The following is a 72,089-nucleotide window of genomic DNA, read 5'->3' on the forward strand; positions in this document are numbered from 1 at the left end:
AATTCATTACACAAATTAAAGAAGCTCTCACAATATTCCTACAGGATAATGCTAACTCGGTGCAAGATCCCAGAATATTATGGATGTCGGTAAAGACTATGATCAAGGATTTCTCGGATAGATTTTCCTCCATATTGCGCAAAAATCAAAACACAAAACTATCTGAAATGGAAACGCTTTACTCAACGCTTTTTAATTCTTTAAAATACAACAACTCTACTAGACTAGAAAACCAAGTTAACATTCTAAAGACAGAGATCAAAGCAATATACAGACAAAAATCGGAATTGCAAATACGCAGCACAAGACAACAGCAGTACTTCCAAGGCTCTAAACCTAGTCACCTATTAGCCATGCGACTAAGAATTAATGCAAGATTTGCAGATATAACTGCCATTAGGAAACAACAAGCTCTAGTAACAGAACCCAAAATAATAAACGATACATTCAAAGAATTCTACTCCGATTTATATAATTCAGAAACGACCTTTGATCAAGACAAATTAGACACATATCTTAATCAAATTACTCTCCCTAAACTTATGGAGGACGACGCTAAACAGTTAGAAGTACCGATCACATTAGAAGAACTCAAGAAGGCCATATCCGGAATGAAAAACGGCAAGGCTCCGGGAATTGACGGTATCCCATCAGAAATGTACATTTCTTGCTGGGACATATTTGGACCCTTATTACTAAATATGATCTTATACTCAGTCAAAGAGGGAAGCTTCCATAAACACCAAAATACCGCACTCATTTCAGTTCACAAAAAAGACAAAGACCCCACTGAGTGCGGTAGTTACCGTCCTTTAAGCCTCCTCGGAACCGATGTCAAACTGTACTCTAAGATATTAGCCATCAGATTGCAAAAGCATATGACGTCTTTAGTTCATCCGGACCAAACAGGCTTCATAAAAGGTCGCCTGATCAATGATAACATAAGGCGAATACTGCACGTACTAGATGCAGACAAAGAGGACACCACACCTAAGGCGATACTATCCCTGGATGCTATGAAAGCATTTGACAGGTTGGAATGGTCGTTTCTATGGGCAGTATTAGAAAGGATGGGGTTAGGAAAAGGATTCATTGATATGATTAAAGTACTATACAAGGACCCATCGGCCAGGATTACAACAGGCACATTCATCTCCGATATCTTTCCGGTATCACGCTCAGCCAGACAGGGTTGCCCTCTTAGTCCCGGACTATTCGATCTATCATTAGAACCTTTAGCACAATTTATAAGACAATCCAAACACATAGAACCAATAGTAATCAAGGGCACACATCATAAAATTAGTTTATATGCGGACGACGTAATATTGTTCATGCAAAACCCCAACAACACATTGCCGCATATACTCAAGTTGATAGAAAACTTTGGTGATTTATCGGGATTTAAAATAAATTGGCCTAAGTCGGCTTTTCTTCCTCTTAACACCAGTGCAAAAAAAGACACAACCCTCCCAGGTGCGATACCCATGGTCAAACATTTCAGATGCTTGGGTGTGGAAATATTTCCCACCATAAGACAAACGGTGAAGCACAATTACACAAAAATACAGAACAAAATCAAAGACGACCTGGACAGGTGGGCAAAACTTAAAAACTCAGTACAGGCAAGGGTATCAATAGTTAAGATAGATGTATTACCAAGAATCAATTTCTTCAGCTCAATGCTTCCGTTACCTCCTCCAGAGGGCTACTGGAAAAGATTACAAACCTCCACATACAAATTTATTTGGAATAACAAACCACCTCGCATAAAAAGATCCACCGCACAGAGAAATAAAGCAGACGGTGGCATGGCAGTCCCAGATTTTTTACAATATTTTAAGGCCTTCACATTAAGACCATTGAAGATATGGTTTGACCCCCAGGCTTTGGTATCTTGGAGAGAATTAGAAGAAAACATGGTAGCCCCACAGAGACTGAAAGACATAGCACACACTAAACTTTCAATCAAGCATTGTGAGCGAGAATTTGGCCCAATAATTACCCATGCAATCAGAACATGGCGGGAAACACAGAAGAAATATCCTAACCCTCAAGAATGGCATAATCACACTCCCATATTCAATAACAATGCACTCTTAATGGGAAAACGACCTATAAGATTCCCTATATGGGAAGAGAAAGGCATACACTCATTAGGGGATATTTTTAATAACAAGGGCCTCTGTAGTTATGTCGAAATATGCATAAAGTTTAACCTCACCGAGTCCACATGGCTTTTTTACATACAGTTACGACTTTGTATGAGATCTCACAGTGTTCCATTACTCGTACCAATTGAACACCACAGATACCACAAATTTTTCTATGAAAGAGATACATTGGGAGGTTTTGTATCAAGTTTTTATTATCAATTACTAACGTCCTCGTATGAAACCCTTCAACTAGACACTGTCTGGAGGAGGGATATACCAGACCTGGAATATGACTTTGATTGGCAAGGAGCCTGGGCAAATGTCCGACTTACATCAAGGAACCCGGATCATCAACAAATCAATCTGAACTATATTCACAGGACATACTTGACTCCTATAAGGCTGTGCAAAATGGGGCTTATACAAGACTCCAAATGCTCCCAATGTACAAATGGGGACGAAGGAACATTTATGCACATGTATTGGGACTGCCCACCAGTTAAGGCATTCTGGAAAGATGTGTCCCAACAATTATCAATACTCGTATTTTGGAATATACCTGTACACCCCGCGGTATTACTATTGAATGATGTTTTTGAGTTTGCAGTGAATCCACAACTAAAAAGATTGGTTTTATCGGGTATCACAGTAGCTAAAAAACTGATCGCATCACGTTGGTTTCAACCGGAAAAAATGTGCCGAAAAGTGTGGTTTCTTACATATCTCGATGTGATATATCAAGAAATATCTACAGCAAGAATTCTGGGGCTCAATGAATCCAAAATGTCAATGTGGTTAGAAGTGGTGGAGAGAATAAAAGCTAGCTTATAATGGTAGTGTCTGGTTAGGAGTGAGGGATAATGGAGGTACTATACAAGAGGGGGTCCGGGAGGGGGGGGGTTTGAGCTGGAGCATATGTGTGTAGGGTTTTAGAAAATAGGTATTAGGGGTATATTATATACTAACATTTATATAATTGTAATTTCGCTGGATATACACTGTATACGGTTAAAATGTTATTATAGACTATTTTTGTTTTATCCTGTTTCTGTACTTGCATATATTATAACCACCTTTACTGAAAGTTTCATTATGCATTGTGTGTTGAGTACTGACTTTTAATAATTTTTTGTTTTGCAATAATAAAAAAAATATATAAAAAAAAAAAAAAAAATAGTATACAGCTCAGACACTAGGGCGTCTTAACAGCGACTCACAGATCATCTTGTCCAGTAGCAAACACAGCCACAATGTGAAGCGACTCACAGATAATCTTGTCCAGTAGCAAACACAGCCACAATGTGAAGGGACTCACAGATCATCTTGTCCAGTAGCAAACACAGCCACAATGTGAAGAGACTCACAGATCATCTTGTCCAGTAGCAAACACAGCCACAATGTGAAGCGACTCACAGATCATATTGTCCAGTAGCAAACACAGCCACAATGTGAAGGGACTCACAGATCATCTTGTCCAGTAGCAAACACAGCCACAATGTGAAGAGACTCACAGATCATCTTGTCCAGTAGCAAACACAGCCACAATGTGAAGAGACTCACAGATCATCTTGTCCAGTAGCAAACACAGCCACAATGTGAAGCGACTCACAGATCATCTTGTCCAGTAGCAAACACAGCCACAATGTGAAGCGACTCACAGATCATATTGTCCAGTAGCAAACACAGCCACAATGTGAAGCGACTCACAGATCATCTTGTCCAGTAGCAAACACAGCCACAATGTGAAGGGACTCACAGATCATCTTGTCCAGTAGCAAACACAGCCACAATGTGAAGCGACTCACAGATCATCTTGTCCAGTAGCAAACACAGCCACAATGTGAAGGGACTCACAGATCATCTTGTCCAGTAGCAAACACAGCCACAATGTGAAGCGACTCACAGATCATCTTGTCCAGTAGCAAACACAGCCACAATGTGAAGGGACTCACAGATCATCTTGTCCAGTAGCAAACACAGCCACAATGTGAAGAGACTCACAGATCATCTTGTCCAGTAGCAAACACAGCCACAATGTGAAGGGACTCACAGATCATCTTGTCCAGTAGCAAACACAGCCACAATGTGAAGAAACTCACAGATCATCTTGTCCAGTAGCAAACACAGCCACAATGTGAAGAGACTCACAGATCATCTTGTCCAGTAGCAAACACAGCCACAATGTGAAGAGACTCACAGATCATCTTGTCCAGTAGCAAACACAGCCACAATGTGAAGAGACTCACAGATCATCTTGTCCAGTAGCAAACACAGCCACAATGTGCCAGCATGGTTTAGTGCTCCCTTGTCAAGCGGGTCTGTGGTGAGACACCAGACAAACATCGCTTCAAGTGACTTTTGTGCCAACATTGATTCATTCAAGAGCGTGGGCCTGTATTTTAACAGTGTCATTTAAGATGTGGCCTGGCCCTATCCGTGAGGCAGTGCTGGCCAGCCCGAGACTGGTAGCCCAGACCAGTATCCAGCTCTACGAGCTGAATCAAAGGACCCTGTCACAATGGTAAGATAGATTTGATATATGCTGTGGTGTAAAATAATGTGATTGTCTGTGCATTATGAGGAGATGCATGCTAACATATAATGTGATTGTCTATGCATTATGAGGAGATGAACATGTTTGTGTTTTGTCTGTGTTACAGGTTCTCTGCAGGCAGAAGCAGGGGTAGAGGACCCTCTTGGAGCAGGGACTGGGGGTCATGTCTGCTCCGAGCACCTCCGCCCAGCCTCTTTAGTTTAATCACCTGTTCATTGTATATCACTATTGCACTTTACTGTTACATTTGCACTCTCAAAAATTAGATTAGATTCAAATGTACAGCACACCATATACTGCTATAGTGGAATATACTATTCATAAATCATATACCATAATGTATACCATCTTGTTGCGTGCTCCTGGCCACCGCAGTGTCATGATTAATTGAAAATGGGGGACCCTGATGTAAACAAGACAAAAGTCTCTCTGGTCTGCATCCCCTTAACAATTGTGTGTATTGAGCTGTACTGTATTGTACCCACTGTATTGAAAGTAAACACAACATAGCAAGACGTACCAACCGAGGAAACACAACAACATTAACACACAAACAAATTATATCTAAATATATACATCAACGGTAACATATTGCATAACTCAACATTATCAATATTGGCTCACATGTAAGATTTTAATTAATTTTTTAAGCTTGCTACACCTCTTATGTCACGTATGTCACTTGGAAGATAATTCCATGCCCTGATAGCCCTACAGTATATAAAACTGTTCTTTGCATACTGTTAGTATTTGCATGGGGTAGAATAATCTGCCCTCTACTTGCCCCTCTGGTAAAATGCATGTGCACATTTGAGCTGCGAAATTATTTTATCCGTGCTATATTTAGGACTGTGTTGTGATCACTTTATGAAAACAAATTAATAAGTTGGCAGAAAGTATTTTCTCAACACTCCGCCAACTAAGACGTTCATGCATTTGAACAACACTAGTCCTATATGAACAACCAAGAACGAGTCTTGCTGCCTTATTTTGTACAACCTATTTAGCAACTGTTTTGAAGCAGAAGCCCACACTTTTTGTTTATGTGATCAGACCATGATAAAGTACTATTTTTGTATCACAAACAGTACTGTATTTGCAAATCTAGTATGTCATAAATGTATAGATGTAGCAGACTTTTTTTATTACATTGGATGCCATTTTGTCACAGGAAAGATTAGCCTCTAGGATGGAACTGTGACCATATCAACCAGACGCATTTGACACCTCCCTGCCCCCTCTCCTTGATGAGGTGTTAATAGGTGGGTAGGTGGGGGGGGTGTACATTGGAGGTGGGGGGGGGTTGTCTCAACACTGTTTTTTTCAAGTCAGGTCAAGTCAGCTTTATTTGAACTCTGCAGAGGAAGGATGAACTTTGCAATATATAATCCAGACATGGGATAACGGGTTGCAACAAAAGTGCAACTAGGGCTAAAAACCCAATGAAATAAAATGATAATAATAATAAATAATTATGCTTCTTAGCAGACTTTTTAGCTTAACATCCCAGGGAACTAATGGGATAACTGGGGGTGTTGTTTGCTCCTGACAAGAGTCTCAAAGTCTGGGGTGATGGTAGACAAAGCAACTCTGAGGTCATGCCAGTTGAGAAACACTGGTCTAAACGGCTTCAAGTGGGTTTTACAGCAGGTAAACACGCCCACTGTTCTTTGCATACTGTTAGTATTTGCATGGGGTAGAATAATCTGCCTGTCAGATTAAGGACAATTTGATAATTTCTATTGGCTCCTAGTTTAATTCCACTGATTGCATCATGACGACGATGCATGCGTGGACATATGCTCAGGCATTAACATTCGGAGTGGCACATTCTTCTGACAAGCATCTCCTCTGGTGCCCGATGATTCCCATTCTTAACTCTAATTTGAAAATACATTGTCAGTGTTGGCATCAACATTAGAACATGTGTGGGTTTAATATGAGTGTTTTGTGATGAATGTTTTAAGTTGGTTGTTTACCAATGACTCCAGGATTTTTGCTAGACAGGATAACGTGGAGATTGGTCTGTAATTATTTAGGTCACTTTTATCCCCCCCTTTATGCAAGGGGGTCACATGGGCTGTTTTCCAGGCAACAGGAACCACACCTGTTAGTAGTGAGAGATTAAATATGTGTGTTATTGGCTTTGAAACCAATGGTGCAGCTAGTTTGAGGAAAAAGGGATCCAACCCATCCTCTCCAGTTGATTTCCTGGTATCAATGGCTTGAAGTGCCTCAAGAACAGAGTTTACAGACAAGGGTTGTAAATTCAACTGAAAAACATTTCCTATCTGCACAGGGAATGTACAGGGCTCCGGATCCTGTCCACCTGGTGGCCCTACATGGCTATTCTCAAATAGATGACCAGCTTCGATAAAATGTTGGTTTATGGCTAAACAGACCTCTTTTTGTTCCGAGATCAAGGATTCACCCTTTCTAATCTCTGTAGGGAGGGAAATTGTGGTTCTGGTCTTATTTAAATTCACCGCCTTCCAAAATTTAGCAGGATCTGAGTAGGAGCTGGTTACTAGTTCTAAGTGATACTCAACTTTAGCCATTCTCACAGATGCTGTACCTTTATTTCTGAGCCGTCTAAATGCTGCCCAGTGAGACTGATCACCAGAGCGTCTGGCAAGTGACCAGGCTCTATCTCTCTCCTTAAGCAAGGCAGATAATTCAGGTGTGAACCAAGGGATTAATAAATTTTTTATTCTAAGCCTTTTATAAGGTGCATGTTTATTAGCAATTGAGAGAAAGGTTTTTGAAAAAAAGTTGAGTGCTACTTCGACATCGGGAATCTCCAATGTGTAGTGGATGTCGCTATGGAATAGGTAAATTAAAAAAGCCTGATCACTAAAGTTTTTCATATTCCTTTTGTTAATAATGCGAGACTGTGATTTCTCTAATCGAGAGTTTCTAACACAAGCTATAGGACAGTGATCACTAACACCTAATTCAAAAACACCACAAGCACTAATTTTATCAGTCTTATTAGAAAACATTAAGTCAATTATACTTGACCTAGAATAATCTTTTAGATTTGGCCTGGTGGGTTCAGTAACCAACTGAGATAAGCCAATGCTACTACTAATGTCTCTAAGATGGTTTGAATCATTACTAAGCCAATCAATATTAAAATCCCCTAGAACTATCAGTTCAACATTTGAGTACTGAGATAGTAACTCTGCTATCCTATCAATAGAGTTAACATCGGCTGATGGGGGTCTATAGACTCCAGTCACATTAACAGAATTATTGGGTCCCAAATAAATGTTTAAAACAAGGATTTCAAAACATTTTGGAATTGTTAGTGTTTAAAATAGTCACAGAAAAAATAGACTTTACATAAATAGCCACCCCTCCAAAACGTGTCGAAGTTGTTAATGAAGGTATGGCCAGTGGCAGTACATAAAGTCTGCAACCAGCAATGCAGACTAAAAAGGCGACTAAAATGCTCAGAGCCATGTCTTAAAGATGGAATAGGACCGGAGAGGACAGTGTTTTCCTAGGCTCTCTATGGTTAATGCCAGAGACAGATTGAAGTTTGGTCGATTGCCTGGATAACACATCATTGGTCCCTACATGTAAAATCACAGTGTGAACAGAGGGATGACTCTCAATGATAGAGGGCACCCGTTCCATAAGATCAGTCACCTTAGCACCAGAAAAACAGTATGATATTGCACAGGGAAGTTTAATAGACCCGATGATGGAGTCACCAATCAAGAGGACTTTGGGTTTGCCCTCATGGAAACCTCCATCATAGATGGAAAGCCTTGGGTGATTTTCAGCTGCCACTGGGACAGGGTAGACAACAGGTCCCCCAGGGTCCATGGAGGAGGAGGGGGGCGGCGGCGACGGTGCGAGTGCAGACCATGAGGGTTGATGTACAGGAGAGCGCTGCCGAGGTGAACTGGGGGAGGAGTGGTCCCTACGAGCTCTCTTGTTCCCGGGCTGGGGGTCAGATGGAGAAGATGAAGAGTGGTCCCTACGAGCTCTCTTGTTGATCAAATGATGACTACTACTTACTAAAGGTAAAAAGGTTTTAAAAATGAATGTTTAAAAGTACTAAAAACCAACAAAGAAATACCAAACACTAACAAACATTCAGCACAGACAATGTGGATGCTGCCATCTTGGATTTCTTTTATTTATTTATTTTTTTATTGAGCGGCTTCCTATAATAGCTGATACTGAGCAGTACCTGGCTAACTGCTTGGCCTTCCTTTTGGGGAGACCGGCTATTTGTAGGCCCCTCACAACCAACTTGTGCACATGCCCTAGGCTGCCAAAGATAAAAACTAGGAGTTTACATCTGTAGCCTAGCTGTGAGATCCAATGTAATAAAAAAAGTCTGCTACGTCTTGCTATGTTGTGTTTCAATACAGTGGGTACAATACAGTACAGCTCAATACACACAATTGTTAAGGGGATGCAGACTAGAGAAAGACTTTCGTCTTGTTTACATCAGGGTCCCCCATTTTCAATTAATCATGACACTGCGGTGGCCAGGAGCGCGCAACAAGATGGTATACATTATGGTATATGATTTATGAATAGTATATTCCACTATATCAGTATATGGTGTGCTGTACATTTGAATCTAATCTAATTTTGAGAGTGCAAATGTAACAGTAAAGTGCAATAGTGATATACAATGAACAGGTGATTAAACTGTAAAATATATAAATTAGTACTACTGAGTAATAGTGCTAATCACTACTCAGATGTATGTATAGAGTTGTAGTATAATACAGTGATACTCACTTTGGTTGAATGGAATCATTGACACAGATACCATCCAAATAGTAGTTCTCTTGACTTTAATGTGGGTCTAACTTAAAAACACATGAACACAGTGCACTCGCTCACACCATAGGTCACTTTAAGAAAATAACTTGTTGTGATTAATGCATAATATAGTTAGTAATAGCAATTATAGCATAGGGGCATAGCAGTAAAACTATATATATTGTACATAGGACCCAGTGCCTTTAAGTAGTAGCTCAACATTGTATTGCAAAATCCTTGCCACAGTGCCAAAACCCCACTCTGTAGCTGTCCTTGGAACAGGCTGTCATCCCCACCTGTATGAAGAAGTCCACCATCATCCCTGTACCCAAAAAATCTACGCCCGCTTGCCTCAACGACTACCGCCCTGTAGCCCTCACCTCCATAGCCATGAAGTGCTTTGAGAAGCTAGTGAAGGGCTACATCTGTTCCTCCCTCCCCATCAACCTGGACCCCTTGCAATTTGCATATCGCCCCAACAGGTCCACGGAGGACGCCATAGCCCATGTGCTACACAGCAGCATCACACCTGGACGAGAGGCAGGGGAACTATGTGAGAATGCTGTTCATCGACTACAGCTCAGCATTCAATACCATAGTCCCCTCCAAACTCATAGCCAAGCTCAGGGACCTGGGCTTGAACTATGACCTCTGCCAGTGGGTCTTGGACTTCCTGACGGGCAGACCCCAGGTGGTAAGAGCAAGCAACTGCACCTCCTCATCCATCACGCTCAACATAGGGGCCCCCCAGGGCTGTGTTCTGAGCCCCCTCCTCTACTCCCTGTACACACATGACTGCGTGGCACAGCGGAACAACAACACAATCATCAAATTTGCTGATGACACAGTAGTGGTGGGCCTGATCTCTGCCAACGACGAGAGGGCCTACCTGGAAGAGGTAGAGAATCTGTCACAGTGGTGTCAGGAGAACTGCCTCTCCCTGAATGTCAGCAAAATAAAGGAGATGATTGTGGACGTTAGGAGGCGTGGGTCAGGGACTACAGCCCCCTCAGCATCGACGGGGCACCGGTTGAGAGAGTGAACAGTTTCAAGTACCTCGGAGCCCACATATCCGAGGACTTGACATGGACCACACACATTGACAGTGTTGTGAAGAAGGCACGACAACGCCTCTACTTCCTCAGGCGCCTAAGGAAGTTCCAAGTCAGTCAGAAGATCCTTAGGAACTTCTACTCATGTACAATAGAGAGCATCCTGACTGGCAACATCACCTCCTGGTTTGGGAATAGCACTGCACAAGACCGTAGCAGACTACAAAGAGTGACACGTTCAGCCGAACGCACAATTGGAGGGGGGCTTCCCACCCTCCAGAACATTTACAACAAGCGGTGCAGGGGGAAGGCTAAGAGAATCATCAAGGACTCCAGCCACCCGAACAACTGCCTCTTTGAACTGCTGCGGTCAGGCAAGCGATACTGGAGTCTTAAGGCGAGCACAGAAAGACTCAGAAGAAGCTTCTATCCCCAGGCCATCAGGCTGCTAAACGAACAATAAACACTATGCAACAACCATCAAATGCACACAGCACACACACGCACACTCACTTAAACAAACAAAACACTGCAGCACCCACTCTCCACACTTTAGATCACACAAACACACTTTATATTTATTGATAAAGGATTTGCACTACAACTCGTACACCTACTGTAAATTGTACCTAAATTGCACCTCATCCCATTTCTGCCTTGCACTATATAGTATTGTATATTAGTACACTGCATAGTATTGTATATTATATGGTAACTCAGTTACGTCTATTCTGCATCGAACATTGTACATATGTCTATACTGAACACTGACCTCATTTTTTTTACTTCTAATTTACATGCTATACTATGTTATTTTATTTCATACTTATCTTGTCTTGCACACAAGCATTTTGTATAAAAGTATTCTGTACTTCTGTATGACAACTATTAATGAAACTTGAAAATTGATGGCGATGGAGTGGAAATAGTCTCCAGTTTGACAGGTACCTGCAACATAAAAAGAAAATAGCCATTAGAGAAGAGAACTGGGTATGGAAAATGACATGAAAATAGACACAGACTATAAATAGCTAATGCATATCACTCCTAGTTACGCAGTCCTCATATCCCTCCTAGTTACACACAGTCCTCATATCCCACATACACACAGTTGCGAGAGTGAGAGCAGCACATCACCAGAGTTATCAAGTGTATACAGTATGAAACATTAGTATTAGCTATCACGTTAGCTACCGGTGTGCGGCTAGCTAACGTTAGCTCTTGGTGAGTTATAGTTATTTTGCACTTACCTATAAACGCCCCTCGACGAAATCCACTTGAGTACAGCTGTGTAACAAAGTCCAATATGCCCTCGTTCATTAGATCCAAAGCATCAATTGCTTTTCCTCGACTCTAACGCTAGTTTAGCAGCTAATGGCTAATGGCTAAACAGCTGATTTTGTAAACATGAGGCAGAGTAGGGGCGGGTCTTCGGTGCGCTGGATGCATGCACACACACACACACAGATTGTAGAATAGCTCCCTCTCTCCACCGTGTAACTCGACTCCCCCTACTGGTTGAACCAGGCAGAGCAGCGTCAGCAGACATCATCTTGCGTCAACCACCGGCATCTAGCTTGCTACCGGCGGGAGAGGCCTCGTTTTCCAGTGCCCCATCTGTACATGCTAACAATAGGGAGGAGAAACAAACTGCGTTTCAATATTTGTCAAAAACGTTACCTTTTGTGGCTTATTATCCCAAATAATAAGTTATTGATATAATTCATTCAGAACGCTGAACTTTGAACCCCCACATAATCTGCCAGGAAGTGTAGTTCGGAAAAATTCCAACGCTGATCCACACCGGTAGCTAACGTTAGCTCTTGGTGAGTTATAGTTATTTTGCACTTACCTATAAACGCCCCTCCACGAAATCCACTTGAGTACAGCTGTGTAACAAAGTCCAATATGCCCTTGTTCATTAGATCCAAAGCATCAATTGCTTTTCCTCGACTCTAACGCTAGTTTAGCAGCTAATGGCTAATGGCTAAACAGCTGATTTTGTAAACATGAGGCAGAGTAGGGGCGGGTCTTCGGTGCGCTGGATGGATATAATTCCAACTTGACTTTGCGCCTCCTGGCGGCACAAAACAGAAGCCGCACCCACCCTAATAAAACCATTTGACGAGGGCCGTTAACGGGCGGTAGAGGCCGTTGGAATGGCGGTAGGAGGGACCTCAATTTGCAATGCTGTAACTGTAGCAACAATTATATCTGAAATTGTTTTCAAAATGGTTGCACTGTGGTGAAAATAAAAAATATATCATTATCTGTTCTTATGCACGCCTGGTGATACTAAATCCAAATTGAACTCGGGCATTTGAAAGATAATATATGTATATATATATATAAATGTGCGAATTGGCTATAATAAGGTAATTTATAAGCATCATATTCTATATTCTATAATAATATTTCAAATTGCATTGGTCCGGATGGGAGAATTCAGTACTGTATCTACAGAACCTTCGGTTTAATCATCTTGCCTTTATTAATTTCCTTAGATTTACACATGATCTCAAAAGGGTACTGAACGAGATAAGTGGCAGTTTTTTAAGTTTGGTCATTATTATCATGGTGTTATTCACTGTCAAAGATGCAAAGAAAAATCATAATTCATATTCTCCTTTGTTTCATCACAATTTAAGCAAGTGTAGTAATAGACACAATATTTCTGACACTGTGAATACATTCCCTGAGGTCTATAGATGTCCCTAGATACCAAGAATATGCAAATGGACCTTGTAGAAGTGGAGCAATATTCCATTTACCTAGGCATATATTTTAGGCGAAAATATTCCAACTAAAATATCAAGAGTTAAAAAATGTTTTATCTTCTAACGGAATGAAATGTTCTAACTTCAAGGTGCATTCATTGCATGTGTTCAAGTTCATTCCATTTGTCTGGGGTATAATATTTAAAACCAGGTTTGCCAAGCTCATTTTTTACATGAGGTGTATCTATAGCTAAGCTAAGTAATGCTGTGACCTAGTACCATATGTGCTGTATTTAAAAGCAATCAAAGAGCAGAGGTAAAAAAAACTAGCATCATTTAGTCGGCACGTAGCATCCTTTGGCTAACCTACCATCTAGCCCAGTGTTTCTCAACTGGTGAGTCGCGGGGCCATTTTGAGTGGGTCGCGGATGTGTGTGTGGTCGCGGATGTGTGTGTTAAATTTTTTTTTTTTTATATATAATTTTTTTTTCACTACCCATCTTTGTGAAAGTGGCTTCTCAGCTCTGGTCCAGCTGAAGACAAAGCGGAGGAACAGATTGGACATTGAGCATGACCTCAGAGTTGCTTTGTCTACCATCACCCCAGACTTTGAGACTCTTGTCAGGAGCAAACAACATCCCCAGTTATCCCATTAGTTCCCTGGGATGTTAAGCTAAGAAATCTGCTAAGAAGGATATATTATTATTATTATTTAATTTCATTGTGTTTTAGCTCTTAGTTGCACTTTTGTTGCAACCCCAGTTATCCCATTAGTACCCCCACTTACTGTAGGTCTGTTATGTTAAGCTAAGAAGTCTGCATAATTATTTATTATTATTATTATTTTATTTCATTGGGTTTTTAGCCCTAGTTGCACTTTTGTTGCAACCCCAGTTATCTCATTAGTTCCCCCAAACTTAGGTATGTTATGTTAAGCTAAGAAATCTGCTAAGAAGCATATATTATTTATTATTATTTTATTTCATTGGGTTTTTAGCAATAGTTGCACTTTTGTTGCACTTTTTTGTGTTTATTTCATGTTTTGAAAGATGTATTACTGCAAATATATTTTTTTTACATAAATCATAGTGGTTAAAAATTTTGGGTCGCGACTTAATGACTAAGGAAAATGTTGGGTCCCGAGGCTAGACCAGTTGAGAACCACTGATTTAGCCTGCGTGGATGTGTGTCTGACGCACACACATCGATATGTAGCAAACAAAGAAGCCTCCCGGTAAAACATTTTATAAAGTTACTTTGACTCAGTGTGTTGGTTTCGTCTCTCATCATGCAATTCCTGGCAATGCCATTCAAGTACATTAATATTAGGACAAATATTATTTTGTCTTTACTAGCCAACAGCTCCCCTCACAGCATCCCGGCTCTGGCATGGTGTGGATGTGCAAGGCTTGTGCTGAGCTAACACATGCCTAGTGAAGAGAAACAGAAAAAATAGGATTATTCCTATACTTTCATGTTATGACCAGGAATTCATTGCATGATGATGAGACCCTGACACACACACAGTGTGACTTTAAAAGCCATTTTGGTCTTTAGTATTCTCGTCTGTTTCAGACCCATAGGATAACATACAACTGAGGACTAGGGGCAAAGGGAGGGCTAGCTAGCTTACTTACTTCTTAGCATGCCTGGTCTGTAGGCTAACTAGCGTCCACTTTAATGAACAAGGATCCAGAATTAAATCCAAGATGACACAGGAGTTATATATCGCATAGCTCTGCTCAGCGTCATAGTGCAATACTCTTCATATCCAGTATTGAACTGAAATAAATTCTCACATGTACCTTTACATACCATCATCTGTCTGGCCACACCCCCATCCGCTACCTACATAAGCAGGGGTGTGGCCATACCATCAGCTCCTTCTTCAATTTTCACCACGTCAAGTGTCTGCAAAGTACCACACTTTGAAGTTTGCTGAATTTTTTGAAGAAAGTAGAAGATCAAGGAGCTACGTTGACATTATATCTTTGTTTTCTCTCTCACTATTTTCGAGAAAATACGGCGATAATGTCTTCGTCACTGGGGTGTCTGGAAGATGATGATCATTCTGACCTCCACCGGCATTTTCGTATTAGGGGCTCGCGTCGCTGGTCTAATCCCCACCTGCAGTCCTCCAAGCTGCAGCTGGACAGGTATTACCTTCGGTTCTGCAGCTGGACTGTGCAGGAGGAGCGTCGGCTGTTGTGAGAAGCGAGCTACCTTTCTCTGGGTGAGTGACGATTTTGCGATGCAGGCGTCAGTTGTGTTGCTATGGGGGGATTAGCTGCACAATTTACGAAAGCCGGCCCCAGGCTAGTATCCTTTTTCTGCCTCTTAGACGGCAGAGAGAGGGTCCTGGTTTGAAGCCCACGGTAGTCAATCTAGTGGGCCGTGACCAAGATCTGTGGTTAAAAACCGGGATCTTTTGGACGAGCGGATTCTGTCATGTGAAGGCCCCATCTTTCAAGTTGAAAGTTAGCCTCAGGAGGAAAAGTGGGTTTGGTGCTTCGTTATCGGAAGCTCCACGCTCAAGTCGGCTGCAGCCTATGAAGGAATTGTGCCGACATCGCTGTATATCTGTCAATCACCGTTCTGGAAACTGTGTTGATTTCTTTTTCTCTTCTCTCTTAGGATGAGGAGGGAGTCAGACGGCGGCTGTCTGAAGTGTTGGCTTATTGTGTTATCTCGTTGTGCAGTTCGGCGATAGCTGCTTAGCTTGCATGCTAGCTGGGTGAGCTAACTGTTAGCCAGTTAGCTGTTAGCTGCGGCGCTGGCTAGTTACGTTCACTAGGCCAGGAGCGTTAGCTTGTTGCTACCAGTCGGCCTGAGTTGGCTGTTAGCTTATGCTACACCGTTGAACATTAGCCGTGAGAATAGCAGGCCTTAACACTCTGACTACGACGTCATCTTTGACAGAGGATGTTAGTCGGCCCTACACCGTGTTGCCCCGCCAGCAAGGACTTTCGTCAACATGGAGACCAGTGTTTGCAGTCCTCTCAGCCTGCGCTCATGGTGTAGGTAAGAGTCCTTCTGGACACTTAACGCCTCTTCCTTCCTTCCCTTCTAAATGTTTTGTAATAACGATGTTTTTTTCCAAAATGTATGTTGCTTCACTACATTGGGGATACGACATGTGTTGTGTGTGAATTGTCTTGTCGCTGGTATAGTTTCTCTATAAAATAGTAAGTAAAAATGAACTGGTTTGGTTGTGATGAGACCTTGTGTGTTCATGTAACGTTAGTTAACGTGGTTGAGCTCACAACTAGTTGGGTTAATAACCATGCAAAGCTATGCTTAGTGACATATGATCGAGGGGTGAGTCCTTCTCTCAGCCTGTGATGACAATAAACAGGTAGCGTGTTCACATATTAACAGGGGTACCTGTTCAACCTAGTCGTATCAAGAGTAAGGTGGGGAGGGGTGATCCCCCCCGGTTCCCTGGGGCTTCCCCCCCTCCTCTCAAACATGTTTTGTTTACAATATATTGTTTCACTATGTTTGTGGGGATACAGTGTAATCCCTCAGCTTCTGCTGGGGTTGTGATCCTGATTGTTTTGGTCGCTATCATGTGGACTTAGCAAGGCCTGTGGCCAGTATTTAATCGAGGACTTTGTTGTGATGGAGGGTTGTGTGTGTCGTTAAGATCCACAACTGGGTTAGGTGTTGGCCTACAGACGTCACATGTGTAAGCTCTGGTACCGGGACTCTTAAAGGGGCCCTCTCTGGGTCTGTGTTTTTCTTTGTAAAATTCAGATGGCAGGTTTCGCACATGAGTCTATGTGAAGCTGTTAAACGCTTCATGTAGCATGCTATGACTGGTGTCATGGCTCTACTTTGTCATTACATCGTATCAGGGGTGAGGGGTCATAAAGGGGTGAACTGGTAAAACCTTCCTCCCCTTTTTCTGATTGGTCAGGGGTTAAAACCCCCCGTCATTCGGGCTTCCTGTCACGTTGCTGGATCAGCGCGTTACAGGGTAGGGGGGAGTTTCCTGGTCCCATGCCATATTGGGCGGTGGACCATGGAAATTCCCCCGCCATAGAGTACGTCACTGGGCGTGTTTCTATTGGTAAGACTTCCGTGGGTTATTCAGGCTCCATGTTATGGACCTCTGTTACAGGGAGTTTCAGAGCCTCCTCCTCAGGGAGTTCAGAGCCTCCTCCTCAGGGGGTTTCAGAGCCTCCTGTGAGTTCAGACCCTCCCTCCCAGCGAGGGAGCCTCCTCAGAGTTTCAGAGCCTCCTCCTCAGATTGTCAAGGTGAGTAGAACTTAAAAAGAAGTTCTGCTCTGTTGTATGTGTATTGAGCTTGGTGGGTGATGCAACGCAGTAGAGACATTTGTTCTTCTGCTCTGCTCCCTACTGGTAGTGTGTGTATTGGGTCAGAGCCTCCTCCTCAGGGTGTTTCAGAGTCTTCTCTTCAGGGAGTTCAGAGCCTCCTCGGTGAGTTCAGAGTATCCCTCTCAGTGAGGGAGCCTCCTCAGAGTTTCAGAGCCTCCTCCTCGGAGAGTCCTAATCCAATTGTTACATAGCTCAATGTTGCAATATGTCTTTTCAATCTATTGCTCACGTGGGAAGTCTCTCTGGGGGTTCCCCATCCTCTCCTTTATGGAGCAGGTTGACGGGGTATTGTTTAGGGAGTTCCCTGACTCCTCGCCGGTAATGGTCTGTTGAGTCATGGTTTTTTCCCCCCATCATAGGGTATGTCGCTCCCCGTCCCCTCTTTTATGGAGCATGGTTGACGGGGTGTTGTTTTCCATCAGCCGCGTCGTATGGGACCCATGTCCGTATTTATTTCTGTGAAAATATGTATAGATTTTTCAATATTTTTGACAACACTACTCTCTGTGTAGGCCGCTTGAGTGTGCCCCCACACGTTTCATGATGTCTGCCAATCGTGTCAGCCTTCTCTGCCTCGACCCCTCTAGAGAGTCGGGTTTTTTTTTGTGGAGGCTGTGACATGGTGCACAACAATGCCAGCATACGCCCCTTCCGCCGGGGTGCTGTTTCAGCAGACCCCTTTTGCGCCTGTCTAGTCCGCAGTGCTCCAGGCTCAGGTCAAGTGCCTGTTGCCTGGATTGAGGGATCGACCTCTTCTGGGTGTCGTCTCCCCGGTGCACTGCCTGCTCCCGCTGTGGGTGTAGCCTCTTGAGTGCTTCGAGCTTACAGCCATGCCAACCTGAACACGGCCGATCTCGTTCGATTTCGGAGGCTGTGTAGGTTCAGGCCTGGGTTGAACTTGGATGGGCGACTGCCTGAGTATACCAGGTTCAGTGAGCTAGGCGGCGTGCTATAGGGGGGAAGGGCCTGCTCTTGGATGGGCCCTGTCCGAATAAGCTGGCGATGTGGGGGGCGGTGTCACTAGTGACCGCCTGGTGAGGTCTCGATGCTGTGGCGTCATTGGCCTCTCCAGGCCCTTTTTCCAGGGGGGTCCAGTCCCTTTTGGGTCTGGGTCCTCCTTCGCGCTCCGCTGCTACGGCCTTGCCACGGGGTTGGGTTTAAGATAAGATATTCCTTTATTGATCCCCTTGGGGAAATTCAGGCATCATAGCAGCATGGGGGAGGGGGGGGGGTACAGGTAGTAAAACAACAACACAGTGTACAGGTAGTAAAAACAACACAGGCAGTGTAAACAATTTGGTCAATATGGTCAATATAATTTACTATCTGACTAGCTGAAGAAATATTCACATTATTCACAGTGTCACATAAGGTGCAGTATGCATAAGGTAGTGTTATAATTTACTATCTACTGAGTATACATTATTCACAGTATCACGGTATCCACTGAAATATACATTATTCACAGTATCCACATAAGGTGCAGTAAGCCTAAGGTAGTGTAGGTTGTCCTCCTTGGGTTCCTATAAGTCCCAGGTCAATGTATGGTAGCAGTCGCTGCCCCCTGTTGTGGAGCCTGGAGGCTGCTAGTCGCTGCCCACTGTTGTGGAGCCTGATGGCCGCTGGTATAAAGGACTGTCCGAGGCGGTTAGTTGAGTGTCGTGGGGGAATGAGTCTGTGGCTGAACGAGCTTCTCATCTTGACTAGCTCGTCGTAGAGGGGGTGGTAGGGGTTCTCCATGATGGCAGCCAGCTTCCTTATCATCCCCCTCTCTGCCATCACCTCAAGTCTAGGTAGCTCGACTCCCACCACGGAGCTAGCCTTCCTCACCAGTTTGTTGAGCTTGTTGGTGTCCCTTGAGTTGATGTGGCCTCCCCAGCATGCCACAGCATAGAAGAGGATGCTGGCCACAACAGACTGGTAAAAAGACTGCAGCAGTCTGTTGCACACATTGAAGGACCTGAGTCTCCTCAGGAAGAACAGCCTGCTCTGTCCCTTCCTGTAGAGGGCCTCTGTGTTATCCGACCAGTCCAGTTTATTGTTCAGGTGTACCCCAAGGAACTTGTATGAGTCCACCATCTCCACATCCACCCCTCGGATGGAGATGGGAATCGGGGGGGGCCTCTTCTTGCCCCTCCGGAAGTCCACCACCAGCTCCTTGGTCTTACTGGTGTTGAGTTGGAGGTGGTTGCTGTCGCTCCACCCCACGAAGCTCTCCACCAGGGCTCTGTACTCCTCCTCATCATCGTCGGTGATGTAGCTTACGATGGAGGAGTCGTCTGAGAACTTCTGCAGGTGACACCCGCTTGAGTTGCGGCAGAAGTCTGAGGTGTAGAGGGTGAAGAGGAAGGGTGACAGCACAGTTCCTTGGGGGGCGCCGGTGTTGCTCACCAGTACGTCAGACTGACTGTCCTTTAGTCTGACGTACTGTGGCCTCTCAGTGAGGTAATCCTTGATCCAGGCCACCAAGCCGTGCTCCAGCTGCATCGCGGAGAGCTTCTCCGCTAGCAGTGACGGCTGGATGGTGTTGAAGGCGCTGGAGAAATCAAAGAACATAATCCTCACTGAGCTGCGCGGCTTCTTTGCTCTTGACCCCGTGATATTAGGGGTGGTAACAGGGGTTTGTTCTTCCGTTCGTTCCCTAGTGGCATGCGGGTTGTGCGTTTGTGTAGTCGTGGGTACGCCCCACGGTCTGCTCACCCTGTGCGTTGAGTTGTTGAAGTCTCCTCTTCGCGCAGTCGGATCCGACTCCCTCCCGTCCTCCGCTAGGGAGGTTCGGGGGGCTCGGGTCCTCCCCGGTTCTGATGGTTGTGGGGGGCCTCAGCGGGTACATTTGTCGAGCTCAGCTCTGCTCCTGTGTTGCACTATGACGCTGAGCAGAGCTATGCGATATATAACGTACGGTTATGTATATAACCATAGTTATATGAGCATAGTGACGCTCAGCGTCAGGACTCACTGAGGACCCCGTGATCTTGCCTTGTGGTGAAAGATTGGGAAGGAGCTGATGGTATGGCCACACCCCTGCTTATGTAGGTAGCGGATGGGGTGTGGCCAGACAGATGATGGTATGTAAAGGTACATGTGAGAATGTATTTCAGTTCAATACTGGATATGAAGAGTATTGCACTATGACGCTGAGCGTCACTATGCTCATATAACTATGGTTATATACATAACCGTACGTTTTCAATGGTCCTTTCTACAAGACAGAATGAAACCCTCTGGTCAATAGGGAGGTGGTTAATATGAAACACCTTTGTCTAAACTCTCCATTCTTCTTCCTCCTCTGATTTAGAGGACATAAGCTACCGTAATTCCTCTAATAGTAACCCCGGCTTGTATTTGTTTCAACTGTAGCGGGTACCAGGCTTGTATTAGGAGGAGGCCTGTATAAGAGGGAGGCCTATATTTCAAATTTTCAAACGGATCATAATGAATAAATCAACATTTTGTGTCAGTTTGAACCCAGTAAAAAGTACTGGGTTCATTTATTGAAACCAAGTACTGTATGAAATAGTAAACAGTGCAATTACAGGTGGTCACTGGTCATTTCAATGTTTTCAAAGTGAAATCAAGTAACTAGCTCAGTATGCAGCTCAGTATATTAGTAACCCGGCTTGTATTAGGAGGCCGCCTTATAATTGCTTAGCTCAAGAGCGCACCCGGCCATTAATAGAGACCCGGCTTGTATTTGAGACCCGGTTACTATTAGAGGAATTACGGTAAATTACTTTATTCTTCCTTTTTTTTGCACTACTTCATGTTAAGGACTCAACCTTTTTCATGTTAAGGCCCCAATTGATATAAATTAGGCTATGGACCCCTATTTGATTAGAGTTTGTCTCAGAAGATATTTGATGGTGGATGTAATTTAGTCCAGAATTCCGTAGCTGAGACAACAGTAGAAAGTGAAACCTACAGTATAACATATACACATACAGAATAATCAGTATATGAAGATCGACAGTGACCTTAAGATGGACAAACAGATACATGTTGTAGTGGGAAAGAGCTTTTTCCTGCTTAGGAGGCTGTCCTAGGTCAAACCTTTTTTATCTCAATGTTTTTGAAAATGTTATACATGCTTTTATGACCTCTGGTCTTGATTATTGTAATGCCTTGTATGTTGGTGTCAGTCAGGCCTCCCTCTCTCGCTTGCAGTTAGTCCAGAACGCTGCTGCTCGTCTGCAAACTGGTACACAGAAGCGAGAGCACATTTCCCCTGTACTGGCATCCTGTGCGTTTTAGGATCTAAATTAAGAGTTTACTGTTGGCTAAGTGTCTGAACGGCTTGGCACCGGTCTACCTCTCGGACCTGCTGGAACCTTATGTTCCTTCAAGGTCCCTCAGATCCTCTGATCAGCTCCTACTGGCTGTTCCTGAGTCCAGGCTGAAGCTTAGGGGGGGCCGTGCTTTTGCAGTGGCAGCCCCAACATTCATGAACGAGCTGCTCCATGCTCATCAACAATCAACCCATTTCAGCCACAGACACATTCAGATTCCTAGGAACATACATCAACAATAAACTAAACTGGGACCATCACACCACTCATCTACTCAAAACAGCCAATCAAAGACTATTTCATCTCAGACAACTCAGGAAATACAAGGTCAGGACGAATTTAATGGTCCAATTCTACACAGCCATAATACAAAACATTATATCATTATCCATTACTGTATGGTACGGCAACACACCCAAACACACACTACACAGACTAGATAGGATCATAAAAAGGGCATCCAAAATCATCAATAGGGTTGGGCACCGAAAACCGGTTCTAATAGGAACCGGTTCCTAACTTCCGGTTCTGGAACCGGAAGTAACATATTTGAATTTCGATTCTAAATTTCGATTTTTTTTTTTTTTTTATACCCTAGTTACAGTACAGCAACCAAATTAAACTGTATCAAGTCAACTGAAAATGTGAATAGTATGATTTTCTTAAAAAAAAAGAAAAAAAAAAAAAATCTCCTTCGAAATAAGCTGTGACCTGTTTTGACCTGCACCTCAAAGAATCGGAATCGAGAATAGTTTAGAACAGGAATCGATATGGAGAATCGGAATCGGAACCGGAATCGTTCAAATCCGAACGATGCCCAACCCTAATCATCAATTGCAAACTCCCCACCCTGGACTCCATACACAAACATCACACCATCACACGCGCAAACACAATCATTAGTGACCCCCTGCACCCAGCTCATCACCTCTTCCAACACCTCCCCTCTGGTAGGAGGTTCAGGTCACTGGGCAGTCGTACTGTGAGGTTCAATAATAGTTTCTTCCCCAAGGCCATACAACTGCTCAACTCCAACTCCTCCTAAATGTACCCCTGCTTTTATGTTTATCTGGTTTCTGTTACATTGAACCTGATGTCTATATTTTTGTGTGGCAATAAAAGGAACTTGAACTCCCCCACTCTGCAGGTGTTTAAATCATCAAAACACCTTTATTTTTGGTTTTGACACAGCTTGAGAGACCTGCCTTTTTATGCGACATATTTTTTTTTATATCTGTGTAAATATCTGTTGTGTGACTTGTACAGCACTTTGGTCAACTTTGTTGGAATGACATAAAACAAAGTATATGGGGGTTCCTATTGTTTATACTGCAAATTGTGTTTTGGGAGCTGTTCTCTCTTCTTTTCAAGTATACTCCGAGCTTGAACTGAACTTATGTTTTTCCCCCAGTATGAGTTCTCATGTGTTTCTTCAGATCTGCCTTCATACTGAACCCTTTTCCACAAACTGAACAACTAAATGGTTTCTCTCCTGTATGAGTCATCATGTGTCTCTTCAGAACTCGCTTCATACTGAACCCTTTCCCACAAACTGAACAACCAAATGGTTTCTCTCCTGTATGAGTTATCATGTGTCTCTTCAGATCTCCTTTCTGACTGAACCCCTTCCCACAAACTGAACAACCAAATGGTTTCTCTCCTGTATGAGTTATCATGTGTCTCTTCAGATCTCCTTTCTGACTGAACCCCTTCCCACAAACTGAACAACTAAATGGTTTATCTCCAGTATGAGTTCTCATGTGTGGCTTCAGACTTTCTTTTCTACTAAACCCTTTCCCACAAACTGAACAACTAAATGTTTTCTCTCCTGTATGAGTTATTTCGTGTTTCTTAAGATTTTCTTTCCTATTGAACCCTTTCCCACAAACTGAACAACTAAATGGTTTATCTCCAGTATGAGTTCTCATGTGTGGCTTCAGACTTTCTTTTCTACTAAACCCTTTCCCACAAACTGAACAACTAAATGTTTTCTCTCCTGTATGAGTTATTTCGTGTTTCTTCAGATCTCCCTTCATACTGAACCCTTTCCCACAAACTAAACAACTAAATGGTTTCTCTCCAATATGCGTATTTATGTGTATCTTCAGATCTCCCTTCTTTCTGAACCCAGGACTGCTGTTAGACAAACTTTGTATTTTCTGTGTCTTCTTTGGTTTCAGAGTCATCAAACCTGGCCCTGCAGTCTCCTTCCATTCATCACAGTCATCAGTCTCAGTTTCAGAACTGACATCATCACTGTAATCAGTCTCAGTTTCAGGACTGTCATCATCACTGTCATCAGTCTCAGTTTCAGGACTGTCATCATCACTGTCATCAGTCTCATTTCTCGAACAGTCTGAAGAGAGGAGCTGGCCATCTCTAGTTGGTTCTAAATCACCAGCTGGATCTAGGTTACTGGCTGGTTCTGATCCTCCACAGTTCTCAGCATCAGGTTCTGTTTTTATCTGTTCAGTTGAGGTGCTGGGTAAAGAGTATGCTTCTCCGTTTCTCTCCCTTTGGGTTTGAAGAGGCTGATCATTCTTTTCACCATCTTCACATTTCACTGGGTCTACTGTGATCTTGGAGCGATCCGCTTCTTCCAGCCCTTGATGTAGGTCAACTTTAATCTGTAGGAGCTCTGGGTCCTGGGTTTGGCTGAGTTGTGAGGACAGAGTATTCTCACTATAGTTTTCATATTTCACAGGATGTAAGATCATCTTGCACCTATCAGACTCCTCTAGATCTTGACATAGTTCCTCCTGTTCCTCTTTAATCTGTAGGGGCTCTGTGTCCTTGATTTGGTTAAACCACAAGGACTGAGGTTTCTCTTCATCATGTTCACTCTTCACAGAGACAGGTTTGAATGTGACCTTCATGATATCAGCCTCCTGCAAACCTTGGAGGTGTTCTCCCTCCTGACTGGTCCAGAGTTCCTCATGTTCCTCTTTAATCTGTACGGGCTCTGTGTCCTTGATTTGGTTAAACCACAAGGACTGTGGTTTCTCTTCATCATGTTCACTCTTCACAGAGACAGGGTTGAATGTGAACTTGATGATATCAGCCTCCTGCAGACCTTGGAGCTGCTCTCCCTCCTGACTGGTCCAGAGTTCCTCCTGTTCCCCTTTCATCTGTAGGGGCTCTGGCTCCTCCTGGTCCAGACTGGGGCTCCTCTCCTGCTGCTCAGGGGGAACCTCCTCTTCACAGATAAACAGTTGTAAGGCAAGGGAGTCTAGAAAGAAGAAGAATTTAAATGTAATTTCTTTACAAACACTACACTCTTGCCAGGAAAGTAACATGTTGAAAAAATAGGCCTATATAGGGATGCACAGATCATATACCCAATATCGCTATCAGGGTGATACTAGCTACATTTGATTGATCTGTATCGACTACAGTTGGTAAGATCTATTACCAAGTTGTCATAAAGCTTCCTCTTTTAGAAGGAAAAGGTTCCCAGCTTTCCTCCAGAATGGATCTGATTCCACTTGATGATATATTGGCCAAAGGTTTAACATTTCTATTACATAAGGCTATAAAGTAAAGTACATGAGTATCTCATCTTTTACAGTCTATGCTTGTTATGTTTACAGTCTATGCTAGCTCGCCAGCAATCTGAGCTGACCAGAGATTCTTCTTAACTTTTTAAGTTAATGTGGAAAGTCTGTTTTTATCTCTGGTCCCATTCCCACACTGGCCTGTTGAGTAGAATCCTCAGTCTTCACACCTGGCTCCAGTGCTCAGAACATGGCTTTCATTGACAATTTGAATCTGTTTTGGGAATGTTCCTTGCTTTTTAGAACTGACAGAGTCCATCCAAACAGACTGGGTAGTGTGAGACTTTCTTGCTAACACAAGGCAATTCTATTTGTGCTCACATAGGGAATGTCATCAAATTCATATGGACTCACAACAGCCACCTGTTGTGGCAGGAGATGAGTCTGTGTTCTAAAACGAAGAACTGTTGAAATTCTAGACCCTCTTTTAAGTCTGCTATTAAAAGAATAATTTAAAAAAGCCTGTCCTTGTTTGGTCCGAAACTATTTTCTGAAAAGCCATTTCATTGGCTTAGTGACAATAAGACGCTTGTTTTCTCTGTTCTGGGCAGAATGTCTTGGCGTCTCCACGCTACTGTATATTCTGCCCGTTGCAATGTATAATTTTCCCATTGCAACGTATTAATTTCCTGTTTGTTGTTCACTTTTGAATAAACCTCTGAAAGATGAATTCTACCTTTTATTATTGAAGATGATCAGATAAACGCAACAGCAGCCGTATGCTAGTGGCTAACTTACAGCACGCGGTCCAGTCACGTGATTGACTGTTTACATCCCACACCCTACTCACTGACCCCTCCCCCTCCTTCATGCCACTGTGTTATCACCTGAATCAGCCTTATTAGTCCACACTCTTTTAAACATAGGAAAGGCCTGGGACTAATTCATTTAAATGTAAGGAGTCTGGTAAAAGAACAAAATATGGATCATCTGAAGATTCTGGTCCCTCAGATTGATTCTGATATTTTAGTGTTAACTGAATCATGTGACATCAGCTCCATTGATAAACTAATAATAATAATAGATTGGATTTTAAGAGAGAAGCGCCTTTCTCAGACTCAAGGACACTGTACAAGGAAAATAAGAAATAAAATTGAAAAAATATAATAAAATACATAAAAAATCTGTGTATAGTAACAACAAGAAAAAACAAATAAGATAACTAGCAGAGTTACCATTATTCAGACATTGAGATGATTGTCTTTGGTGATTTTAATGTTAATTGGTTAAGTAATGCCTCCAACTACTTTAACCTGTTCCACCCGTGGAATATTTTTGCCTAAAATATATACCTAGGTAAATGAAATATTGCTCCACTTCTACAAGGTCCGTTTGCATATTCTTGGTATTTAGGGACATCTATGGACCTCAGGGAATGTATTCACAGTGTCAGAAATATTGTGTCTATTACTAGGCTTGCTTAACACATTGGGCGCCGGGGGTTGTGCCCATCTTATACCACTCTCTGCCACTGTTGAAAGCCTATGGAGATGTTTACCTTCTTTGCAGGGCTATAACTTTTTAAATTGTATTGCTATATTGACATTACTATGACCCATTCAACATCGATTATCTATCGTTCAGGATGTGGGAACGTTATACTTTTTCATTCATACATTGTTGTGTTAATACCTTCGAGAATATAAGTATGTTTTTAATCTTTTCTGCTGTAATTCCAAAAACAGTAGTTATAGGCCCTGAAGCATAATTATCGATTGCTGTTTCTTTCCCATACACGCTATATTAAAAAATTCAAATGTACATGATCGGTATACATTATGCTTCATCATGCGTGTAGGAAAGGGGGGGGGGGGGTCGTTTATAATTCCTTGATCGTCACTAACGGCTTTATTTACTATAGGTTGTTATATTGATCAGACTGTTCGCAAACAAGGAAATGCACAATCGGGTTGAAAATAACGTTACTGCCCCATTACCGTGCGCCGATGAGACTGGCGGAGAAAGATCCCAATTATTCAACGCCGATCACCTAGATCCATTTCCGGTTTGTATGGCGTAATAAACGCCGAAATCATATAGATTATTGCGTTATGGCAGCGATCCATATGTACTATAGTGTTTGTCAGGAGTCCCGTAGCGAGATGTGACTGCCGGAGGAATTTCCTTGATGCACCGATGACAACATCCGGTTTTTGAAAGTGTAACTCCCCCGACCATCCACCAGGCGGCGGTATTGAGCCGTTGCAGTCCCATCTAGGGTCCCGCTAGGGCACCGGGGGTTGGGTGGATGAATTATGAATGCCATGGCGAAAAAATGAAACATTGATCTAAAAAACGCTGTACAGCGATGTTGGCGGTCAACGCATGGCGGGCAATAACGCTGGAAAGCGATTTTGGCGACCAATGTGTTAAATTGTGATGAAACAAAGGAGAATATGAATTATGATTTTTCTTTGCATCTTTGACAGTGAATAACACCATGATAATAATGACCAAACTTAAAAAACTGCCACTGATCTCGTTCAGTACCTTCTTGAGATCATGTGTACAAAAAATCTTAGGAAATTAATAAAGGGAAGATGATTAATCCGAAGGTATACAGTACTGAATTCTCCCGTCCGGACCAATGCAATTTGAAATATTATTATAGAATATGATGCTTATAAATGACCTTGTTATAGCCAATTCGCACATTTATATATATACATATATTATCTTTCAAATGCCCGAGTTCAATTTGGATTTAGTATCACCAGGCGTGCATAAGAACAGATAATGATATCTACTGTAATTTACTGTACCTTTTTATTTTCACCACAGTGCAACCATTTTTAAACTAATTTCAGATCTAATTGTTGCTACATGCTAACAATATGGAGGAGAAACTAACTGCGTTTCAATATTTGTCAAAAACGTTACCTTTTGTGGCTTATTATCCCGAATAATAACAGTTATTGAAATAATTCATTCAGAACGCTGAACTTTGAACCCCCACAGAAACTGCCAGGAAGTGTAGTTCGGAATAATTCCCATGCTGATCCACAGCTATGCATACCCTCGACAAAATGGCTGCAAAAAAACTACAATTCCCATGATTCAAATTTTCCAAAATGGTCACAGTCTTGCAATAGACTTCAGCAAATCGAGAAGTTAAAACTATCTAATGGCACTTTTAACTTATTGCTAAACTAACGTATTGATGATAATATACATTCTACATGCTTTTGTGACATGTTAGTGATGTTAATACTTGAAAACGTTTGATAAAAAAATCGCAAAAGATATGCAACACTGAAAAATATTGATTTATGACCAGATGCCATTTTGGGGTCGGTACCGACCCCGTCGGGTGGAACAGGTTAAGGAGGTTAGTGGTAATTTATATCTTCCCCAGCTGGTTACTGAACCCACCAGGCCAAACCTGAAAAACATGGCTAAATCCACCTCAATTGATTCGATTTTCTAAAATAGATGTAATAATAATTCAGCTTGCAGAGTATTTGAGTTGAGAATCAGAGATCACTGCCCCACAGCATGTATCAAAAACTCCAGACTACAGAACACAAAATCTCACACTATTTCCAAAAGACACCCCTGATGTTGTTCTCTCTCTCAGTCATCAATAAACATGCTCCTTTTAAATAAATGAGGATAAAAGATAGATTAACCCTGTGGTTCTCACCTGAGCTATGTGATTTATTTAGAGAAAGGAACACACAGACACTCTGGAGAGACCCTTCCCATCTGTCACTATTTAGGCAATTTAGAAATAAATGTGCATCTGAGGTAGTGAATGCCAAATAAAATTTTATTGTCTAATATCTGAGCAGAAAGAGATTTGTCTGGCCTTTAATAGGCAAATCTTCTGAAGCCGGTCATTTGTTTGATAATAATTATATGGAGCCCCCTCTTGGTGATGATGAGCAGCCCTTCTCTCCCTGTGTTGTTTTACAGACCATTGATACCAGGAAATCAACTGGAGAGGTTAAGCTAGACTATTTTTTTCTCCTCAGGTTAGCTGCTCCAGTAATTACAGAAGTAATATACAAATTTTCATTGCCATCATGTATAGTTCCTAGTATCTGGAAAATAGCTCATGTTGTTCCATTACATAAAGGTGGAGATATAAGTAATCTGAATAGCTATCGACCAATATCCAAGCTATCCTGTCTTGCAAAGATCTGTTTCTCTCAGATCACTCTATATTAAGACCACATGAATGTGAGTTTAGAGCAACAGCCACTACTCTAGTTGTAAATGGTATAGTATTTGACCTTGACAGAAGTAAACACTGTGCTGCCTTTTTTGTAGATCTGTCAAAAGCATTTGACACAGTTCATCACTCTCTTCTATTGCAAAGGTTAATGAATGTTGGCTTTGACACATCTGCTTACAAATGGTTTCAGAGCTATTTATCCAAAAGGCATACTTTTACATTTACTAGTTTAGTTTCAAGTGTTGTTTTCTTTGTCACATATAAATTGTACAGTACATTACAGTAAAATGCTTGCTTCTGTATGAGCCCCCTGATAATATGCTTCATACAGTAAAAAAGTAAAAAGAATAGGATCCAAACAATATACAAACTAAAGTACAACCTAAAGTACAAACTTAGTTAAACGTTACTTACTTTTAGTAATAAATAGATTAAAATATGGTGTTAAATGTGTTTAAAGTGAATGTTAAAGGTGAGTTTGTTTTAAAGTGAGTGTATGCATGCGGATGTGTGTGCAATGAATGTAGATGGATGGATTAGTGTTGCATAGAATCATTGAGCATCCTGATGGCCTGGGGTTAGAAGCTCCTTTTGAGTCTCTCTTACTGGCCATGAGAGTCCGATAGCACTTGCCTGACTGCAGCAGTGCAAAGAGGCAGTTGTTTGGGTGGCTAGAGTCTTTGACTATTATCTTAGCCTTGGCGCTGCAACGCCTGGTGTAAATGTCCTGAAGAGTGGGAAGCCCACGTCCAATTGTGCGTTTGGCTGATCGAGCCACTCTCTGCAGTCTGCTGTGGTCGTGTGTGGTGCTATTCCCAAACCAGGAGGTGATGTTACCAGTCAGGATGCTCTCTATTGTGCATGAGTAGAAGTTCTGCAAGATCTTCGGACTCACTTTAAACCTCCTTAGACGCCTACTATTTATATTAATGATACTGTCTCCAATATTGTCAGGATCATCTCTATGCGGATGACACTATCATCTATTGTGTTGTTGACTCTGTACAACTAGCCATTAAAATGTACAACTTTCATTTAATACTTTGCAGGATGCTTTTGTTAATCTTAAATTGGTACTCAAACCAAACAAAGTTCATGCTCTCTAAAGCACACGGCGGGCGAGCAACGTCGCCTGGCGATGCAATCGTCTGTCGCTCAACGACAATCGCTTAGCACCCCACACGCGACCGTTCAGGTATAATAAGCTATAAAAACTATGTGTCGCTCTGTTTAGCTGGGGGTTTTGTTTCCCCCCGGGAGATATGAGAGGACGGACCGGACGTTAGGTTGTCGTGAAGCGAACGTATTAGCAGTTCGCTTAGTGTTGTGCATTACGAGGGCAGTATTAACCTGTAAAAACCATATACGAATACAACCTCTCCTCATTCTTCCCAACATTACTGCATGACTGATCGATACAATACGTTCACTACCACCAATTGGACAAGTATTGTTATGCACCTGCTGAGAGTAGGGCTGTCACGATAACCGCAATTCCGTGGTGTGTCAAGTCACCCGCGGGATGGAGAACAGACAACCGTGACAACCACGGGTAAAATAAAAGGGGCGTCATCATTTTTTACTTAATTTAATGACGAGGCATCCGTTTTCCAGTAGCATGAGCTAACTTCACGTTTCCATACAGTTTACAATTCACAGATGAAATCACGATTTATTTTCATATCCCGGACTCTGTTTGAATGTTCTTTAAACATAGTTTAAAATGTATCCATAACTATATTGGAGACTGTTTGAAATGAACGGGAGAGAGGGAAAATAGGAGTGAGGATGAAGTCTCCACCGGAAGGAGCGCATCCTGAGAGATACAAAGGTTGTTACTGTTCCCCTAGGGACCCAGGGCTGTACCCCCGGGTGAGTATGCTTGTGTACTATGGATGTGTGGGTGCATGTGTGCGTCAACCCCCCCCCCTACTCCCTTTTTTCTTTATCCCCCTCTACCTTTCTCCCTTCTTCCACTATTTCATCTTTTCAACTCAGGTATATATACACTTAGCAGATCATGGCAGTGACTGGCAGAAACATCCGCTTCGTCTCATGGAATGTCAAAGGGATGAATAACTATCAAAGCAAACAAGGTACGTAAACACCTACGACATCTCAAGGGTGACCTTTGAGACACACATCTGTACCTCAGATATCCCCCGCATTAAGAGAGCATGGATGGGACACAAAAATGTTTCATTCTAAATTCTCTGCAAAAGCCAGGGGAGCTGCAATTATTATACATAGGGATGTACCCTTCGAGCCTTCCACCATTTTAACTGACCCTGACGGACAATATGTTATAGTGTCGGGCAGACTGCAGAACACTCCTGTGGTTCTGGCCTCAATATATGCACCGAATTGGGACAATGATAAATTTGTATCCAACTTATTTTCCTCGATACCTAACCTTAATGATCACCACATAATTATCGGAGGGGACTTTAACCAGGTCCAAAACATAGAACTTGACAGATCGTCTGATAGACGTACTACAGTCTCCAAAGCAGCTAACATCTTAAAATTTCACATGGAACAGCTTGGCCTTATAGACCCTTGGAGAACAAAATGTCCTACCGATAAACTTTTCTCCTTCTTTTCCCATGTCCACCACACATATTCGAGGATAGATTTCTTTTTACTAGATAAAAAACTACTACATAATGTAATCTCTATTAAGTACCATAGTATAGTCATTTCCGATCATGCCCCGACATCTGTTGAAATTAACTTCCCCCAGGGTAGACCACCCTCTACATTTTGGAGATTCAACTCCCACTTACTATCTGAACCTGAATTTAAGGATTTCATTAATTCACAAATAAAAATCTTCTTCGAGATAAACGACACACCTGGAATTAACAGCGACATACTCTGGGAGGCCTTTAAGGCATATCTCCGCGGACAGGCTATCTCCTTTACCTCTCATTTTAGGAAGCAGGAACAATCCAAATTAACAGGTATATCAGATGAGATCAAACAGTTAGACATCCAGTACTCGTCAAAACCCACCCCTGCTCTATATAAAAAACGACTCCAGCTTCAATCACAATATGATCTGCTCTCAACTAGTAAGATCGAGAAACTACTCCTACACACCAAACAACGTTTTTTCCAGCAAGGAAACGAGTGGCGAGTGCCTCCAGACTGATCCCCAGAATAAAATCCCACTTAGGTGTCACTACAACAGACCCTACGGAAATTTCGGAAATTTTGTCTGACTATTATTCTAAACTTTACACGTCGGAGTCTTCCCAGCAGGACTGGGATCGCCCGAACCCCCTCAAGTCTCTTACTTACCCTCAAGTGAATAAAACGGAAGCCGAAGAGTTGGGCACGCTTATTATAATAACCATCTCTGAAGTGACTGAGGCAATTAAATCTTTACAAAGTGGTAAATCACCCAGGCCAGATGGCTATACTACAGAATTTTATAAAACTTACTCCATGTTGATTACCCCTTTTCTACTGAGAGTATATAACGACTCCCTTCTAAAGGGCCAAATGCCACCCACGCTATCAGAAGCGTCATTGTCCCTGTTGCTCAAAAAAGGTAAAGACCCTCTCCTCTGTAGCAGTTACAGACCAATCTCCCTCCTTAATGTGGATTGTAAAATACTGGCTAAGGTCCTGTTGTGCCGTCTCCAGAAGGTGGTTCCATTCCTGATAGACCCGGATCAGACAGGTTTCATCATGGACAGGCAGTCCTTCTTCAACACCAGAAGGCTGTTAAATATCCTTTTCACAACCACGACTGGCGCACCAGAAATGGTACTCTCCCTAGATGCTGAGAAAGCGTTTGACAGAGTGGAATGGAGATACTTGTTCCATACACTTGAGAAATTCGGTCTGGGCCCGGGTTTTATTTCATGGATAAAACTTCTATAATAATAATATAATAATGCAGGACCTGTTGCAGAGGTCTTTATTCGGCATGCAACGACACTCAATGTTTTAGCGGTACACACAGCGGTTAGTTTTTTTAGCACACACACCGGAACACACACGCATGCATTGTCTCTTTAGAATCGCCGATGCGATTCGTCTCTGCGATTAACCCATCCCGTCGTCCTTCCCCCCCAAGGGCAGCCGGGAGCAGACAGGCGTCAACGTGAGCTGCGCCAGGGGACCAATCCAATTGCTCCTGTCCGTCTTCGTCAAGGACGCCACAGCGTTAGCAATCTGTTGTTGTGCATGTTTTTCCATTGGGTTTATCTTATCGGGGGGGAAACCCTTGCGAGCACGGGGAGAACATGCAAACTCCACACAGAAAGGCCTGGGAGATACCCCACCTGGGTACCTGGCATCATGGAAACCTGGTCCCCAAGCGGGAATCGAACCCTGGACCTTCTTGCTGTGAGGCGACAGTGTTAACCACTACACCACCGTGCCGAGTTCTATACTCGTCCCCAGTGGCCTCGGTTAATGTAAATGGTATCAAGTCGGGCCAGTTCTCGCTTTATCGTGGCACCCGTCAAGGATGTCCGCTTTCTCCCTTACTCTACTCGCTCGCCGCAGAACTGTTAGCCATATGGCTTCGCAATGAGGACAGATTTGAGGGGATCAAGAGGTTCGGCCTGGTTCATAAACTCTCATTATATGCCGATGATCTCCAATCCGTCATCGTCCATCCCTGTTATCCTAAACATTCTAGAACAGCATAGGCAGCTCTCTGGGTACAAACTTAATCTCCAGAAAAGTGAATATTTACCTGTTAATGCATCTGCCGAACGGCTTCCTCAATCGCTTTTCCCCTTTAAAAAGGGCCATGGAAGGATTCACATATCTAGGGATTTTCATGGCCAAATCACCTACGGAGCTCTTCGCAAAAAAAATCCGTCCTCTACTGGATCGCTTTAAGTCGGATCTGACTAGGTGGTCCTCTCTCCCACTCTCACTTTTGGCAAGAGTTAACCTGATAAAAATGGTGGTCTTACCCCGATTTGTATATGCTTTTCAGCATATACCAATATTCCTTAACAAAGCTTTTTTCTCCTCGATTGACCAACTTATAAGTTCATTCCTGTGGGGTAACAAAAGAGCACGTATTAAGAGGACAGTCATGCAACTGGCTTTGCCTAATCTTCGCTATTACTACTGGGCATGTAATATAAACAAACTCCTTTACTGGAGGACCAAAAGGGAGGAGCCCAATGGGCTCAAATGGAAATCTCCTCTTCAAAATACTCACTCTGGTCTGTGGCAACATCCCAACTGCCCATTTCAATCCCTATTAAACAAGTGGCTCGGAACCAAATCTTAACTAATACTTTGGAAATCTGGAATCAGTTTAGGAAACAATTTGGTCTACACACTCAGTCGGGGCTAGCTCCAATCTCTCGCAATCACCTATTCCTACCATCCTGCGCCGATCCTGTATTCAGAATCTGGGCAAACAAAGGATTGCTAACTATTAATGACCTCTACTCCGGAGGTGTGTTCTCCTCATTTGCAGAATTATCAAAAAAATGTGGTCTTCCAAACTATCACCTTTTTGTTCAGAACCAATTCCCACAATTCCCTGGCCGTCCTCCAGACTCGAGGATTGACCCCCTCCTATCGCTCAGCACTGGGCGAAAAGGGCTCGTTCCAATTATATATGATAAAATATTTTGGATAGACCCAACTTGTCTAAAAGCCAAATGGGACGAAGACCTGGGAATTACCATCACAGATGAACAATGGGATCATATATTAGACCTTGTACACACCTCCTCTATATGTGCAAGACACAGCTTGCTGCAGTGTAGGATCCTGCACAGGGTTCATTACACCAACGGGAGGTTAGCAAAGATATACCCGGATAGAACGAATGCATGCAATAGATGTAAACAATCTCCAGCTGATTATATGCACATGTTTTGGACTGCAATATTTGATACACTGAGTGAGTAGGGTCCTGGGTGTGACGTTAGACCCAGACCCACTCACTGCCCTTTTCGGAATTCCAAATACCCCTACAATCACATTTAAGGCTGCAAAACAAGTTGTGGCGTTCACTACCCTCCTCGCTAGGAGACTCATTCTCTTTAAATGGATACACCCTTCCTCACCCACTCACAACAGATGGATACATGAGATACTACATTGCATTAGGCTTGAACGAATCAGATTCTCCCTTAAGGGCTCCCTAAAAACATTCCATGCGACCTGGCAACCATTTATGCAACACATCGATACCCTGATTATCAATGAAGAAACTGAGAAAGAATAGAGCTTTACACCTCTAACTAAATTTTCATATATTTTATTATTATTTTATTCCTATTGTTTATTGTCCCCACCTGCCAAGATAACTATGGATAGCTGAAATACTTATGGATTGTTAGCTTGACCAATTACCTTTTTACTTGAGTTGGGGCACATGTAGAAACTCCTATACTGTTCACCTGATTTGGTTTGATTTGGTTGTACAGAGCCAGAATTGTGAAGATTGTGTCAATGTCCAAATATTTATGGACCCGACTGTATAAAGTCAGAATATAAGCCTCAGGGGTGAATGGAGTCCCCTACCGGGTTTATAAAAGTGCGCCTGATGTACTCAGATTCTTGTGGAGGTTATTGAGAATAGTATGGGATAAACAGGTTATACCAAAAGCTTGGGTTAGAGCAGAAGGAATCCTAATTCCCAAGGAGAAAGAGTCCTCACTGTTAAGCTAGTTTCTGACTATATCCCTCCTGAATGTAGAAGGTAAGATTTTCTTTACTGTACCAGCACAGAGGCTAGCAAACTACCTAGACAGGAATAGTTAGATAGACACAGCAGCACAGAAAGCAGATATTCCAGGGTTTGCCGGATGTATAGAACACACAAGCATGGCACCAGATTCAATCAGCCAAGATAGAGAAAAGAGATTTACAGGTGGTATTTTTAGACCTGGCAAATGTGTTTGGTTCGGTACCGCATAGCCTTATTTGGAGTGCGTTTCATTTCTGTAGAGTGCCAGTGATTGTACACTTAATGAAAGCATACTTCCCAGATATTATAATGTGCTTTAGCACTACAGAGTTTACAACAGCATGGCAGAGACTAGAGATAGGCATTATGGCAGGGTGTACAATTTACCCGCTAGCGTTCACAATGGCGATAGAAGTAATAATTAGCCTCAAAATGGGCGGTAGGTGGGGAGAGACGGCAGGGCGGGCTGCGCCTCCCACCCATTAGGGCTTACATGGATGACATGACATTAGTGACCAGTGCCTTGTACAAAAAGGTTACTAGAGAAGTTAAATGATAATCTCAAATGGGCTAGGATGAAGATTAAACCAAGTAAATCAAGAAGCATTTCATTGACCAGAGGGAAGGTAGTAGAGAGAACGTTTTACATAGATGGAGGAAATTCCATCTATAAGGGACAACCCAGTGAAGAGTTTTGGTAGGTGGTATAATGAGGAGTTGAATGATGGTGAACAGATAGAGCAACTTAGGAAAGATGTTGTAGAGGGGATAGGAAAGATAGAGAAATCAAGGCTTCCATGCAAGTTAAAGTTGTGGTGTTTCAAAGGTAGAGAGCTTGGTTAATTTGTACATTAGGAAATGGCTAATGTACAAATTACAAAAAGAAAAAAACATTAATTCATAGTCTGTAAGATGGATTTATGGTGTGATGTCATTGTCGGGGTTAAGAGGTTAACCTATTCACTTTATTATTTTGTGAAAAGCGTTTGTTGTTAACACTTTGAGTGCCAGCGACGAGAATTCTCGTTAGTTCATGCCAACCGTTGAGTGCCAACCGACGAGAAATCTCGTTTTTAATTGTTATTTTTTTATTATCGATTTCCATTCATTTTTCATCAATCTACAGATCCAGCATTGGAAATGAAGATCCCTTCTACCGTCATTCCAATGGCCTCTACCGCCCCATTAACGCCCTCGTCAAATGATTTTATTAGGGTGGGTGCGGCTTCTGTTTTGTGCCGCCAGGAGGCGCAAAGTCAAGTTGGAATTATATCCATCCAGCGCACCGCTGTGTGTGTGTGTGTGCGACACACACTACAGACATGGACATATTATTTTGCAATGTAATGCTTTTCTGTTGATTATTTGACTGTCATTGGTACAGTAATGGTGGTATTTTCGATTAACGTGCGTTTTTTATGGATAATCAGCTGAGATGTACAGTATTATTATTTACATTGAGACAACCCAACATGCTGGCCCCGAAGACCCGCCCCTACTCTGCCTCTGATTCGCAGACTGTGGCTCTAGTTAGGCTCTGGTTGGGGGAAATGTAACTGGACCGTTGATTATTGTGATCAGGCTGTCCTGTGGATTTCAGCTGTCTGTTGTTGTACTGAATTTACTGGTAAGTTAACTTAGGTTTAACGTTAGTTTGTTTACTGCAGTTATGTCAGAACGACAATCAACTAAGGTAACGTTACAGTAGCAACTGCTCAAATAAAGCATATCCACATTGCTGTCAAGTTAACGTTATGGTCCCTCGAACATTTAATGCGACCTCAAGGCTTTTCAACACTGGCGTAACATTAGCTAACGTTCATTTAGCAGGATGTAATGTGTAACGTTTAATCAACGTGAAATGGCCCTGAATACATCAAATAATGTATTTCCCAGCTGCTAAATATTGTAAGTGTATGACCAAAAATATATATCACTATGAATTGAAAATGGGGGACCCTGATGTAAACAAGACGAAAGTCTTTCTCTGGTCTGCATCCCCTTAACAATTGTGTGTATTGAGCTGTAAATAAACTAAACTAAACTGTATTGTACCCATTCTGCAATCTGACATTTACATATCTGTAGATACTATATCTATATCTGTACATCCCTTACCTACTCTTACTAGTTACGCTGCTGGCCAGTATGACCACTACCATAGTGTCTTTATACCTGTATCACTGTACATAATAATACAACTCTGTACACTACATACATCTGATTAGCATTATTACTCAGTAGTACTGATTTATATATTTTAAACAATATAATGAATTAAAGTTTTGTTTAATTTGTCACATATAAGGTACATGTACATTACAGTGAAACAATTGGTTCTGTATGAGCTTCCTGAGATTGTGCTTCATACATTTTACAATTTTTCTTTTTTGCAGGCATGATGACTGACGACACCACCGTGGTGGGCTGAATCTCAAAAGGCGACGAGACCGCGTACCGCGATGAAGTAGAGCAGCTGTCAGCCCTGTGCAAAAATAACAACCTGCAGCTGAATAAGCTAAAGACCCAGGAGATGATCGTGGACTACAGGAGGAAGAAGACCGACATACAGCCCCTGTACATCGACGGGGGATGCATGGAGAGAGTCTCGGTCATCAAGTTCCTGGGTGTCCACCTGGAGGATGACCTGACCTGGAGTACCAACACCAAGGCGATTGTAAAAAAGGCACAGCAGAGACTCTACTTCCTGAGAATACTGAGAAATTACCACCTCAGACAAGACCTGCTTGTGTCTTTTTACCGCTGCTCCGTGGAAAGCATCCTCACCTACTGCCTCAACGTGTGGTTCCTCAGCTGCACAGCCGCAGAGAGGAAGGCGCTCCAGAGGGTCGTCAACTCGGCGCAGAAAATTATCGGCTGCCCTCTCCCCTCACTGGAAGGACTATACAACTCCCGCTGCCTTAAAAAGCAGTAAAAATACTGAAAGACCCACACCACCTGGGCAACAAACACCTCGTACGGCTGCGCTCTGGCAGGCGTTTCAGCGGCATGCCCACCCGGACTAACAGACTGAAGTTTAGCTTTTATCCTAGGGCCATATGTGCACTAAACTCAGCTAAAATTTTAAACAACAGTCTCCCTTGCACCCCCCCCCCCCCCACAACATTAAGGGATAGTGCAATTATCTTTTACACAGGAAACAAAAACGACAAGGCTACTACTTTGTTTTGACAACATTTATGATAGCTGGAGAGCTCTAACGAAAGTGGCTAAAATATCCGTCATAAAACAAGATCCCAGTGATGTTCTACAGGAACACATCAGCACTATTCATAAGGACTTATCTGAACTGATGAATACAGAAGAATGGACAGCCCAGCTCATCACATGCGTCATAAGCTGGATAACTGCATATCAGTCACCAAGATTGTTCTACAGAATATTGAGTCGCAAATTCAAGGAACCTTAGAGGAGCGCATATGGCCTGACGCTGCTCTGTGTTAACACTTTGAGTGCCAACGAAGAGATTTCTCGTTAGTTCATGCCAACCGCTCAGTGCCAACGACGAGAGATGTCGTTTTCCCCCCCCCAGTGATTTCCATTCATATTTCATCAATTTAGCCTCATGTTACCACTGGAACTTTCTCTGAGCTCCATTGGGAAAATACCGCCCCCTATCGTCTCTCCGGATGGTACTGCACCCCTTTGGATTGGATTGAATAAAACGCATGGAGACAAAGAAATCCTGCTTCCACATTTTACTTGTCAGACAAGTAACCCGAGACAATCAAAGTCATTGCCGACCACCAGAACAGCGGATAATGTGTGTTTCCAGTACCCAGCGTTGGATCAATAAACGCGATCGATATTTGGAATGGCGATCAGGAATTGGAATAATCTTTTTGGAGAACATCTGATCTGAGGTAAGGAATCTATTTTACCAGTCTTGGGATAATCAGAGCTTTTTTCACAGATATATCAACGTGGGCCCTATGTGTGTGTGTGCGTTTTTTTGTGTGCTGATCAGGAAAAGGATAATAGATTTTTCAGCCCGCTTCTATAGCGTGCATAAGTACACATATACAGGGCTCTACAGTGCAACCATATTGCTCGCATATGCCCCTAAAAATATATGTGTGCGAACCTGCAAAATCAAGTACTCGCACGGCGTGCAAGTGGGGCCGGCGAGTGCAGAGTACAGCCTCATTCGTCCTTTTTTTCTCCGCTGCGAGAATCGTTAAAAAAGTCCCACAGTTCACAGCCGCATAAACGTTCCAATCACAGTAGAGTTTCCTGTGGTCACGCGACTGGAAACTGAAAGTAACGATCAGCGTCACTGTCTGAGTCAGACAATACAGCCATGTCGAAGCCCATTCACTTTTATTTTGCGCGAAAGATACCGGAGAATGAGAAGTCAGGCGAGGCAGCTCATGTTACAGAGGTGATGGTTAACGTTAACCAAGATACTGATGCTAGCCAGCATGCTAGCGAAGTTGGCCAAGCTAGCGAGGCTACACCCACTGTAGCACCCAATGTAGCCACTGTAGCTAGCGAAGCTACACCCACTGGAGCCGGAGGGAAGACATACAAGTTTAACGTGAATTGGCTAAACATTTTCCCATGGCTAGAGTTAGAAAACAATGTCATGTTTTGTAAATATTGCAAAGTAGGATCGATGCATTGCAATGCATTGTTACACCCCTACAACTGGCCCACTGTGTATGCGTGTACAGCTAACTTGGCTAGCGTTATCAACCGCAGAGGTGGGCAATGGGTCCAGCTGCAGCGCCGGACGGCCAGAGTGCAAGCGGTGTGGCAATAGGGTCTAGCTGCAGCACCGGACGGCCAGAGTGCAAGCGGTGTGACGTCGTAATTGGCAGAATCGACTGTCAATCAATGGTCTACCTGACACGCAAACTCATAAACAATGTTTCTGTACTGGAGGTGTACAGTATTTCAATAGGCAACCCTGAAAGGATTATTTTTCTAGAAGAGCAACACTAGCTCCCCCCTCTACTGATGGCCCTGGTTGTAAAGCCAGTGTCTCCTTTTTGTTCAATGTCACTGCCTTTCTTATTAGGCCTAGTTGTTGGCTACAACTTTGCCACAGTAGGCATTAATCACTTAATTAATAGTTCAAATGTCTGTGTCCCATTCCCGTTTGCACATGCAGATGATACACACACACGCACACAGTGGGCCAGTGACTTTGGTGGTATGTGCTATTGCACAGATGTGTCCCGTTCCCGTTTGCACATGCACGCACAGTACAAATATACATTTATTTTTGAAAAAAAAATAAACTCGGTTACTTGAAATATTTTCACTGTGCTCCTAAATATTTTTGGGTGCTCCTAAATTTCTTTGTGTGCTCCTAAATCTTTTCATTTAGGAGCACCTGTGCCCCTAGTGAAAAAGGTTAGCGTAGAGCCCTGATATACTATCGATAATCTAGCGTTTATTTGAAAACGCTTCATGAATAGGCCGAAAAATTACAACGTTTTTTGTGTATTCCAGTGTATTCCAGTAAAGGGCGTTTATCACAGAATCTTTATTTTCTTCTGGAACTTTCATAAAACGAGCGTTTTTCAAAATGGTATAGAACAGAAATGAACAGATTAAAAAACCATCAGTTTTGCCAATGTTGACTGCAAACAAGTCATTGATAAGCGACGGCCATATTAGACACATAGCCATCATTTAAGATATAGTTTATGCGTTCGCAAATATGAGAGCTCTATCATTGAAGTGGGTGTTGGCACGCAACAGGGTTCCGGGGCACCGGACCCGTGGCACTCAAAGTGTTAAGGAACCTTAGAGGAGCTCATATGGCCTGACGCCTGTGTTTGCATCTTCAAATAAATGGTAAATGGCTGCATTTATATAACGCTTTTATCCAAAGTGCTTACAATTTGTTCCTCACATTTTACCCATTCACTCACACATTCACACCGATGGCGGAGGCAACCATGCAAGGTGCCAACCTGCTCATCGGGAGCCATTAGGGGTTAAGTGTCTTGCTGAAGTGTCTACCTCATGAACCACTGTCGCCCCAATTTCCAGTGCTAGACCTCCAGGCTCTAAGTGCTCTAAGTCTACTTATTTTCACTCTAATGTATCCTAAGTCAGCAGACACAACCACCAAGTGACTCAAAGAAGCTTCAAGAAGACCAGGGAGAACTGGTGAAGATGTTGAACAAGGCTATATAGAATACAATAGAATAGAAATACTTTAATCATCCTGAGGGAAATTTGGCACTACAAATCACTCACAGTAAACATTTAGTTAGACAAAACAATTAGTCACGAACAAGAATAAAAAAATAAGCCTAAGAATAAAGTAGGGGTGGGCGATATGACAATATTAAATAAATATCGGGTACAGTTAATAAACTATACACTTTTTAAACGTATCGTGGACATCGTGATGTTCCTCACAATCCCTCACATCAGTTTATAAGCCGCCGAGGTTGAGATGACTTACTTTGGAGCAGCGCTTGCCTTTACTCTCTCGTCTCTCAAAGAAAAAAATGCACACAGACTTGCCCCAACTTATCTCATGTACACGCCCATACACGCACGCGCGCACACACCCAGAGAGGCGATACTACAGGTTTGTTTGGAGGGAACGGGGATACGAGAGCGTGAGAGAAGTGGAGAGAGCTTCGCGAGTTTAAACGTTAGCCCTACATGTTTTATTCAGAAACGGCAATGGCAATGCCCCCGTCTCCCTGTCTCCAGCTGTCTCGTAGTGATGACCGGAGTGTTGGACGTCCCGTGATGATGACCGGGAGGATGCAACCCTCTCTGCGCCACCCCCTGTCTCCCTGTTTCCGGCTGTCTCAAAGTGATGACCGGAGCGTTGAACGTCCCGTGATTAAGATGGGGAGGACGCGACCCTCTTTGCGCCGCCCCTGTGCCTCAAATAGATCCACTATCAGCTCTATCTTTAATTTTTCGAAATGTTCAGTTGCTATCGCATGCACTCATCTTTGTTTCACTACACACATGAGTGCATGCTTATTGCTTACCAACTGTTAGTCTGCAACACTACTGTCACCGACATCTAAGAAGGGAGATCCCCCCTTGAACGGCCCTTCTAAGGTTTCTCTCCTCCACATTGCCTGTGGTGCATTTTTTCCTATTGCTAGGTTTTAGTGAGTTTTTCCTTACCTTCGCGTGGGGTATGTCTGGGAGTGTTGCATTTATTTATTTTGCATTTATTGTAAAAATGTTGGACCTTATGGTGTTCTTGTTTTGTTCTTGACTTATTGTGATGTTTCTTCTTGACTTGTTTAAAGAAGACGTGTATGGCCCATGGGGACATTAACGTGTGTTATTGGGCCTTACAAATAAATTTGATTTCAATATGGAGGCGCCGAGGTGGATGAACTGGTAGTAGCCTCGCGTTCTAACCGTTAGCATTGCGGCTAGCGTAAATGAGCTAATAAGGCACTGGATTCATACAGTAGCTTGATAGCTAGTGTCGAAATCCTCTGTGTCACTTTGAAGATGACGTCACGGCGCCCCAGCTACACTGACGGGGGGGTACCGTATTTATATCTATGGGGGGTACTACCGAGTCGAGTATGTACCGACACCGTGCAGACCGTGGAAAAGCGGCATAAGAGAATACTTCATGTTTCATGCAATTAAAAAGTAAATATATATATGATGATGATGCACACACACCTTTACAGTGTTTTGTTTACCAGTAGGATGTTATAACATTGCTGATAATAAAAATCATAAGTCTAAGCTATCAAGTCTCCCGTGATTTTATATTACTATATATTAAAAGTATAGGCGGACTGTTGTGAAGGGCCAGATTAAACCGAATATATATATTTATTTATATATATATATTTAATTGTATTTGTATATTCTCTAATATTCCCTGATATCCCTTGTATATTCCTTGTACAATATGCATTGAATATCCATTCTAGCCTACTGAACATCCCATAATAGTCTCCATTCTACTATTGGTCGAGACCTTGGTGCCAGGCTGCCATACCCCCAGACCCAGTTCAAACGTACCGCTCAACATGTACGAACAAGTCCTAGTTCCGCGTAGGAATCTGGCTACCGCACCACTAATGGGACTATTTGTTCATAGTGCGTATATATACTGCGCTACTAAAGTAGGACTTCCTTTTCAGTCCAGTTTCTTACCCTCCAATAGAGTCACAGACGTAAAGCCTCCCCGCGACGCCACGTGTGGGAGTAAGGCCAAGTTCGGCTTACCATCGGTATTGAGACATCGTGTATATTAATATTTGAATAGTCATATTTGGCACTATATCGTCGAGTTGGACGTAGTCTATTAAGCTAATAATAGTCTGTTAATATATAGTGCTTCGTGCGGTGAGAATACTACCGTAGTCAGTACCCCATCGTTTCGGGCAGAGAACTGGCTGCTTATCCAGGGTGGTTGACCCCACGTGAAGCTGCACCCGAGGAGCCCCAGAGCCGACGAGCGAGTGGACCTGTATACCGGATTATTCTACCGACGACAGCCTGCCTTCCCCGGCACGGATTATGCTTTGTATACGTTGATTATTCCATGGATAAAGACCCCCGACACTGCCGTGTGTTGGAACCCCCCCCCCTGGAGAGGACGCAAGGTGAGGAGACGCTCTGCAAGACGAGGTCGCTTCACGTCTCTCCTCCGTGGACCGGAGGACGCCGGCCCACAAAGAGTCCACCTGCTTTCATCTGTGGTCCAAGGATCGCCGGCGCATTGAACGGCACTACAGTGGGTTCACCTGGGATACCCTTGGCCGGATGAGGCAGCCGGATTCTACCCCCCCCCCCTCCTACTCCTGTCGGCTTACAAGCGACCGGATTAACCCCCCCCTAGTGTATCCAGCCTATAATCATTAAAGTATCATCGCTGTTATTCCTTAACTATTCCAGGTCGTATATGTACCACCTGCGCCTTCAGAGATTGGACATTCTCTATTGATATACTGACGAATACTCTTGCCATAAAAGTGCATACTAATTCCCATTCATAAATGTGATTGATTTGATTAAGTGCTTGCTCTACACACCATCGCTGTGTAGAAATAAAGACCTATTTCTAATTCGTACATTTGTGTTGGATCCGTTTCATCTACGTGACAGTGTTCATCATAATATATTTATGCCGAGTACTGGGTGGCCGAATATTAAGTACAAAGGTAGTGGTAGTAAGTATCATATCTAGTAATACAGTCAGGGAATTGTACCCCTCAGTTACACGGACCATTCCTCAGTTACAAGATTATTATTTTCTCACAGTAGTGTGTGTATTTTTGGCTAAAGTAGATAGAAAACAGTACTGTGCAAAAGTCTTAGGCACCCAAGAGTATTTATATAAATTGTCTTAGATGTTAATAAACATTTCTGTATTAGTGTGTCAGTAGACTACTCTTTTAGATTTTTAGAAACGTTTAATAAAATTATTTTTGAAAGCATCTTCATGGTTTAATGCAGACATATGTTGCAGGGACTATTTTAATCGTCATGTTGGCGTGACTGTATGCTTCAAAGGGTTAAATCAAGCATTTTTAAGGGCTTTAGAGGAAATGTCAGAATATCGTGATGTATCGTGTATCATGACATAGCGAAAAAATATCGTGATATCATTTAGCGGCCATATCGCCCAGCCCTAGAATAAAGAATAAAATAAGCCTAAAGTGAGCCACACACAGCAGGCGATTTTTGCCAGGCGACCGACTTTTTTTGCGAGGCGACCGACATAATTGTATTGCTTCCATTGTTATGAATGAGACAACCCCCACGGCAGGAGATTTTCAAGTGACGATCGCGCAGCAACTTCTGTCGCCTGGCTAAATATCGCCTCAATCCTATTTTTTTTAGGCGACGGCAGGCGACACAGCAAGGACAATGAGCAAATAACATGACTTCTACTGGTGTATCATATAAATTAATTTATCAATACATTCATTGATCAATACCCTACATATTATTACCATGCTACTTATGTTAATTATTATTTAACAGGAACAATTTAAATACATAACGTTAGTTGGAGATGGGATGTGTGTGCTAATTTAAGGCAGTCAATGAGTTGTGCTCTCTCTCTCTCTCTCTATAGACTGGTCTATCTCTCTCTCGACCAGTCTATCAAGAGAGAGAGATAGACCGGTCTATCGAGAGAGAGAGATAGAGATAGACCGGTCTATCCTACATTACGCACAACTAGGGATGTGCGATATTATCGACCTACCGATATTATCGGCCGATATCGGCATTAAAATGTGATATCGGAAAATATCGCTATCGGTTTAAAAAGAAAATTGTTTTTTTTACATTTCTATAACCTTTATTTACCCAGGCAAGCAAGTAAGAACAAATTCTGATTTTATTTATTGTCAAAAGTATGCATAATGTTGTGTTAACCCTGCACATATCGGTATCGGTTGATATCGGTATCGGAAATTAAGAGTTGGACAATATCGGTATATCGGTATCGGTAAAAAAGCCAATATCGAGCATCCCTACGCACAACCAATGAGTCTATCTGAAGGCCACGGACCGGTTTAATGTTGGCATTATTTTTACGGACCGGCACTTCAAGGTGTGGCTGCTCCGTAATAAACTATCGATTTATATGGAATTCGTTAAACGTATCCATTGTCTTACTTATTATTAAACATTTTATTTATTTCTCCCAAATGAAGGTTCTGAAAGTCCGTCTCTGTCACAAGCGTAATGTAGGATAGACTGATAGACCGGTCTATCCTACATTACGCGCAACCAATGAGTCTATCTGACGGCCACAGACCTTTTTTTATTTAATTTTTTTTATCGTCTTTTTTCCCCTCCTTCTTTTTCCGATTTTTTTCCCATCCCACTGTTAGTCGTTATGCCAATTCCCAACCCCCTTCCTTGTTGCGCACTTTCCCCTACTGTTGGTCCGAGAGGCCGGAGACTGTCACATGCTTTCCTCCGACGCATGTGCAGCCAGCCGGCAGCCAGCCTGGCCGCGCAGATTCTCACTGGGAGAGTGTAACGTGTGGGAGGCCGCACTACCTCTCACCAGATCCTACCTTCGCTGAGCAGGCGCCCCGACCAAACTGTAGGGGTCGCTGTCCACAACGCCCAGGACCCACCCACGGCTCCCCTCCCCCTAACTCAGCCAAACGAGTTAGTATAGCGATGCTGACTCTCCGGGAGTCGAGACCACAGCCTCTTGCATTGGTGACGAGCACAATCTCCGCTACGCCACCTGACCGCCATCACAGACCGGTTTAATGGACCCGAGCGGTCATGTCTGGTGTGGGGTGCTAAGCGATTGTAGTTGAGCGACAGCCGATCGCATCGCCAGGCGACGTCGCTCGCCCACGGTCTGCTTTGGATTTGACAATAAAATACGGTCCGGGATTTACATTTCCTGTTATGTATATACATTCTAATATAAAATATACAGTAAAAATATACAGAAATCTACAGTAAGTGTAATATTGAACAATGTTGTTTTAAAAGTAAAAGTCCAGGAAGATGGTAACTGGCACAGTGAGGCACAGTGATGCATTGTAAAGTCTGATGGCTGTCGGAATGAAGGACTTCCTGTGCCGTAGGGCTGTCCCGGTAACCGCATCACCGCAATCCTGCGGTGTGTCAAGGCACCCGCGGGTGTAGAACAGACAACCGCGACAACCACGGGTAAAATAAAAGGGGCGTCATCATTTTTAACTTAATTTAATGACAAGGAGTCCGTTTTCCAGTAGCATGAGCTAACTTCACGTTTCCATACAGTTTACAACTCACATGTGAAATCAGGATTTATTTTCATATCCCGGACTCGAGCCCCCAATGTATACCTTTTCCTGTATTAATCTGAACCGTAGTAGAGTACAGGGGAGTACACTCTAGGGCCGAAGTGCCGGTCGTCGGGACCACGCCAGCGTTGTGGATGGCTAGCCTGTGGATGGCTAGCGTCGGGACCACTCCAACGTTATAGATAATTGGTGGCGTTGGTGTGGTCCCGACGTTGGCTGTGGGCTGGCTATCTGTGGCGTTGGTGTGGTCCCGATGTTAGCTATGGGCTAGCTATCTGTAACGTTGGTGTGGTCCCGATGTTAGCTATGGGCTAGCTATCTGTAACGTTGCTGTGGTCCCGAGTGTGGCGGTGAGAGGCAGCACTTAGCTTCCCCCAATGATGAACAATGATGACACAAGTTGTGATATTTAACTAGCTATGTATGTGCATTCAAATTCACTAACGTTAAAATAGTGTTATAATAACGTTAAATGTTTGCTCAAATAACGTTAGTTTTAAGTTGGAGAAGGGCATATATCCCACAACACATCGCTCTTAAAACACATTGGGGACGAACCACGTATTTATACGTGCTTCGAATCCATGCGTTGTGGACAGAATCACGTATAAAGCCGTGGCAAGTTGTTATTGCATTTATTCCATTTTAATAACCTGTTCAAGGTCGCCGAGCGGCACTGCAGATTTTCAATACTCTATGAATTCTACAATATGCAATACCGGCCAGATCCTCTTAGGGGCGCTATCGCGCTACTGCAATGTGCCCTGTGGGCGAACGGATCACTTTTTTTATTTTCTTTCAATGGAGATTTTTAGTAGCCGGATTCTGAATCAGCATCCTGTACCTTGGATTACGTTTCGAATAGCAGATTTCACCATGCAATAAGGGGATTTATCATCAGCCAATGGACATATCGATCTACCAGATGGCGATCGATAACGGGGAAATGCTCGGGGGTATCCCACCGGCTCATGGTAAGATCTTTTTCACGTAAATTACAGCCCGATCAGAGCTTGCTATGATACGATCAGCGTATGTGGCTAGTTAGACGAACACTGTTATTGGTAATCAATAATAATAAACAACGTCCCCCGCCCCCCCCCCCCTTTCATGCATACATGCTTTGGGACAGTCCCGATCATATGCAGTTTTAGTTATTTCTGTAGCATCTGTAAAACGGAAATGCCATTGGATATAATGTTAGCAGCTATTAGCAATTTATCTAGCTTTCCAGAAAATATACTAGCCCAAATCCGCTATAAAGCTTATATTCACGGCGCTATAAAATGACAACCTATTGATGATTTTTTTTTTCTTTACGCCATTTTGAAGGGACGGTTTATGAACTCAATTGACAATGAGAATGGACAGATAGCAATACTATAAAGTATAGATTTAGCTCTACAAAAAGCCACAGGTTTGTTTACAAAAGCTGGTCCTCAACCATTATATTAGACGGGCCCCAGTGGTCGCGAAAGTGTTAAAGGAGCAGGCAACACCCTACTACTTGTATCACATTTCAGAACGTTGAGGGACAAATGGATAGATTATCAAACATGTTTAAAATTGTTTCGGGACTCCTACGACCTTAGAAATATTTTCTAATCACGATCGCCGGTAAACTCGCATGTCTTAATAATAAAAAAATATATATACAGGTATATAAAAAAAATAAAAAAATGAAAACTTTTTTTAATTGATTTTTTTAATAGAAGTGCGGTACCACCGCATCCCGCGGTAGGGATGGGTACCTTTCACATTTGAACCGATACCGGTACCGGTACCTGTGAATCGATACCGGTACCCAACGGTACCTTTTTTCAGTACTTTAGTCTCAAGAAATGTAATTTACCTACCTCAGTCGTAAAAAAAAAATTCAAACTTCAAATAACTACAATTTCGACAGTTTTCGGCTTGCCATTAGCCACACACACAACCGCGGTGAGAAAATGTCATACCGCGACAGCCCTACTGTGCCGTTCAGTGCTACATCTTGGGAGTCTTAGTCTAGCACTGAACGTGCTCCTTCTGTCAGCCAAGTCTGTGTATAGTGGGTGGGAGGGGTTGTCCCTGATGGCATGGAGCTCCTCCTCTCCGCCACCACCGCTAGAGAGTCCAGCTCCATCCCTACCACGTTACTGGCCTTCCTGACCAGCTTATCCAGCCTGTTTGTGTCCCCCGCTCTCAGTCTGCTGCCCCAGCAGGCCAGAGCGTAAAAGAAGGCGCCCGCCACCACTGACTCATAAAACATTCTCAACATCCTTGTACAGACGTTGAAGGATCTCAGCCTTCTGAGGATGTAGAGTCGGCTCTGGCTCTTCTTGTAGAGTGCCTCTGCGTGTTTTGACCCGTTCAGTTTGTTGTCGATGTGGACTCTGAGGTATTTGTAGTCCTCAACCATGTCCACATCGACCCCCCTGATGGAAACGGGGGTCACAGGTGTACTCCTCCTCCTCCCCAGATCCCCAGCCAGCAAACAGGTACCCATTCCAGAGCCTACAAATCTTTAGTGGGGATCCACTCAAGTTTAATCATTGGAAGTTGTCCTTCCAGACACTAATTGAGAGGAAAAATATTCCAACCACAGAAAGATTGTTCTTCCTTCAGAAATATGTTGGAGGAGCAGCTAAAGAACCCTTGGAAGGTAATGTTCTGATGGCTTCAGAAGACTAATTTCTCACAATGCAAGTCTAAGGGCGGGATCCACTAAGAATGCATTGTGCGGTGGGAATTGCACCCTTAACTGCGCGGGGTTTGTGTGCGGCATCTGCACCTGACAGCGCTGAGAGAGGCAGCGAGAGAGAGCTTGGAGGATGTTCACTTGTTTAAACAAACTGTATAAACGCCATAATACTGTTGATTAAATTTGGGACTCTGTCCCTTTCAAAGTGGAGCATGGTTCGGTTTGCTGTTGGTGTGAACGCAATCAAACTTTATATAGTATCTAATCTAGGAAGTGCAGGGTTGTTGGAAGCGAGTGTGCATGAGAGAGTGTGTGTGTGTGTGTGTGTGTGTGTGACAGTGTGTGTGTGTGTGTGTGTGTGTGTGGGGAGGATTTTCCCAAAAATTATCTGTCCAATAGAATGAACGACTTGGCGACTGCATGTCCTTTGTTTACAAATTAGTAGGGGTGCACGATATTGATTTTTGACCCCGATATCGATACCGATAACTTTCTGCTCCTCAAGGTCGATACCGATAACAGATATATATAGGCCTATATATTTATTGTATTATAATTTTTATTTTTATGTATATTCCTGTAGTTTTGACCTAACCAGATTTATAATGACATGAGCGTTACTACTATGAACAGAACAAAGCCAAGAGAACAGTTTTGACTCTTCAAATGAAGTGACTATATTAATTTGTCCAAATAAATATAATTTGAGTCAATCACAAAATTCACAATCCGTCAATTTCATTAACAATGTGTTTCCCTGAACAATGAGTGAACTAAAAACCAACAGGTATTGTGCTTTGTCAGTAGGGATGGGTAGGGTACCGTTCACATTTTAACCGATACGGTACCGGTACCTGTGAATCGATACCGGTACCCAACGGTACCTTTTTTCTGTACTTTAGTCTCTAAAAATGTAATCTGCCGACCTCAGTTGTAAAAAAAAAATCCAAACTTCAAATAACCACATTTTCGACCGTTTTCGGCTTGCCATTGCCCGACTGCTTTGTTGTTGAATCAAGTCAAATCCTAAGTAAGCAAATATTGTGCGTGTAAACGTTGACATGAAAAGAAAAAAGTGAAAAAAGAAAAAGAAAAAAATGAAAGAAAAATACAAAAATTCAAATATTATTATCGGAGCTATCAATATTTTTATCTGGTTTATCGGGATGACGTCATAATTGCTGATATCGTGCATCCCTACAAATTAGGTTAGCTCAAAAAAGGGCAGTGTGAATGCAAACCAAAATCAAACAATGTATCATTCTCACATTTGGTCCACCAGAAAGTCAGACTCCAGACTATCCGTGGACTTTCAGATGTGAACACAGCCATAGCGTTTAGGGCTGTGCACTTAGTTACCACCTCGTCTGTGAAGACGGTAGGTGCATATCATTAACTGCTCGGTGCAATTGGCGCCGGGCTTTGTGGATTGAGAAATTTTTTGGATGAGGCTCATTTGCATAGAAAGGACACACACACACACACACACACACACACGCACACACACACACACACACACAGAAAGGTAGAATGGCTTATCCAGTTCATATATCAACTTATATCAACTATCCAGTTCGTTTTTATAGTGTAACGTTTGGTTACTTGAAGGAGAGAGAGAGAGAGACTGAGACTTGTTATGCGCGGCGCTAGTCAGTCTCGGAATTCTCTCGGAATGCATTTGGTAGCTTTTTTTCGGCGTCGTGCCATCGCTTTAAAGTCACAGTGAAGATTGATTTGTATGACCGACGGCTTCTCAGTTACAGTGGGTGACAATATTGTCACAAGGAAAGATGAAATTACCTACCTGGGTTCCATCCTAGAGGCTAATCTCTCCTGTGACAAAATGGCATCCAATGTAATAAAAAAAGTCAACCAACGAACTCGATTCTTGTACCGGATCTCCTCTCTGGTAAACAAGAACACCCTGAAGACTCTGGCAGGAGCACTCATTCAGGGGTACTACGACTATGCTTGCACCTCATGGTACCAAAGCACCTCAAAGGCGCTAAAAACAAAATTACAAACATCTCAAAACAAACTGGTCAGACTACTGCTTGACCTTACTCCTAGAACCCACCTCACCCCTGCCCACTTTGACAACCTAGGATGGCTTAGAGTAGACGACAGAGTACAACAACTTGCAATGGGCCTGGTCTACAAGATACACAACACGACCAAGGTACCCATGTACATGTCAAAATACTTCCCAAAGGTCAGTGAATACCACGATCACAACACCAGAGGGAGCTCCACAAATCATGTTAAACCCAGATTCGGCTCAAATAAGGGACTAAACACGTTTCGCAATTATGCCACATCAATGTGGAACGCCCTACCCAAAGCTGTAAAGGAATGTGGATCACTACCCACTTTCAAAACCTCTCTCAAGGGACACCTACGGGAGACTGCAATTCAACACTGGCCCCTGTAAATATCCTAACCCAACCCCCTCCAATGTACAGTCATTTACCTAGTATGGTTTTGTCAATAGTTCAATGTACAATTGTGTTTGTTTGTACAGTGTCTCCTCCCCCCCCCCCTCAATGTACAGTGTTACTTGTTTATACAGTGTGCCCCCCGGCCCCCGGCCCCCCCCCCCCCCCCAACCACCTCCAATGTAAATTACCCAGTATGGTTGTCAATATCCCAATGTACCCAACCCCCCCCACCCAACCTCCTCCAATGTACAGTTTCTACGTCAAATGTATATACTCCCTTTTCTTGACTCCTTCTGTATCACAAACAGTACTGTATTTGCAAATCTGGTATGTCATAAATGTATAGATGTAGCAGTACTGACTATCTGTATGTCATGTATGTCATATATGTCTATATGAATTGAAAATGGGGGACCCTGATGGAAACAAGACAAACGTCTTTCTCAGGTCTGCATCCCCTTAACAATTGTATGTATTGAGCCGTACTGTATTGTACCCATTCTGCAATCTGTTAAATAAAGTTTTCATTCATTCATTCATTCATTCATTCATGAAAACCGATTTATGTATAATTTAGCTAGCTCGCCAAAGGTTACTGTGATCAAAGCAAACTCCCCCTCCAGGTGAATTTGTGAATCAAGATCTACACCTTTGCAAAAGATGGCACCAGGTACAGTTTTTGGCAAATGAATCTTGGACAAGGTGGAAGAAGAAGTACCTCCTGAATCTTCAGCACCGACAAAAATGGCAAAAGGACAAGAGAAACACAAAGATGAATGACATTGTCATCCTTCAAGAGGATAATTCCCCCCGAAGTCGATGGAGATTGGCAAGAGTAACAGAGGTGTATCCTGCACCGATGGAAGAGTCTGAAAGGTGAAGCGGTTAATCAGCGATTCAACCCTAGACAATCAAGGGAAACCTAGTGCTAAGCCAGTCTATCTGGACAGGCCTCTACAAAAGACTGGTCTACTGCTCCAAGCAGGTCAAGCAGCCTATTATGTTTTTTTGTTTTCATACATATTCAGTCATTCGTGTGAGATTGAATTCAAAGTGTCTTTGTGTAAAATTGAAATTGTGATGTGAAATCGCAATAATTGTGATTTGGTGGGAGTTTAACACATCAAGTGCCGTTCAGCAGGGGGCACTGTGGGCCGTCAGTAGGGCTGCAACGATTAGTCGACATAATCGACGACGTCGATCATAGAAATTTGTCGCCGCAGAATTTTAGTGTCGATGCGTCATATAAAAAGTAAACAGAGAGCCGGTAACGTTCATTCAAAACTGTGCAAATGCACCACAGGAAGTGCTGGGGCAGTTTCATTTCCCTTGTCTGCCATGACTGCATTCTGTGTACTAACGACAAAGAAGAAGAAAGCAGCAGCGAGCACTCTGGAACTGTGATGACAGCTACTCGGATCATGGGTACGTTTTAGCTTACATGTTGGAAAACAGAATGTCTCATGGATAATGCTTGCTAAGCTAATGCTATTTCAGTTAATATGTTGAGGCTGCGTGTCCACCAACTACTATGTAACGTTAGCTAACGTTAAACGGCGCCAAGCTTACAGGCTACTAGAGCTTGGCTAGGCTACCGGTGTTTACAGCTCTGTGAATTAGCACAAAGTGTCGTATTTTTGCAGACTGGAGTATTAATTAGGTAAGTTAAGATAGCTAGTGCTAACGTCCACTGTCTATATGTGCAAAAAAAGTTAACGTACAGCAGGCAGAGGGAGGTTGACATTCACAGGTGTGCAGACTTGAGCATGTGAGGTAAAACATGCACTGGAGCCCTGAAAATGAGCCGCGCCCACAGGAAGCAGAGATGGAGGGTGTGACAGAAATAATCGTTAGATTAGTCGACTAATCGAAAAAATAATCGACAGATTAGTCGACTACCAAAATAATCGTTAGTTGCAGCCCTAGCCATCAGTGCTCTGTTCAATTGGGGATAATGCTGTGTTTGCAGTGCTAAAACTATATTAAATATTATAGATATGGATCTAATAACGTTGACGATTGTCAGTGAGTTTCTTCCGGTCAACATGCAAAAAAACAGATTTTTTTCATCCGTACATTTCCGTTTTATACCGTGGTGAATATGAGTATAGTTTGAGTGATTCTGAGTAATCTCAGTAAAAGACGTGAAAACTGCGTTTTAGTGGAATTCCCTAAACACGTTGCCATTCCTCGCATGGATCAACAATCAATCTGAAATCAACGCTAGATTATCGGTATTATCTTTCATCATGCACGCATGAAAGGGGGTTTGGAGCGGGGCGCCCCTCCGTGCTGCGATACTACCAATGGGACACACCACACACACGCTTCGATCGTGGGAAAAAATATCGGATCAACGCAAGATTGGTAACATATAGTCCTTACCTGGTCTATGATGTACAGCAAAAAGAATAATCTAATTATCTGATCGCCATTCCAAATATTCATCGCGATCGCTTGTCCGACGTTATCCAGCATTGCACATGAACGGGCGGGCGGGGGGACCCTAGTCGAGGTAACTGTGGTGACTGCTTGTCTTGCCGGAGTGTTCAGACCCCGCCCCCACGCCGCAGCTCGGCCAAGAAAACAAACCACATAGTTTCAAATGGAGTGCAATAGCGGCCGCAAGGCGTTAGGCGGCAGTATTGGCCGTTTGCAATCTCAGACAGATTCAGGACAGCCTGCACAAGGTGCCACGATGGATTATGAATGGCAATAGCTAATAAAAGAAATAACAAAACAGAAACGTAGATCTACGTTTCTGGCACTCAACGGTCGGGCCACAGAAATGTAGATCTACGTTAACGGCACTCAAAGGGTTAACTGCCACAAATATTGTATGGCCTTGTTTCATGCATTTTCTTTGTTAATATATTTTTCCATAATTTACGTTCTTTAATATTTATTTTGTTTGAGCGGAAAGTTTATTTTAGTTCGTGTTGCACCGGGACATTTTTAGATGTTGCACATAAACACCTGCACAGGTGGGGCTCACACTAAAGGCACACACCTGTTGCTAATTTGTTTGGCTCAACTCTGGTCTGAGAGGAAGATGCATGAAGATGTGACACTAATTATGTCATTTGATGATCGTTTTTTTATTGTGGTTTTGTGGAGTTTTTGTTTTCCTCAAGTGGACTCATAAGCTCATTCCCTCACGGTTATGTGCGGCCAGCAAGGTCTGTCTTACTTTTATTAGCATTATGTATATAACATATTGGTATGCCACTGTCTACAGATGTACTTGTATTATTTATGTATGTTACCTTTTGTACAGTTTGACGTGTGGATTGAAGATTATTGAAGAGAAAATGAATCCACCAGTATCTGAAGAACCATGGCGTTGTGTGTTACCTGGAGGGAGTGATAACTTAGATATGCAGACTTGGCAGCAGAAACTGAACAGTGAGGATGTAAAGCTAGGGTTTGTCGGGTGGAAGTATGATACAGATGATTTATAGCACGATCAACTTCATCATTATTGGGAGAGTTGGGGATTCGTGGGCAGAGCTTGCAAAAAGCGGTAAATGAGATGTCAGTGGATTTGTTTGAGGAGAAATAATGTCAGCTGGGGGCCAATGTAAACAAAGGGTAAGAGTATTCCTTTTCTTCTCTGTTGTGGGGATTGCATCGCATGTATGCTTGTGTTTTTATATTGTATGTTTTTATACTGTATGTACTGTATGTTTGGCACCAAGACAAATACCAATCAACCATGTGTTGAAATGGCAATAAAGTGTTCTATCTATCTATCTTGTTGCTGTTTCATGTGTAATATTGTAGGAATTGTATTTTTGACATAGAATAACATAGGGAGGTTTGGCGTGTGAATATCATGGAAAAGTGGGAGCTGGCATGGAGGGGTGGTTCTGGGATGCTGGAACTAACCGCTGAGCCCGAGGTCGTGGGCCTAACTTGAAGAAACACCAGTGAAGGGGGGTGCCCACTTGATAACCCTGGTGATATGCTGACTCTTGCTGCTTTTGTTGAGCCTTCCCGAGGTGTCGTGGGCCTAAATTGAAGAAACACCAGTGAAGGGGGCGGTGCCCACTTGATAACCCTGGTGATATGCTGACTCTTGCTGCCCATCTAACTGCATGCTGGGTTGTGACGGCCATTGGGTTTCTTCATTGAGTGTTTATCCTTATCGTTAGTAGGGCTGCACGATTTTGGGAAATAATCTAATTGCGATTATTCTGACAGATATTGCGATTGCGATTTGCGATGCGATTATAACATATTTAAAAAAAAAATTACAAGAAGAATGTTGCTGCTTTCTGTAGTCGGGTCCCAACTGCAAAATTACTGTATTACCCTGTATTATACACTTTTACTATCATGTAGACTATTCTGCTTTGTGTTTACATGTGATGTATTGTATACATGCACATTTATTATGTTCTTGTGTGATGTATCGCACATTTTATTGCTGTGTGATGTATTGCAAATGTTATTGCTGTCATCTTGGCCAGGTCTACCTTGCAAAGGAGATCGTGTATCTCAATGGGACTTCCTGGTTAAATAATTTTTTTTTTTTTTTTTTTAATTGCAGGCTTGGCGATTTGATAATTGCATCATTCCAAATCGCGATTTCGATTAAAAAACGATTAATCGTGCAGCCCTAATCGTTAGGCCACAAGTATCTTGTGTTTTATTATAATATAAATTATGTTTAGAGATTAAAGTCAACATTTATAAAGTCAGAATAAAGTCATGATGTTTAGAGATTAAAGTCAATATTTATAAAGTCAGACTAAAGTCATGTTTACAGATTAAAGTCAACATTTATAAAGTCAGACTAAAGTCATAATGTTTACAGATTAAAGTCAACATTTATAAAGTCATAATGTTTACAGATTAAAGTAAACATTTATAAAGTCATAATGTTTACAGATTAAAGTCAACATTTATAAAGTCAGACTAAAGTCATAATGTTTACAGATTAAAGTCAACACTTATAAAGTCATAATGTTTACAGATTAAAGTCAACATTTCCATACTTGTTTCCCTGCAGTCCAAACAGCTCTTCTCCTGGTCCAGCTGTGATGGTTCTCTCAAACCAAGGTGTGAGAGGCTATATTCAGACCAATCTTGGGGAAAAGTAAGGAAAGAAATATCAGTACATTTTACATTCATCCTAATAAAACAAATTATCTAACTTTTCAGTTGAAATTCATCAAATGTATTTGTAAGGCCCGACAACACACGTTAATGTCCCCATGGGCCGGACGCGTGTAGCTTAATGCCAGCGGAAGAGTGCAAGGGCGCTTCCGCATTCTTCGCCGCGCATGCGCCTGAAGTTCTCGCTTAGTTCAGACGCCCCATTCAACACGGTGAATCCCAAACTCGAAACTCTGTTAAGCTCCAGAGAGAGAGGCTGAAAACCGGCAGTTCTTGCCCGACGGATGGGAGCCGAATCGGGATCCGAGTTTTCTGATGAATAGCCCCAAAACATGGAGGTCGCGAACGGCGCCGGCTTCGCTGACCAGAGCTCTCTCAGATTCAAAGTTTTAATCGCAGCCTGGAACATACATGTTTCGGAACCAATGTGTAACTAGACAGTTACAATATAACATTTATATTAATTAACCCAGTTAATGCCTTAAGAGAGAGTCTGGTGGTCAATTACTACGGAAATGTTGTGTCTTACTAATAATAATAATAACTAATTCCGCGGTCAATAGAAGACTTATATTGACCGCGGAATTAGTTATTATTAGTAAGACACAACATTTCCGTAGTAATTGACCACCAGACTCTTTCTCTTAAGGCATTAACTGGGTTAATTAATATAAATGTTATATTGTAACTGTCTAGTTACACATTGGTTCCGAAACATGTATGTTCCAGGCTGCAATTTTGAATCTGAGAGAGCTCTGGTCAGCGAAGCCGGCGCCATTCGCGACCTCCATGTTTTGGGGCTATTCATCAGAAAACTCGGATCCCGATTCGGCTCCCATCCGTCGGGCAAGAACTGGCGGTTTTCAGCCTCTCTCTCTGGAGCTTAACGGAGTTTCGAGTTTGGGATTCACCGTGTTGAATGGGGCGTCTGAACTAAGCGAGGACCTCATGCGCATGCGCGGCGAAGAATGCGGAAGCGCCCTTGCACTCTTCCGCTGGCATTAAGCTACACGCGGGCCGGACACGTCTTAAACAAGTCAAGAAGAAACATCACAATAAATCAAGAACAAAACAAAACACCATGAAATCCAAAATAAAATGTAAAATAAATAAATGAAAGAATGCAACACTCCCAGACATACCCCATGCGAAGGTAAGGAAAAACTCACTAAAAACCTAGCAATAGGAAAAAGCACCACAGGCTATGTGGAGGGGAGAAACCTTAGAAGGGCCGTTCAAGGGGGGATCTCCCTTCTTAGATGTCGGTGATAGTAGTGTTGCTATAAAATAGATGTCAGTGATAGTAGTGTTGCTATAAAACAGGTGAAACACAGAAAACCAAGCAAGAACCACCAGTCCTTAACCAGCTATACAGGTAGCGCTCTTTTCCAAGGTTAACAAATTGGAGGCTGACAATGAAAGACTTTCAAAAGAACTGAAAAACACATGGGTGTATATAGACAGATGCACTGCTATAGTTCTGATCTATGAATATACGCCTATGATATTGCATTTCATTTGATCCAAAACATCCAATTGGTTATTGGTGCAGGCAGCTGTTGTTTTTGGCCGATCAGATGTTTTTGTCTTCCAAGTGGTGTTTCCAGGGTCGCATTGGACAAACTAAGACCACGTCCTCATCAGAAAGTACACTAAATTAAATGAAAATACAACTAAATGCAATATCGTGGACATCTACAGAGGATCGAAAAATTATTGTTTGGTAAACTGTAAATAATACAACTTTACCATGGACTCCTAAGCCAAGCTAAACTAGGATAATGTACGTCAGATAAACAGATGAGAAACACTGCTAAGCTAACGTTAGTTCCGGATTTAGCTAATGAAGGGCTAATATCCGAGGCTGTCGCGGCTAATATTAACCCGGATCACCGTTAGATCCTCCACACCGCTCAGTAAGGATTGGAGCGCTTTCAAAACACAAGGCCACAGCAACAGCAAGCAAGCTAGCACTAACGTTACTAAGTCAACAACGTGTGTGTGTCTGTGTGCCCGTCTGCCAGTTCTTCAAGCCAGTGGCCATCAGGCTCCACAACCGGGGGCACAGACTGCTGCCAGCAGCTGGAGAACTAACGGCTGCAGAACTTGAGAACTATTAGGAATGTCTGACTCTTAACCACTAAACCCTGCATGGACTATAACTAGGGTTGTCCGATATTATCGGCCTACCGATATTATCGGCCGATATCGGCATTAAAATGTGATATCGGAAAATATCGGTATCGGTTTTTACATTTATATAACCTTTATTTACCCAGGCAAGCAAGTAAGAACAAATTCTGATTTTATTTATTGTCAAAAGTATGCATAATGTTGTGTTAATTCCACAATAAGAGATATGTAATGTTAATTACTTGAAATTATTCCATTTTTTGGGGGGGGAAACCCTGCATATATCGGTATCGGTTGATATCGGTATCGGAAATTAAGAGTAATATCGGTATAAAAGCCAATATCGAGCATCCCTAACTATAACGCATATTATGACCGATAGGTACAGACCATCATCATCTGCACCTTTGTGTATACTGTTTACTTTTAGTCATATTTTATATTGCCTATATTTATTGTAACTTGTATTATGACCAATAGGGTATACAGACCATCATCTGCACCTCTGTGTATACGGTTTATTTTATATTTAGATACAATTTGTTTATTGCCTATATATATTGCTCCCCTATTACCCTGAGCATTATCTGGACTGTACCCCCCCCCCCCCCCCCCTGCTACTATGATGACTGAATCTCCCCAAGGGGATCACTAAAGGAATATCCTGTCGGTGTCCAGTCCAGAGGATAGAATGTTTTCCCCTCTGCGTGGGTGATATCTGTTTGCTGCTATCTCCTCCATCCCAACCTCATCCTAGAAGCATTAGCATAGCATAGTAGCATAGCATAGCCTCTATATACCTCCACGGATAGAGACTGAGAACTGTCTGTACTGACGGAACTTAAGTAATTAGTTTATTTGAATGCCTGAAAAAATTCTGTGATGTTTGTTTGTTTGTTATTATATGTGCCCTGGGTTTTGTATTGAGTTTTCAAAAAAGATCTGAAAAGCAATCAGAAATATATCATTGTATAGGTCTAACTGAGCAGAAAAGATTGATATGTCACATGGCATGAAGCTCTGTGGCCCATATATGAATGTTGAATATGCATTGCATATTGATCAATATTCATTGTTTTTTATTACGATTTCAATGTTTTGTGGAGATTTATGTTTTTGTAACATAGCTGTATTGAAAGAAATAGTGTTCTAGAGTAAAATTACCAGTAAACACAGTCAACATGTAACAGTAACCATGGCCAAAACATTTACATCATCCGAGTATACCTTTTTAAATGGTATCATAATTGTTGTATTTTTAATGTATTGTCATCATATTTACAGTTACATTTGTAGTCAAGGAGTAGGAGAACACATTCAGTTGCATTATTATCCATGGGATATTGGTTATAATGGTCATATTGCCTTTTAAATTAAGATTATGTACCAGGCGATGGTAGAAATATGATGTTTTCCTTCATTGTATCTCCATTTACTCTGGAATGGTAATAGATGTGGGTTTACTTACACTGGATTCATATGTCCTACCTTGTTACCTATCAAAGGAGACCAGAAACATGCATATAGGCCTTATGGTTCAGGCGCTATCATGATTCATTTGGGGCATGTAATTTCAGACAGGAGGCCTGAAAATATGCTTGGTAGTGTTATAAAAGATGTGATAGCACACATTTGGAGGCAACTGCTGCATTGCTATCACATATTTTCTAGCAGTAGGGGTGTATACCTTCCCAAAAATCACTATGGAAGTTAGTCCCCCAAGATGGTACCCGTGGTCCAAATGTAGGGCCCTGGCTCACGGCCTAGAAGCATTTTAGCATTGCATAGCATCTCAAGTAAAGTGACACAGTGGCTGAAATGCTCAACAGTTGAGATGTTCGGTCATTATTAGTAACGAGCTGAATAAACGCACAGTTCTCTCTATACATAGAGTTGCAACAGTTTCTGACCTAACGTCACACATTCTCACAAACTCAGTAGTACTAGTAACATTAGCATAGCAGCTTAGCTTGTTAGCTGCTCCAGCTACCTCTGGTCAAGGCCCAGTCTGGTGGAAAAGTGGCAGAAACGCCCAACAGATCAGATGTGCGGTCAGTAGATGAATACAAGCAGATTTTACGGTAACAAAACGGAGAGGTCGACATGAACCGAAAGTACCTTTGTTTACCTGAACGACGACTCGACGAGACTCCAGAAACTACGTGTGTTTTAGTCTTCTTCTTCTTCTTTGGAGTTAATGGCGGGTCGCAACCACAGAAAGGTGCATACCGCCACCTACTGTACAACCCAGCAACTGGAGCGGATAAGGCAAGAACCCGGCAAAGAAAAGAAAACAATAAAGAAAAACTACAACCCCAGAACAAACCTAACTAAATACCAACCCCTAACATCACCACCCTATACAAACCTAATAAAAAAAATAAAAACCTAAACACAAACAGAAGAAATTAAATACAATTCAAATCCTACCCCCCAAACCAATTGAAAACACAAACCCCAAAACCAAATCCTGCACCCCTTTACTGAATGAATGAATGAATGAATGAATGAATGAAAACTTTATTTAACAGATTGCAGAATGGGTACAATACAGTACGGCTCAATACATACAATTGTTAAGAAGATGCAGACCTGAGAAAGACGTTTGTCTTGTTTCCATCAGGGTCCCCCATTTTCAATTCATATAGCCCACCACATCCCTCAACAATCCACCCAACGTAAAATATGCACCCCCCCCACCCCCTCTCCCTCACCCGACCCCACAAGACCCCCCTCTCCCTCTCATACCGAGCACAATGAAGCAGCACATGTTCAACTGTTTCCAGCTCCCCACAAAAAGGACAACCCCCGGTCTCATGCCTCCCCACCCTAAATAGTGCCCTCTTCAATAGGGTATATCTGCAGAGCCCCTAGCCCCTTTCGTGACTTTCGGTTTGCAAGCCTGGGGCTTTTGTGACCACAGTCACTGATTCTCGCATCCCGATCACCCAGCAAAACAACAACCAAGCGTGATCAGAGTGTGTCAAAAACATATCAGATCTGAATTTCAAAGATACCCAGCGTACAATATGGGTTTAACACAGCTTCAGCTATGGGAGACTGCAATTCAACACTGGCCCCTGTAAATATCCTAACCCAACCCCCTCCAATGTACAGTAATTTACCTAGTATGGTTGTCAATAGTCCAATGTACAATTTTGTTTGTTTGTACAGTGTCTCCCCCCCCCTCAATGTACAGTTTTGCTTGTTTATACAGTGTGCCCCCCCCCCCCCAACCACCTCCAATGTAGATTACCCACTGTGGTTGTCAATATCCCAGTGTACCCAACCCCCCCCCCACCCAACCTCCTCCAATGTACAGTTTCTACGTCAAATGTATATACTCCCTTTTCCTGACTCCTTCTGTATCACAAACAGTACTGTTTTTGCAAATCTGGTATGTCATAAATGTATAGATGTAGCAGTACTGACTATCTGTATGTCATGTATGTCATATATGTCCTGATGAATTGAAAATGGGGACCCTGATGTAAACAAGACGAAAGTCTTTCTCTGGTCTGCATCCCCTTAACAATTGTGTGTATTGAGCTGTACTGTACCCATTCTGCAATCTGTTAATAAAGTTTTCAATCAATCAATCAATCACGATGGGGTCTGGAAGCTCGGAGTTGCTAATAAACATTTTAAATCATTTTCATAAAATGAGTGTACTCACAGAGCGAACCTTGGCAAAATGGCTGGTGCGTCCAGCGATCACTGCGCTCCCTATCGGTCCCTGTTGGTCATTACCTATTTAAGCATTACATCACGCGCAGGAGTGGTTTGTGACCAATAAACCATGCCTAGGGGTGGTCGTTAGGCCCGAGGCGCAGCCGAGGGTCGTTAGACCCCCCTAGGCATGGTTTATTGGTCACAAACCACTCCTGCGCGTGATGTAATGCTTTTATACAACTGCCAGATTCATCCAACCTTATTTCTATACAATAAACACACATTAATCGAAGATTTATTGAAAAAACCATCCGCCAGAAAAAGTAGTTCCCACAACTACAAAAAAGACAAGTTGCCTCCATGTGGAAGCAGCTTGAAGTGCATCCAACCAAACTAACACATCCAACTGTGTATTATTGGAATGATTGAGAGAAGTTGCCTCATGTGGAAGCAGCTTGAAGTGCATCCAACCAACTAACACATCCAACTGTGTATTATTGGAATGATTGATTGAAAATTTTATTACCAGATGCAGAATCGGTACAATACAGTACGGCTCAATACACACAATTGTTAAGGGAATGCAGACCTACTTTCCATAGAACTTCATTCTTAGATGCTTCTATATAAAGTAGGTAAAACAAATTAAAAGGTTTTCTTTGCCCTATAGGAAAAAAAACGTTTTCTTCGCCCTATTTTTTTATTTATTTATTTTAGCCTAAACTTAACCAGTTGGAAACCAGGGGTACAGTAATAAAATTAGCAATCAACCAATCAATCAATTCAATAGACCATGCTCACTTAAAACAGCGCTGCTTCTCTCTCAGTCTGACTCCCCCGCTGTTGCTGTTGGGGGACCCTGATGTAAACAAGACGAAAGTCTTTCTCTGGTCTGCATCCCCTTAACAATTGTATGTATTGAGCTGTACTGTACTGTACCCATTCTGCAATCTGTTAATAAACTTTTCAATCAATCAATCAATTGCAGACAGGAGTGTGTGTGTGTGTGTGTGTGTGCGTGTGTGTGCGTGTGTGTGTGTGTGTGTGTGTGTGTGTGTGTTTGTGGGTACGCCAGCGTCGGACAGTGTGAGAGTGAACGCTGCAGTCAGTGGGAAGGAAGTAGACATTTAAATCAATCAATTAATCTATCAATCAATCCGCGATTTTTCTTTTGTTCTAGATTGACTCAAGACCCATCAATTACATCATCCAACATTGTTTAAAGGACTAACACATTCCCCTTGACAGAATCGCTTCATATTTAGTCGTTATGGGCTTATGGCGCTATCAACATTCTGGCGCTATCAACATTCTCCCGGAGTGAGCCGGCGGAGTGATTATGTGATTCGGTTGTGGGCGGGTCCTGAGCCCAGGACCGTGGATTGTTGCCAATAAAGACGTGTAAATGGCCAATCAGAATCGAGAAATTTGCATGCCGTTGTATAAAGGCCATTACAGGGTAGAATCTGCTGAGCGCGTCTCCTGGGCTTCGGTGGTATGAGCTCGGATGGGAGGGGCTTGAGGCTTCGGTGGTATGAGCTCGGATGGGAGGGGCTTGAGGCTTGCTAAGCACTACTGCGCATCTCTCTCTCTCTCTCTCTCTCTCTCTCTCTCTCTCTCTCTCTCTCTCTCTCTCTCTCTCTCTCTCTCTCTCTCTCTCTCTCTCTCTCTCTCTCTCTCTCTCTCTCTCTCTCTCTCTCTCTCTCTCGTGCGACATTAGCGGGCAGACGTTAACAGACACATGTTACTGGCGCGACATTAGCCGACAGATAATGGAGTAAAATAAAATGAAATATGAGCCAAGTTAAGCACAATAGGACAATAACACTACCTTATGCATACTGCACCTTATGTGAACACAGTATATTTCAGTTAGTTATAGTTAATTATATTGATTTGTTATATTGTTTACCTAATTATCCTAATTATCCAACCTAATAAACCACTACCAAATCCAGCCTAATCAACCACTACCAAATCCAGCCTAATAAACCACTACCAAATTCAGCCTTAAACCATACCAGATCGCACTAGAAGCATCAGTGAAGAGTGATTAGGCCCTGCTTGGACAAAATGCTGTCCACGGAATTATGAGGCTGCGACTCTCACATATGAATTCAGTCAATATAGGCCCTGTTCTGTCCCCCTGCAATGCAGTAGTGGCAATAAAGTCAACAGTGGCAGTATTAACTCCTTAACACTTTGTTTCTATGGCAGCAGGGGGCACTGTGGGCCTTCAGTGCCAGCGTTCTATTCAATGGATAGAATGGCGTGTTTGCACTGCTAAAAACAATATTTTATATTATATCTATGGATCTAATAACGCTGTCGATTGTCAGTGAGTTGCTTCTGGTCAACATGCAAAAAAACAGATAGTTTTTTCATCCGTACATTTCTGTTTTATACCATTTTGAATATGAGTATAGTAGGGTGATTCTCAGTAATCCCAGGAAAAGACGCGAAAATAGCCCTTTAGTAAAATCCAGTTATCACGTTGTCATTTTTCGCCTGATTATCTAATCATCCTGAAATCAACGCTAGATTATTGGTATTATGTCTCCTTGTGCATACATGAAATGGGACTTGGAGCACGGCGCTTATCCCGGAGTGTTTAGGACCCGCCCCCACGCAGCAGCTCTGTAGAGAAATGAAACTACATCGTTTCAAATAGAGTACAATAGCGGCCGAAGGCGTTAGAGGGCGGTATTGACCGTCTGCCAGCTCAGACACATTCAGTACAGCATGCACAAGGTGCCCTGATGAATCTATGTTTTTCTGTGACGTGAAAGGCACTCAAGTGTAACGGTTCCCCCGGTCCTGCGGGACCGGACGGCAACCCTTCTCCCGGTTCGACTGATCCAGGTGTCGAACCGTCTCAACTCCCCTTCCATACACCCCTTCATAATACAACATTGCCAACCGGTGGGCTGATCCAGATCTGGCAGATCTGGCATCAGCTCACTCACCTGATTAATATTATTTACTGCCATTTATGTTTATTATGTTTATTGTCTGTGTTGTCGTTGTTGTCTCCACTTTGTTAGACTTGTGTTCCCCTGTCTGTGTTTTGTAAATATGTTTTAGTCTTGTTGGTCTCAGTTTGTTCAATTGTTATTGTTTTTCCCAGTGTGCTCTGTGTTCTGTTGTTTCTGTCTATCACACCTGTGTCCTGTTTGTAATTACCCTCTGTCTCTAATTAGTGTTTGTATATTAGGTGTTGTGGGCCAGCAGCCACTTGCTGGTTCATTGTTTAATTGTTACCGTTGTTGTCAGTCGTGTTTGTTGTTTTCTGTTTCAAGTAAAAGCCTTATTATTCACCACTACGCCGTCTCCTGTATCCTGTACATCTCTCCGTTCTACACTGCAAACTGAGTTCCACCACATCATGCCAGCAAAGCGGCACCATCGTAACACTCAAGCGCTGGGCCACAGAAACGTAGATCTTCGTTTTCGGCACAGAAAGGGTTAATGGCAAGCCTGCAATGTTATCAAAAATATTTTGATAGTCGCCACCTTGATCATGAGTGAGGCTTTTAACTATGAATTCCTCATAATCAGTGACCTTGTGTAAAACACATTGAGATATAACAGGGAGATGCCATTGTATGTCAGCTTCTTTTAAAATAGATTGTCTGTTGCCTCTCAGGAGCAGGACGGTGCAGCAAGACAAGGAGAGGATCACTGAAGTTTGTTACATATGTGAGACTAATGAACTGCATGGTTAGAGTTACATAGATGAGACTAATGAACTGGTTAGAGTTACATAGATGAGAGACTAATGAACTGGTTAGAGTTACATAGATGAGAGACTAATGAACTGGTTAGAGTTACATAGATGAGACTAATGAACTGGTTAGAGTTACATAGATGAGAGACTAATTAACTGGTTAGAGTTACATAGATGAGAGACTAATGAACTGGTTAGAGTTACATAGATGAGATTAATGAACTGGTTAGAGTTACATAGATGAGACTAATGAAAGGGTTAGAGTTACATAGATGAGAGATTAATTAACTGGTTAGAGTTACATAGATGAGACTAATGAAAGGGTTAAAGTTACATAGATGAGACTAATGAAAGGGTTAGAGTTACATAGATGTGAGACTAATGAACTGGTTAGAGTTACATAGATGAGACTAATGAAAGGGTTAGAGTTACATAGATGAGACTAATGAAAGGGTTAGAGTTACATAGATGTGAGACTAATGAACTGGTTAGAGTTACATAGATGAGAGATTAATGAACTGGTTAGAGTTACATAGATGAGAATAATGAACTGGTTAGAGTTATAGATGAGAGATTAACGAACTGGTTAGTTACATAGATAGGTTCACTTCCTGCTTCTGCTATGCAAGCTGCTTTTCACTGTCGCTCCGTGTTTTTCTACCTATCGCTACCTTAATGATTTATTATAGCCCTTTCAACTCTAAATACTCTGTATGTTAACTCCCAGTTCCTATGGTACTTCTCCAGAACTGTGAATTTATTTATTTAGATTTATGACCCCAGTACTTCACCGAAAGGACGAGTAGCGAGATCTCTCCGTGGGAGGACCGGCGAGATGAAGAAGTCTCCGTCTTATCAGCTACACACAAAGGACTATGTCGGGCACTGCTGAAGTCGAGGATATTTATGAAAGGCGAGAATACTTCATACTTCATTTTGAGTTTTAACGAGACAGAAGACGACAGTGGTTTTGGTCGTGTGAGTAATAGCACAGCTCCAGGGCAACGGAACTGCCCCATGTAGGGGAGAGCGACGGAAGCTGCCCCGTTTAGGAGAGAGCGACAGACAGCTCTCCTGTATGATATTTCATAAAGACCCCGGTTGTGAAGTGAGTGACCCACCATCACCACCACCACCACCACCATCACCACCACCACCACCACCACCACCATCATCACCACCATCATCATCATCATCACCACCACCACCAGCTAAGTACCTAGCTTAGCTTCAGTTTAGCCTAACCTGAAAAGACAGGAAATAAGGGAAGATGCCGGGACTCGGCTCTCCCACAGAATGTACTAATTGCTTGAAGATGAGTATGAGGATTGTAGAGCTGGAGGCTCGGGTTTCTACCCTGTACCAAATACAGCAGAATGAGCAATTCCTTGACTCTATGTTTGAAGCTACTACAAATATAGCCAACAATACCATGATTGAGACCTGGCCTATGCTAGTAGCTACAGAACAGCACCACCCAAAAGACGGTCCTTGGCACAACCAAGGAGCTAGACCAAAGCAGTGGATCACTGTCAAGGAGAAAAGGAGAAAAAAACTAACCAGGACCTCACCCCCGGTACCGCCAGGAAATTGTTTCAACCTACTCTCAGAAACATGCATATCAACACCCAAAGCAAAGAGACATAGAAGCGTGGCTAACAACGCTAACGAAGCAAACAGCGAGCGAAACGGAGCTCACGCTAACGACGCTAATAGCAAGAATACCGGAGCTCACGCTAACACTAGCGAAGCAAACAGCTGGCATGCCGGAGCTCACGCTAATGCTAGCGAAGCTAACAGCCGGCACATCGGAGCACACGCTAACGACGAGGAAAACAGAGCCACTAGCGACACGGCTAGCAAACACGACCCAGACCGAGCGAACGGTTAACAGCGAAGAGACTATCATGCGCCGAGAACGTCGCGGTAGCCAACGCCGAAGGTACGGGACCAGCGTTAACATGCCGGCTATTGAGAAGGCTAACGAGGCTTCACCAAGGCCACAGGACTGGGGAAAGAACCGGCAGACTAGGCCTAGCCCAAAAACAAACGGCCCCAAAACTGTTGGAAAGAAAAATGCTAACCTCACACAGAAAATAGACTGTATACTGATTGGAGATTCCACAACAAGGTATGTGGAGATGGCAAACACAGAAAATATCTGTCTAGACAATACATCTGTGAAAGAGCTGGCCGAAAAACTTCCAACACTAATCAGACCGGGAATAACAAAAATGGTCATTCACTCTGGATCGTTTGACATCCTGCGAAAGAAGACTGGCACAGAGACTTTGAAAGACGATTTCACACGTTTAATGAACACACTAGACAAACATCAGTCTGTGTACACAAACACTGATGTGTCCATCAGTGGACCAATTGCATGCTTTCGCAGAGGACAGGAAGCATTCAGTCGACTCCTAAATTTTAATTCATGGTTAGGGGCTGCATGTCTCGTACACGGCCTGAAATTCATTGACAACTTCAATGTTTTCTGGAATAACCCAGAACGTTTTCAAAGAAATGGCTTCTTCCCAAATCGCTTAGGTTCAAAGCTCCTATCAGCAAACATGCGTCATGCCTTGATGGCCTCCAAGAATATTAAGCTCATACCAGCACGAGAGATAGTCATGAAGGACACAATCTCACCACGAAGTACAGCAGCACAAGACGTCCCGTCCCCGTCCCCCCCCATATCACACAAGGCCATCTCGTCTGATCAAATGTCCCCGAAAGCACAGTGCAGTCAGTACGGTGCAGAATAGCACAATTGCCATGCCATCTCTCAAAACATACAAGTAATCATAACCAGCCAATGGCATGGTGAAAAATATACGCCATCAATGCGTTTACCTGCTATTAACCTCAGGGCCATCACGGTCAAGCCAAAGCAGACCTCCTCTAAAGAAGTCCAACAAATAAAATTAGCTTTCCTAAATGTCAGATCACTGAATAATAAAACATTCTTAGTAAATTATCTGATTAAAGAAAATAACTTAGATTGCATCTGCCTAGTAGAGACATGGCTAAATAATGACACAGCTACATCAATAATGATAGAAGCTTGTCCACCAGACTATAAGGAGTTGCAGCAATCTTCTCCTCAAAACTCTTGTTTAGAATCACAGAACTAGGCGAGTTCATGTCAATGGAATATCTTGCCATTGAACTAAAAACAGAATCAACTATTATTGTCACAATATACCGCCCGCCTAGACACTCACCAATATTTATACAGGAGCTCTCTGAACTGATCTCACTATGTGTTACCGGATATGATAAGGTGATCCTAAATGGAGACCTGAACATCCATTTTAATAAGAAAACAGACTCCAAAACTATGGAACTAAAAAATCTACTGGATAGCTTTGACCTAATACAGCATATAACAAATGCAACTCACCGGCTTGGGAATACACTAGACTTAGTTATAACAACAACTGGGCTAAGCATAACAAATATCTCAATAACTGAATTACCTCTCTCCGACCATCACTGTATATTTTTTGATACTCAAATAACCCTTACTAAAACAAAAAAGAAATCATAGTTAAAAAGAGGCTCCTAAACGACAAAGCTGAATCAAAGTTCATTGATCTTATCAGACTACATGAACCACACAATCATGACAGCTCTCTAAATGAAATGGTAGAAAATCTCAATGATGCAATGTCATCTATATTAAATTCTGTCGCCCCATTAAAAACGAAAAAGAAGAAAACTAGAGCCTCGCCCTGGTTAAACTATAATACGGTCAACGAAGAAAAAAGGAAATGTCGTGCAGCGGAGCGAAAATGGAGAAAAACAAAAACCACCATATGCTGTGATATATACAAAGATGCTTTAACTGCTTATAATAAAACCATCCGCTTAGCAAGGAAAGATTACTTCTCTAAAATCATTACAGAAAATGCTGGAAACTCCAGAATCCTCTTTTCCACTATTAATGTACTACTCAACACTGCCCCTACACCTCCTCAGTCATCAACGGTTAAGTGTGAAGAACTTGCACTATTCTTTAACAACAAAATAACCTTGATCAGTGCCAGCATTACTCATGATGTAAATAAAGTTGATTGCGGCAAACCGTGCAATGTAACCATGAGAAGTTTCACATGCATCACATTAGATGTACTCTGCAAAACTGTCTCAGAATGTAACTCCTCCACCTCAGACATTGACCCTATACCTACAGCTTTCTTCAAACGGGTATTTAATAGTGTTTCAAGCCCTGTGCTAGATATCATAAACA

General features: G+C 42.6%; 1 protein-coding gene across 1 annotated transcript; it reads right to left on the bottom strand.

Annotated features, from left to right (window-relative positions):
• Nucleotides 1–4,349: 4,349 nt before the first annotated feature.
• Nucleotides 4,350–58,236, bottom strand: LOC311225913 (uncharacterized protein; the record flags this gene model as incomplete). Its single annotated transcript, XM_084311304.1, has 3 exons — nt 58,185–58,236; nt 24,446–25,126; nt 4,350–4,474 (listed from the first exon to the last, which is right to left on the bottom strand). Exons 2-3 carry the CDS (start codon nt 25,023–25,025, stop codon nt 4,350–4,352), a joined length of 705 nt encoding a protein of 234 aa, XP_084167430.1. The 5' UTR covers nt 25,026–25,126; nt 58,185–58,236.
• Between the last annotated feature and the right edge of the window lie 13,853 nt (nt 58,237–72,089).

This window comes from Notolepis coatsorum (assembly GCF_963971535.1).
Source record: "Notolepis coatsorum genome assembly, chromosome: 3".
In the NCBI taxonomy this organism is placed as follows: Eukaryota; Metazoa; Chordata; class Actinopteri; order Aulopiformes; family Paralepididae; genus Notolepis; species Notolepis coatsorum.